The 70,228-nt window shown below is 39.3% G+C and overlaps 6 protein-coding genes across 9 annotated transcripts; 4 read left to right on the forward strand and 2 right to left on the reverse strand.

The window, feature by feature from the left end:
• The first annotated feature begins 3,204 nt into the window (after positions 1 to 3,204).
• LOC149947763 (uncharacterized) lies at positions 3,205 to 6,260 on the forward strand. Its single transcript, XM_090172981.1, has 7 exons — positions 3,205 to 3,395; positions 3,766 to 3,843; positions 3,901 to 4,228; positions 4,291 to 4,622; positions 4,680 to 4,943; positions 5,713 to 5,817; positions 5,877 to 6,260. The coding sequence occupies exons 1-7, from the start codon at positions 3,363 to 3,365 to the stop codon at positions 6,012 to 6,014; spliced, it is 1,278 nt and encodes a 425-aa protein (XP_090029107.1). The 5' UTR covers positions 3,205 to 3,362; the 3' UTR covers positions 6,015 to 6,260.
• A 268-nt stretch (positions 6,261 to 6,528) lies between these two features.
• On the forward strand, positions 6,529 to 7,922 carry LOC149947764 (zinc finger FYVE domain-containing protein 21-like). Its single transcript, XM_090171614.1, has 4 exons — positions 6,529 to 6,703; positions 6,879 to 7,098; positions 7,177 to 7,478; positions 7,539 to 7,922. The coding sequence occupies exons 1-4, from the start codon at positions 6,578 to 6,580 to the stop codon at positions 7,581 to 7,583; spliced, it is 693 nt and encodes a 230-aa protein (XP_090027740.1). The 5' UTR covers positions 6,529 to 6,577; the 3' UTR covers positions 7,584 to 7,922.
• A 486-nt stretch (positions 7,923 to 8,408) lies between these two features.
• LOC149947765 (uncharacterized) lies at positions 8,409 to 10,266 on the reverse strand. 2 transcript variants are annotated; one of them, XM_090172302.1, is made up of 3 exons: positions 10,223 to 10,266; positions 9,982 to 10,139; positions 8,409 to 9,756 (listed from the first exon to the last, which is right to left on the reverse strand). In XM_090172302.1, exons 1-3 carry the CDS (start codon positions 10,253 to 10,255, stop codon positions 8,424 to 8,426), a joined length of 1,524 nt encoding a protein of 507 aa, XP_090028428.1. In that variant the 5' UTR covers positions 10,256 to 10,266; the 3' UTR covers positions 8,409 to 8,423. The 2 variants fall into 2 exon arrangements, with proteins under 2 accessions (XP_090028428.1, XP_090028429.1); XM_090172303.1 differs by lacking the exon at positions 10,223 to 10,266 and having other exon boundaries at positions 8,409 to 9,617; positions 9,982 to 10,050.
• Positions 10,267 to 23,755: 13,489 nt separating this feature from the next.
• Positions 23,756 to 28,192, forward strand: LOC149947766 (uncharacterized). Its single transcript, XM_090172685.1, has 3 exons — positions 23,756 to 24,019; positions 25,176 to 25,443; positions 25,985 to 28,192. Exon 3 carries the CDS (start codon positions 26,903 to 26,905, stop codon positions 28,190 to 28,192), a length of 1,290 nt encoding a protein of 429 aa, XP_090028811.1. The 5' UTR covers positions 23,756 to 24,019; positions 25,176 to 25,443; positions 25,985 to 26,902.
• Positions 28,193 to 31,456: 3,264 nt separating this feature from the next.
• On the forward strand, positions 31,457 to 34,443 carry osi (electron transfer flavoprotein regulatory factor orsai). Of its 2 annotated transcripts, none has more exons than XM_090171617.1 (3): positions 31,457 to 31,474; positions 33,392 to 33,458; positions 33,528 to 34,443. In XM_090171617.1, the coding sequence occupies exons 2-3, from the start codon at positions 33,411 to 33,413 to the stop codon at positions 33,735 to 33,737; spliced, it is 258 nt and encodes an 85-aa protein (XP_090027743.1). In that variant the 5' UTR covers positions 31,457 to 31,474; positions 33,392 to 33,410; the 3' UTR covers positions 33,738 to 34,443. The 2 variants fall into 2 exon arrangements, with proteins under 2 accessions (XP_090027743.1, XP_090027742.1); XM_090171616.1 differs by having other exon boundaries at positions 31,466 to 31,525.
• Positions 34,444 to 34,676: 233 nt separating this feature from the next.
• LOC149947768 (DNA damage-regulated autophagy modulator protein 1-like) lies at positions 34,677 to 36,609 on the reverse strand. 2 transcript variants are annotated; one of them, XM_090171440.1, is made up of 8 exons: positions 36,254 to 36,609; positions 36,060 to 36,181; positions 35,842 to 35,996; positions 35,589 to 35,766; positions 35,391 to 35,464; positions 35,210 to 35,326; positions 35,016 to 35,146; positions 34,677 to 34,945 (listed from the first exon to the last, which is right to left on the reverse strand). In XM_090171440.1, the coding sequence occupies exons 1-8, from the start codon at positions 36,322 to 36,324 to the stop codon at positions 34,930 to 34,932; spliced, it is 864 nt and encodes a 287-aa protein (XP_090027566.1). In that variant the 5' UTR covers positions 36,325 to 36,609; the 3' UTR covers positions 34,677 to 34,929. The 2 variants fall into 2 exon arrangements, with proteins under 2 accessions (XP_090027566.1, XP_090027565.1); XM_090171439.1 differs by having other exon boundaries at positions 34,677 to 35,146; positions 36,254 to 36,608.
• Between the last annotated feature and the right edge of the window lie 33,619 nt (positions 36,610 to 70,228).

Consider the following 70,228-nt stretch of genomic DNA (forward strand, 5'->3'; position numbering starts at 1 on the left):
AAGGGCAAAGGAGGTAAATACACTAAAGTCATTAACCCTTCTATTCGAGATAAGGCTTAATGTCGACTAGGAGTTGAGTCTAGCTTAACACTTCGTGACGTCGTGAATGAAACTTCCGCTGTAAACCACGCCCGTTTCTACGAAAATCATCAGGGTTACCTCAGTCTTCCTTAGACGATTCAAGTGTATGCATATATAGTTTCCTGGTATTACCATGACTAAGCGCAGTTTTCTTGGAAGTGACCCGACCATTGGAAGACTTTTACTGAAAAATAGGGTTAAACAAGCATGTTAAAGGGAATATAACCTCTGGTATTTCTGTCGCCGTCCGAGGGTTCAAATATTGTCCGCTGCCTCTTATGGCTTTTCACACCTGAGGCGCTGATAATCGCTGATTGTGAAGGGAATAAAGGAAATTTATGGGGTCTTCCATAAAGAACGCGTTGGAGGTTCTATTCCCTTCAACCGTCTTGTACAAGTCAACTAAGTTTGGAAATAACAAGATATGATTCCCAAGGTTGACTTGTGACCTATTGACGATAAAATTCCTTTAGAGGGGGTCTGCGATAAATGTGAAATTATATTAAAATGCAAATATTAACATTGATTAAAGGGAATAGAACATCCAACGCGTTCTTTATGGAAGACCCCATCAATTTCCTTTATTCCCTTCACAATCAGCGATTATCAGCGAAGCAGGTGGGAAAAGCCATGGGAGGCAGCGGATATTGGAACCCTCGGAGGGCGACAGAAATATCGAAGGTTATATTCCCTTTAAGCGAACGTCTGGTAATTAACTTTGTGAATACGGGAATCAATTTATCGAGATCATAAATGTATTCATTTCAACCATGTATATCGAACTATATCATTACCCTTTCTACCATCTGGGGCTAAAATGGACGGTGCCTTTTGCGTCTTACGTAATCACTTGAGGCAATCAGGAGACAGGCGATTGTCGTTGACTCCATGCCCAAAACATTTCCGGGATTGCGCGATTTAACCGGCGAAGAAAATGACTCGTGATTCTTAGAACAATTCCTGTACTTTAACAATATTACTTGATAACCATAAATAAAGGAATTTATTATTAATATTATTACCTATTTGCGTTCAATCAAAACGACGTGTATTCAAATTTTTTAAACTAAATTTATCGCTAAGCCTTGGCACTGAAATCGTTGCCCTTCGATACAATTTTTGAGCGGTGGCGCGTTCCCAAATGCTTGTTCTTAAGGTGACGTAATCTAAAATCGAATTATTATTTTCAGTAACTCAAACTACTAAGCTCCTCCCATCCTGGCGACTGAGGCTAGACTACCTAATGCAGTTCGATATTCATGGTTGAAATGAATACATTCATGTCGAGATGTAATGGATTCTTTATGAAAACTGTGCTACACCACTACCAACCTTCTACCGTTAGTCCCGGGAAAAATATAGCTTGAAATTGGCCATAAAATCCTTGCAATCTTCTGCTTCTGCCATAGATATAGGAAACGTATATAAAGGTCTAAATAAAATATTTCAAAGGGAGTGAATACGGAGGTGACAGCTAGCAGAAACGCGTAATTTCTGCAGGCTATCCTTATAAGGCGCTATCTATCGGTAAGAAAGCCCGTGCTAAAAATTATACTAAAAGTCACTTAGTACTAAAGTGCTAAGAGAGATCGCACTCTTGGTCACGTGCCTTCCTCGGTGTCTGCTAGGTATCAATTCCGTATTTTATGTTAGGCTTAGACGCCCCGAAATTTATCTAGACCTTTATATACATTTCGTATATCTATGGCTGCTGCAGCAGATTCCTCAAGGGGGCATAGAACTGATGTGACCATAGAGATAGAAAAGAAATAGAGGCACTATTGTATCTGGCGAAGTTGACCGCGAGTGCCGACCCCCTTTTCGCTAATGTAGGAAGCCATCAGATTACGTGGTGCCATCGACGCGCGGTGAAATGAAATACATTATGCCTTTTGGAAAATCAACTGTCATTTGATATAAACAAGATTTAAGATTTTAGATTTATTTACTGACAACCCTTTTGGAACAGGGCGGCTCACTCACAAACGAGGAGCACAGTCGAAAAAATAAAAAATACATACACAAAACTAGCATCGAATAAAATCCAGGAAATACTAAAAACCCAATCCAGAATTTTACAGCAGAAATAAAACCCGCCAAAAACCGAATTCCAAATAAGCATATAAATAAAAAATACATATATATAATACGATAAGAGCGAAGGAAACCGATTAATTATTATTCAAATGACGCCAAGCGTCCTTGGCCTTCTTCCACAACCCAAGAATCCATTTGACCTGATATACATCTGAACCAGCATTACCGAAGCCTACAAGCACCTCTGTAGGGAGGTGTTCGTGATCCATCCGCCATTCCGAAACACCCGGATGGTTCTCCAAAGTTGGACACGTCAAAAGGATGTGACTTAGGTCTTCGACCTCATGGTTACAGAGTTTGCATGCCAACAAGTCACAGTAAAGTTGGGCCTGTCGTTGACCAGTTAACAAAGCACCACAACGGGCATCAAAAGTAGGCCACTCTGCCACGATCCGTCGTAGAAGGGCTCTGGAGCTGGAACACTTTTCAACTGATATAGAGCAGCGGTTCCCAAATGGTGTTCCGCGGAACCCTGGGGTTCCGTGGAAGGGTCAGAGGTGTTACGAGAATTCGCAGCGCGGCCATCTTTGTTTGTGTCAAGAGTCTTTTAAGATAAGTTAAAAAATGAGTTGGGGTTCCGATAGAATTAGGTGGATAATATAGGGTTCCATAGCAAAAATAAATTGGGAACCGCTGATATAGAGTGTTGTCGTCTGATACGATTTTGAAAACTTGTAACGTCACAGCTGTAGTGTTAATAGTGGCCGCCATGACAGTTACCGTTTTTTATCAGTAGGCAAATTACAATGGTGACGTCGCAGGGTTTCAGACGACAACACTCTATAGGCAAAGGCTACGGTTCTCTCTTATTTCAGCTTTCCACAGTTTGCTTGCAGATTCCCGCACGTCCCTTGTTACAACACAAAGGAAGGATAGATGGCGTTGCAAATTCTGGCCATCTACCGCTTCATACATGCGCGGCGGGGGGGGGGATGAATTTTCCCGGTCAAAAACAGGGGTGCCTTAACGCGGTAATCTTCCCTCTATTTCTTTTCTATCTCTATGTATGTGACGGTAATGGGGGGGATTTTATGAGTAATGGCCGGTCGACTTACTAGGCCTCAATCGCGGCAGAAATGGAGTGCTTGTTAAATTGGATGCTACTCATTTGTGCAGATATAATTTGAACCGCATTTCCTCATAGTTAGACCATTTAATTTTAATTTATATTTTACTATTCTATTATGAATCCAGAAGAAAGAAGACCATCATCTTCGGTAATTGAGAAGTTAATTTAGATTTTTAAAATTAAGCCTTGGTGAAATCTTAGTATATATTTATCACATTAAACAATAAACTCCGCGAAATTGTAGAAAAAGACCAACAACCTAAGAAGGAGAAAACTAAACTTTATTAGTATTAACGAGGTACCTCGCCCAGGCGAAACGACCATTTATTTTTCTTAATTTGGACAATTAAAAGATTTTTTATAATCCAAAATTATCCAACGCACTATGCCATTGCCATTTTCAAGATATAGAGACTATGTTTTAGAATCCAGAATATAGATCACGCATAATCTAGGCCTATACATCTGTCTTTCTATAAAATGCCTTTCTAACCTTTGATAAACTTACCAATTTACAGTTACCAGAAGTGGCTGAGAGTGCCAATGCAAATAGAAGTAATGGGGATGATGATTTTGGAGACTTTGAAGAATCTGAAGTGAGAAATTTGTTACTTGGCTATTTCCACCTCAACAATCTTTGTATTGATTTTTAGGATGTAGCTATTGGTAATGTTTCTGCCGCAGCTGCTGGCCCCTCTCCATGGGCTACATTCCCAGATCTATTACCTGTCCAAACAAGCCCAGCAAATGCAAGTGATGAAGTGGCTAGTTCCTCTCAAGCAGCTGATCAAGAATCTCAATCTTGGCTTGTAAATATATCGGGAGCAAGTGTTGCCAGTGGTTCTGGTGTTTCTGCTCCATCTCCTTTATGCATAGCTGCCACATTTTCATCAGTTTCACCACGAACTGGAAACCCACCTGATATTTCAATTGTCAGTGCATGTGGGGTTTCTTCATCAAGCAGTAATTTCAATGGGCTTGGTATGTCTTTACAATGAGTTTGTTAAGATTTAATAAAAATTTGTTTTAATTATGCTTTGTAGATCCTGTAAGTGGTGACCCATTACAACCATCAATAGTGTCTAGTTCCGGTGCTACTGGCAGACATCAATTTGAAAGTTTAGCTCTCGCATCAGAATTAAGACAGCAAATTGATGCGCTGTCTTCACAAAGGTCCCATTTGGAACAACAATTAGCGTGGGTTAGTCGTGAAAATGATAGACTAAATGCTGAATTAGCATCTAGCAATAGAAGAGTTTCGGAGTTACAATCGCAAGTGGATGAAAATCAAGAGCAAGCTATTTGCAACCAAAGTGCACGCGCTAGTGTCAGTTACGAAAATGATAGTAGCTCATCCGAGCTTCGGCAAATACAGGTAAGCTTATTTGTGACCCAGATCTGACTCTCTAAATAGCTGCGCCTTTTAATTTAGAAAACATTGGTGGAAATTCAAAATTCTCAAGTGGAAAATTCAGAAAATTTAAATCACTTGAGGCACAACTTTGACACCTTATCCAATTCGATAGAATCTAGAATACAGTTGGCTACGGATGAACTGTTCAAAAAATGCTCAGAATCCATAAACCAATTTTCACAAACGTCTGTTGAATGCACACTGCAAATGCAAAAGACTATCCAAACTACTTTGGAGAGCTGTATGAAAAGTCAAAGTGAAGTTGTAGCAGCATCCTTGGTGGTAACTCATTTAGTGGAAATTAAATTACAATGAAAAAAATATACCAAAAACTAAGGGTGTGCGAGTCCTGTTTTTTGAAATTCGAGTCGAGTCTCGAGTCTTAGAAACTTGGACTCGTGAGTCCTCGAGTCCAAATATTAAGGACTTGATCGAGTCCTCGAGTCCTAAAGAATTAGGTTTAAAGCTTTCGAGTCCAATACGAGTCCAGAATGTTTTTAACGAGTCCAATTTGAGTCCTAATTTTTATCGAGTTCAATTCGAGTCCTAAGTTATCGTGGCCAATTCATCTGAAATTTATTTGCCGCTGTTTAAATAATCTTGCCCAATAATAATGGACTCGCTGAGTAATAATGGACTCGCTGAGTAATATTAGACTCGCCGGGTAATTTTCAAATTATCTATTTACTCGAGTCCGCTTCGAGTAATTATGTACCCTTTTCGTGGGAATCGGGTACCCGTGCGAGTAATAAAATTACGTATTCCGAATCCGAGTCCGAGTACTCGGACTCGATAATGAGTACTCGCAATTTTTGAGTACTCGCACACCACTACCAAAAACCAATATTAGTATTTAACGTACAATCACTCTGTATACTCTTTTACGCAAAATTGTTATTCTCTTGTTGACCATACCCTTGTTTATCAAATAAGATGGGTAAAGAATGTTGCGAAAGAGCGTATAAGCCCTATTTGGGTGATTGATTTTGAATATTATAATTTTGCCATAGAAATATCAATAAGACTTGTATTAAATCGTAACAATTTTTAGGAAGTAATGAGGAAGGAATATGGGGGCCAATCTTTTGTGCAGAATGATGGAGTGCTAGCCCAGTTTAAAGCAGACCTCAATTCGTTTGTCCAACAAAATAAAGAAGTAAATGAAATTTTAAGAAATGTCTATCACGGAATAATACTTTTTTTTCCTATCTTCAGATATTAGAAAGAGAAAGGAGAAATCAGTTATTGTCCCTGAGTAGGGCTTTGCAGTCTGCATTAACGCAGATATCTTCTTCTATAAACAGTATTGATTCTGAATTAAATCAGGATGATAGCAAACAAAGCAAATCGTGACACAACCATATTTGAGAGAAAACGATCTACGTAAAAAGAAAGATGCCATCTTTTTTATTTAATCCAGATTTTTTATGGCAGTTCAGAGATAAAACAAACTGCTTTTATACCCCCAAACTATTACCAGTCTGTAAAGGGATCCAAATTTTATTTAAAGAGAATCTGCTTCCTAAAAATGGCTTTTATTTTCAAAGTGTTATTTTATAAGCTTGCACAGAAATAAAGTGTAAATGTTTATCAAGAAATTATACCCACATTTTCTTTTGCCTTATTATCGATGAAACTGATATAAATAGTAAATATAACTACATATTATTCCATCCATTAATTGTCTGTAGTAAATTAAAACTATTTAAAAATTTAATTTAGCCGGTTTTTAAACAAAATATAACTTGGTCTTCACTGAGCTCTTCATGTTTTTGAAAAGTCCGCCAAGATGTACTTTGGAATTTCTTACGTCACTTATAAGACTGTGGAATGAGGGGGCGTTTCTCTTAAATATGTGGACCTTATAGTATTTTTGGAGTTTTTCGTCGGGCAGTTGGTCTTCGAATTTCATAATAATGACTACGTTAGCTAGCTGTAAGAAGTTGGTGAAATCTAAAAGCGGACTCCGTATTGTTTCAAATGACGAATCTGATCATAGTTTGTTCGAATTGAGCGAACCCGATTGGATTGCTGATAAGGAGGTAAGCCTTAGCTGGCTGTTCTATATATACTGAACTAGCTGAAATGTGATTAATAATAATAGCCCTTATAAAGTAGTCTCTCATAATAGCGTTAGCTTCTATTATAATCCACGGTTGCAGCATTAATGAGATTGTCATTAGTGTAAAACTCACATTGATTACTTAATAATTTCAGAGCCCAAACTGCAAAAGCTGCAAAGTTAAATTTGATTTTCTGACACGAAGACATCACTGTCGGAGATGTGGACTGGTTTTTTGCAATAAATGTTCTTCTACATTTGTTGTCTTACCTCGAATGTGCTTCGTTGATCCAGTGAGGGTTTGTGAATCTTGCACCAAAATAACTAATAGGGAAAATGAATTTTATAACACTCACCTAAAATCTCTAATGTCAGGTAGTTATTCTTACGTTAATGCTTGTTTCACAATTTTTATAATTATAAATCTTTTTTCTTTCCACACGTGTTTATTAGGGGCCAATTTTTTGTTGGAGGAAAAAAACAATAATCCAGAGCGTACTAAATCATTTTTTTGTCGACTTTCCTCAAATCACAGAGAGATATTGTTCGATGGGGGTAGTGTCAGTCATCACGATGCACTGCCACTTTCAAACGTTGTAACAGTTAAGAAATTAAAGAGTGAAGATCAAGAAAATGATACTGGAGGTATTGAGATCCTTTACAATGAGGGAGGAAGCAAGCTAAATTTGAAACTCGTAGTGCCTTTGGTCCCAAATCCAAAACAATCTACAAATTGGATCACTGCATTGTTAAAAGTATTTAATTTTTTTGTTTCATTTGTGTTAACGAAGAAAATATTGATGAAAATATTACAGGCCTTGAAAATATTGAAAGAAATGAAACAGCCAGAATTTGAATAGATCCACAATTTTATTTGGGTCTCCAACATTATGGCCAATTGTTTGAATCAAAGGCCTTTCTGCTTAGAGAAATCCTCATTTTATACAAAAGCCATATTCAGCGTTCAAATTTCCATATTCGCTTTGCCTTTACAAGTGTAAATAATGTAAATAAGGTCAAATTGAATTTTATAGTACCTGTTGGAAAAAGTCATGACGTTTGTATAGAATTTTTTGTTAAAAGTTAATCAAAGATCTGTAAATCCATTTGGTATTTTCTCATAAATTACGAAGCTAACAAAGTGCCTTTAATGTTAGATTACTAAAAATGTATAATTCAACCGTTTTGATATTGTTTTAATACCCTACAAAGATTTTAAATAAAAAAAATTCAGTTTTGAAAAAAAAAATCATCTTTATTCATATGTAGACAAATAATATACAGGTTCAACTTTTTTGATTATAATACAATTTACAATTAAAAAAAATATATCATAATTATAGCAACCATTTATTGTACAATTTCTATTGCTTTATATGACCCAGAAGGAAATATGTCAAAGTACATTATTTCTATTGTATTGAACAAAGTCATGTTTCCTTTCAATGCCTTCGTTTTATTGGATGCGGAATTTACTAACTAGTGCTCCAAATGTTCCATGTGATCAGTGGATTGAAAAAAATTCGGATTTTAAATTTTATTTTGGCAAAAAGACTAATCATGAAATGTGTTTATCAAGCTATATTAGTTAGTTTTATTTACGAAAAATATGATTATCTGGTAACCTAAGATCTTTTATAATAAACTTCTGGTCAATATAAAGTTAGAAGAATATTTTCCTTTCAAAAATCCCTCATAATTTATTGCTTAATGTCGAAACTTTTGCTCTTAGACCGTGTATATAGATAAACGGCGGTAATAAGAGCCACTAATGTGGTAGTGCTCATAATGGCGGACGCCGTCGCGAAATTGGTCGATGATAAACAAACTTGACCAACGCTTGATTGGCTAAACTCTGGGAAATCGTCCGCTGAGACAACGACAAAAGATTTAAGAAAATTTAGCGTGGCGTTTTGTTTTCCGTCTTGGTTAATTTCTCTGCGTTTTCGTCCTCCTATTCTCGTTCTGTATCGGCCAAATTCTCCGTGGAAAGCGTGAAGCGCGTGAGCTTTGTGCGGTTTCGGGGTCGAGCCGGCTTGAGTCAATCTCTGGGACGCTGGAGCCGCGGGTAATGGTTTTCGCGTCGATGTTCTCGGTTCTGGTAACAGCGTCGCTGGATTGGGAAGGTTTTGCGGTAATGGAAGTCGTTTCGGTGATTTTAACGTAACCTGACTGAGTGGTTCTGGATTTTCGAGTTTCGGTCGCCTTGTTGCTGGTCGAGATGTGCTAGGTGCGAAGGTCAAGAGCTTTATGATGGTTCGCCTTGGTTCTGGAGTAATGAGAATCGTGTTCGGGATTCCGGAATCAACGCGTTCCCCTTGAATAGATTCCTGTCCCGATGAGCCGATCGCGTCTGGATTGCAACGGCCCTTCGCGCAGGCTCCTTTGCAAACTTCCACATTGCAAGCTAGAAAAACGTCGTTCTTCTCTGGAAACTTGAAAGCGTTGACGAAACCGTACGCTATAACGGTAGCACCGGTGTTTCCGGTATCTCTCGTGCGATAAAATGTTTCTATCAACTTGTCCTTCAACGTGCATCCGTCTTTATCCGTTAGTTGAACGCTCCTGGTTGCGGCGTTCGTAAAATCGGGACCGTCGTAAGCGTAACAATCTTTGACGCTCATGTCGAAAACTCCTTCTTCGTCCTTGGCGTAAATGACTATAGTCAAAATCTCGCCTATTTTAACAACTCCGGTCAACGGAGTAGCGAATGGGCCTTTTCCTCTTTGCAAGTCCATCCAACAATCAATCTTGTCACCGCTAAATGCGACTTCCTGTACTTGCAGCATGTCCACCGAGTATGGACTAAAGGTGACGAATTTGTCGAAGCGCGTTGTCCAGTCGCAACTTATTTTTCTAGCGGAATCCCAGATTTCCTGGACCACGTCGTCGTTCTGAAAGATGATCGTATTTTGGAACCCGACAGTTCCCGCGGTTAAGCCATCCGTTTTTAAAGTTCCGCAAGAAGCCATTGGTATGACAAAATTATACGACGTCCGAGAACTTCGAGGGTCGATTTTTGGGTCGACGTAACTATTGGTTTAGTTTTTATGTTTTGCGTTACCCGATGAGTTAGACGAGTTGTTTACACGGTTTATTTTTTATATAAAAGACGGGTTAGGAAGAAAATGGGAAAATTTGCATTAGAGACGTTTTACGTTTTAAGTTCTTATTTATTGAGGATGTAATTCGTGACTAGTTTAATTAGTGAATATTTTTAAGACGTTTAGTAGTTTTTACGCGTTAGTAATGACTTACCGACATGATGGATCATTAAAGTGACCCTTGGAAAATACGATCCCATTGAACGGGTTGTCGAAGTCCACCCGCACTGTCATCCCAGACTGAGCGCATTGAACGTCCAACTTGGTTATCGTCGGTACTACGGCCCTCACACTTACGACATAAATAAGCACCTGCAAACATTTATATTATAAGTTTTACAAATACTAAACTGTACCGCGTATTCAACCCTCTAGTTGGCACTGTTCTAATATACCTGACTGGAGAGCAACCACGTAGTTGTCCACATGGTCACGTAGTCTTCCTAGCGAAAAAATAAATTGTAACCGATAATCTCTAGCGGGTAGAATTGGGAGATGAGGCACCTACCGTTTTCCACTTTTATCTCTTCTCACGGAGAAAGTGTTCTCGAGTTTTATACCACTGACATAGTTCCCCTTCCTCCAAACTCGTCTTCCCACTTTCCCAAAATATATCGGATAGAAGAAAGAGGATGGATGAATTCTCGCCATTATATTATTTTTATACAGATTTCTCTGTCTTTTACCAACCACCAAGGGTCAAAGCTCCTCAAAGTAACATGACAATGTTAGATCCCACGACGGGTGAAACTAAAGGCGGGCTTAACATTATTAATGCAAATCCTCCCAAAAACACCTTTTTTATTTCATGGTTTTTCATAACGGAATATAATAAACTTACAGATGACAGAAATGCTTATATTTCAAGCTGTCGACTTAAAATTTGTTCTTTTAACATTTTTTTTTAATAACACCATAAGTTACTTAATACACATAGATTACATGACACAAATACATCGGTTAATGAGATTTAGTCGTAGACTTGTTATAAATCACTTAAAGTTGACAGTCCTTAGCCACGATTTGCTTTATGTTGTTATTGGCGAAACAACTAGAGTGTCAGTAAAAATAATTGTACTATAGGGCCTAATTTACAACTAACTCAGTAATCAAATATTAAAATTATATTGTAGTTGAGAATTCAGAATTCTTTTCCCACACAAGTCAGGATTGAAAAAATCTGTGCTCTCCAAAAAGAAACAACACGTTTTTGTTATAAAATCGTTTTAAATCATCAATACTCATGAGGAAACTCCTATAAAAATAAGACGCTGGTACGAGGGGACATCTGGAAAAATAATCAATTCGATCTAAACCATTTGCCCAAGACCTAAAATTCTTCAATTTTAGTCTACTCGTGAATTTTTACGTTTTTCAACTGAATTTGTCAGCAAAAGAATAAAAGGCAAAAATAACGTTTTAAAGCATGCGTTACGGAATAATTTATGAAAAATCATTGAACCATTTAAGTACAAGATCGTTTATTCGATCAAAAATCAGAGCACGTAAGTGATCTATCTAAATAAATTATATGGTGACAACCAGAAGTTACGCATAAAGGTCCAGGCCTATCTGATTAAGTAACAACTACAAGGCGGGCAAAATGGGGTTGTCAAACGACTATAGTCCAAAGCTGCGAAATTTGTTCAAAGGGGGTTCGGACCTAAAATATTCCCGTGTCTCCGCCAATGATGGTAGCAATGACTGTACATGTTATTTTTGTAATAAAATTATTTTTTTCTATGAGCATTAATGTGAAATTTTAATTTTTAATCTGTTAGATTAATGGTTGATAAATTATAATTTCGAATCCCTTCCTGCAGGTTGAATATCATTTTTATTTTATTATTCCAACGATTAATATATTTATCCCAATTACTTTATGCACCTGCCTTTATTAACCCAGTAAGAAATCACGGTTAAATTATGTTAACGATTGTGTTTTGAGAACTCAATTTGTGTAGTCCAGTCTGCGAGGCCAAACCTGAAAACTTTCCAATGGCTTGTCGCACTTTAAGTTTGAAGCGAAAAAAATTATTATGTTGCGTTAAAGATTATTAATTAGCTCATCCCTTACCCATTATAATTCTAAATTGTGTTCACTCATGTTTTTTTATAATATAAATTTATAATTGTACCATTAACTTAAATGTATTATAATCGTTGATACCAAAGGCCTACAACTCATCCATGACTTGGCCTTGAGAATGTAATGGCAGGTCAGAAAAACACTAATTAAACCATTTTTATTATTATTATTATTATTATATTAGGAATAAACAGTAAGCCTGTCCGTTTACTTTAATTATTTCAAATTAACCAAATTCAATTATTCTCTGCATCTCAGAAAAAATTCCACGTATCCCATATGATTGGTTATCATCCATCACAGTAGGTCGTGAATTCCATTGTTCGCAAACAACTACAAAGATATAAACCATAGCTTATTGCAGAAACAGCTTTAGAATCAAACTTTTTATTTATCATACGTATTTATTACCGGTTTTTGACGCAGTAAATATGGTATTTATAATTCCGTTGAGCTATTTTTTTAGGGGCGGTGCCAGGGGGGTAGGCAAGGTTGGCCATGGACCACCTTGAAATTTTAAGGGGTCCAAACAATTTAAAATTATCAAACAAGTTCTTTAAAATTCTACTAAAATCGCTTACAGGGAGCATAGAAATTTAAATTTTGACTTGCCTCATTTTTCTGGCTTCAGCAAATAAATAAGGGGATCAAAAATATACTAACTACCCAAAACTAAAAATAAAATGGTGCCGCCACTGAAATTTTTAATTTATCTTCGTTCATAATCGTAAACAATCCTTCAAAAAAGTGTGTAATAATTACTTTAATAAGTAAATGTTTAAAAAGGTTAGTTTGAAAGTTTTTAAACAAATTGGTTCTTAATGGTTATTTCAGGCCCGTATAGGGGGGGGGGGTGCCAGGTGATGCTCAGCGCCCCAAAATTAATACTTGAGCATCCCCTACCCGACCGACCCCAAAAAATATCGATTGTTCAAGATATGATCTAAAATATTTGTATATTAATCAAAAGGAGAGCTACATCACAATATAATTTCAGTAAATATTTAAAACGTTTTTACTTTAGTTTAAAAAAAATTGTTTCCGCGCGTTTCACTGCACCAAAAGTTTAAATATTGCAATTGAAGAAATACCGAACTAGCCAATCGAAAGTGTTTAGACGGATATAACACTGCCTTGGTATTTTTGGGCTAATTCATAATTTAAAAGATAACAAAATAAAGCCAATTTCGGTATATTTACTAATTTCAGGAGTGGGAGTTAAAAATGACGATTTTTAGTATCAATTAGACATTGGCGCCCCCCAAAAAATTTTGAGCACCCCCGAGTTTTGGCGGCTTGTTACGGGCCTGGGTTATTTATAATATTTTTGAAACATGTCTAAAACTTGCCAACTCTGAGATAAAATTATTGCCGGATTCACCAAACCGTTCAACGTGTCACTTCCGGGGCTCAGATACAACAAGTAGTTTAAATTAATTTACAAACGTAGGAATGCTAATTCCGGTTCTTTTCGCAAAAAGGTCAAAGATCACTCCGAATCTTCCTCTACGCCAGCTAGCTGTCACGCCAATCGAAACCGAGGGTGTTAGCAAATGTTTTATTTATTAAGTACAATCTCGAAGAATAGTTCTTTTTATAAAGGAACGTGGTCTTTTTGTTTTAAGGTGGCTCTTACGTCATAGTCTCTTACTTTTACAAGCCTACGAGCGCGCGCTATACAGTCGCGAGGAATATAGCATTTTTAAGTGCCCGTGTAAATCGCTCGTGTGAAGAATATACTAATAAAGCTGTGCCTTGTGATGTAAGAGCAACTTTTTACCAAGCTGGGCAACACCACTATTTATTTTATAAAATCAACTATTGTTTTTGGTCAGAAAACTTTAGAATATCGAGAGAAAATGCTTGCTTTTCACCCTTGTACGTAGTGGCTCGCTGGTTCTTTATCAGGTCGTAGGTCAATTTTCTCATTTTCGTCGCGACCTTTTACTAAACAGGCAATTAGTTCTTTCAGAAGGGATAATGAGCGTGCCGTCCCGCGTCTGTTTGTTCCCCAGCTGCCTAATTATATTACGTAATGTCGAGATTGATACCACTCGACGAAAGAGAAACTATCATTAGTGATTATTTTATTTTAATGCATAATCATAGGGGAGTCGAAACCTGTCAGTGCCTTTTGATAGTCTCATTTTTATATCCATCCAATTGTGTTTTAAACGCTGGATTTACAGGTTTTTGGGATGAATAATGTTTTTGGCGAGAGTTAACTAGTTTTTTTTTTCTTAATAATGTCAAAGTGACTATTGTGTTCCGAATTTACTCCAGGAAGTGGAAAAAATATATATATTATATTTCCTTTTGGTTAATTTCCTCGGGTGTCTTAGCGGTTGTACATTTAGATTTGCTTTTTTGTAATTTTTAAGCGCAAATTTACTTTTGTTTGCGACTTGAACTCAGGCCGCGCGAATGTTTGTTGAAATTAATGGCTCGACGTTTTCCCACTTTCTCCGTAAGACGATTTTGAGGGCAACTCTTTGAGTGTGACCCTTCTCATCTTTGTGATGAAAATAAATTTAAAATCCCCTCAAAACGAGAATTTAAAGGGTCGTGTTTCGTAGCTGTCCAAAGAGGACAACTTTGCCTTTCATCGGAAAATTCTCGGAGGTGGTCACTAGGTCAAACTCGTTATCACCTTTTCTAGTGGTTGCGTTGGTTATTTTAGGATTTATTTCACCGTCAACTCAGAAATTCCCATTTTATAATATAAGTATATGCAAAAATGTCGGGTGTTATTTGGTATATTTTGGAAATATTAGTGGTTTTGGATTTTAATTTTCAACCTTTAGCCTCCCGTGTGACCAAAGAATTCTTAGAACGCAGAATACGCTTTATCATCCATGCTACAGTCTACAGGTTAGCAGTTCCCCGAAATACATTTTTTAAATTTCACTGTTAAGCCGTCCTTGGCCCTTCTGTGGTCAGGGTGATGACCACAATATCGAATTAGCTCGTACATTTTTCGTAACTTACAATAACACCCTACCTTGCTAATAATGAACAAAATGTCACAGACATTTGAGAAAATAATTATTTGGGAAAATGCCCAATACTAGGGCTTCCCGGGTGCTCTGATGTCCTATTTGTAATGATGTACCAGTTTCCATTCTATCCCTAACTGCTCGAGGGGGCCAGTAGCCAACGTCTGGGGGCCCAAATACCTAAATTGTCGATGGCTCTGTTAAGAAACTATTAAACTATGTGGAATGTTAAAAATAAGAATTAAGTTTCAAAACTAAATGTTAAAAAGATAAAAATAAAAGGTTTTCTTTAAATTGTATTTTGTATTTTTAAACTTGTCTTTCTGTCGTTAATGATGTATTCGTACGCATTATCGAGTTCGACAAGCCCTTGTAATGGCTGCCAGATGAGACCGGGGAGCCCCGCATTGTTCACGGAGGCTCCTTTTCTAGAAGGCCCAAGACACGTGTTAAGTGTTACCTCTTGGGAGGAGCGGAAAGCGAACGAGCGGGGCTTAAACGGTATCTTCTGGCATTCAATGAAAAAGAACCACTGTAAATCGGAGAAAACTAATGCATTGACTTTTCGGATGCCTTGTAAAAAATAAAAGTCCTCAAAAATAAAGCTATATTTCTCGGTTTTAAATAGACTCTGTTTCACTAGTTATTTCACCAATTCGATCAAACGATAGTTTAGTGGATTGTTTCAGTCCGATTCGCTAAAATCAAACGCTCTCCTAAAATTAAAATTTGATATCCCTTTATTGATTAATGTACTACTTACTATTTTAACCCTAACGTTTGAACGGCTATACCATAACTAGTGGTAATACCCACAATTTTTATTTTACATCAAACCATTACGCAATTAGCCTATCTGATTATTACTATTTTAATTGCTGTTTTTGATAGAAGAAAATAATAAAAGAATATGGCATTGTTACTTTCTCAAAGACTCTATTGCAATCAATAGCGAAGTATCTCTACTTACCTTCTGAGCAAAAATATTTATTTATAGGAACAATAAAGCATAGGTGTCATCAGGAAACTATATAGGTATACACTGGGAATGTCTAAGGAAGATTTTTACGGCCGTGATGAAGCTCGTAGAAACGGGCGTGTCTTAAAGCGGGAAAACTCACCAGAAAAACTCTCGCGCCTCGCTACCCTAATTCGACGAAACCTCGTCATTAAGCCTAGTCATGGTTATTATATTATTAGCTTACCCGATTATCTCTTTTATAACCATACAAATACCTGAAATTAGGTATCACTACACTTCTTTCGCGAAGAGCATTATAATTACTTTAAAATATTAAGTACGATAACAAATTGAGGTTTTTAAATTCATTGTTTTATAAGCCTTTTTTTGCGCGGGAAGATCGCCTATTTGTTACCATGACGACGCATTCTTTTCGCGTCAAACCTGGAGCCAATGAATTTGAAATGTCGTGTTACGTCTTACACTTGACGTAGTTAAGCCCCGCCTTTTTCTCGCCGCGCTTTCGTTTCACCGTCCCAATGGAACCTTAGATATTCCAAGTGTATTAGTGTATACCTCTATAGCAGCGGTTCCCAATTTTGTTTTGCTATGGAACCCTAAATTATCCAACAAATTCTGGCGGAACCCCAACTCATTTTTTTACATATCTTAAAAGACTCTTGACACAAACAAATATGGCCGCGCTGCGAATTCTCGGAACACCTTTTGGGAACCGCTGCTCTATAGTTTCCTGGTGTCATTGAATCACATGGAAGTGATACTGCAATAAAGGCTAAATATATGACTATCGTTCAGAAAAAGGGATATATATTTAAATTGAAAAATTAAAATGAATCTATATAATAAAACTCTAAGGCCTTTTCGTGGTTGTTTTCTCCCTCGCCACTGAGAAGAGAGGCGCCGCTGACGGTGCGGTCTGCGGATCGGACTGGGGATTTGCGGACAACCATATCCCGTTCTCTTTTCGTATCTATAATCTATATAGTCACTTCGCCCGGCGGTTTTCTCCCTCGCCCCTGAAACACGAGGCGCCGCTGACGGTGCGGTCTGCGGATCGGACTTCGGATTTGCGGACAACCATATCCCGTTCGCTTTTCGTATCACATATCTAAACAAGTTCGCCAAGAAGGCGATAATATTATTTCGTTGCCCGTGTTATAGTTAAACAGGGCTGACATAGACTTGAGCGGAGCTTTCTAAACGAAATTGATAGTTACGTGGTTTTGCTCTAAGAAATGATTTACCTGGTTTTAGCATTATAGACTCTTGGAGGAAAGAAGGTGTTTCTGGAGGGGATAATACAATACCTCTAGCAGAGGCGGTGAGTACTTAAGCGCGACAAAGGGGGACAATGAAAATCCTACATAAGCTATATTTTATAGAGTTCTAATCCAAAAATTAGTTGGTAAAAAAAGCGAATAGTGATCATTTTCGGGAGAAAGTATTGAAGCTGAAAATACCCACCATGTAAAATTTCCCAAACAACAGAGCTCCGGTCAAAGGATTAGCAACTAATTGTTAAAGCAGTGAATTTCTTTCACTATAGTGGTGACATCTCCCGTTGTCTACATGTAACACTTGGTCTAACGGAATGGCGGGGATTCAAGTGTCGTCTAAGAAGTAAAATTTAGTTTATACAAAGAAAATAATATAAGAAAGTTGTATAGTGAGACGCTAACCGTCAAACTAATTGCACAGTGTAAAAACGAACAATTATAGCAGCATCCAAAATTCGCTAAACTTCCACTTTCAAAGTGGGAAGTTAGTTGAAAGAATAAAAATGCCTAAACAAAATGGTCAACGAAAGTTGTTTAGTGTGAATGATACGTTACTAGATAAAATTTAAAATTGAAACTATTAAACAGATCATATTGTACAGAATTACAATTATAATCATCACAAAATAATACTTCAGAGCCCGGATTTGAACCCACGACTTTCCAATAGGCAAAATAACGGATGTGTGTTATAAAAATAAAAGTCAGGCTTAAGACATGAATCAAATATTTATTTAATTAATTGTCAATTCATTTACGAAATTAATACTCCCTTTAAACTATTAAATTTAAACACCATAAGAACTCTAATGAAATATTTTATTTAAATAAGGCTAAATTTTAATTTAAATAAGCCTAAATTTTCATTTAAATAAGGCTAAATTTTTATTTAAATAAGGCTAAATTTTCATTTAATTAAGACTAAATTTCCATTTAAATAAGGCTACATTTTCACTTAAATCAGGCTACATTTTTATTTATAAAGGCTTTGGATTTAAAAAGGATAAATTTGTATTTAAATAAGGCGAAATTTGTATTTAAATAAGGCAAAATTAAAATACGAAATATATCTACCATAACAATTCTGATTAAATAATTTAATAGACGCTTCAATATAACCTCTGACCTTCTCTTCTGTGATCACGCGCTTTCATGTCGTCCTACCAAAGACAAGGTGGACGCACGCATAGCCTTCGCGACCGAGATTTTCGCGTCGCTTCGCGTGATGTTAATGATAATGTGCTCAACATCACGCGAAGATCTCTCGCCAAGGCTGTAATAATAATAATAATAATAATCAGCTAGGCTAATACCCAAGGCAGCACCTTAGGCCTAAGTCATCAAGCGACTTTTAAAGCTATTAATTCAGGTGGCCGGGTTATTTAACGCCAAACCGGACAAAATTCTTACTTCACACTATAGTATACTTTTCTACTATATCTCATAGTTTCGTCTCACAAGCTAGCATACTTTAAGAAAACGAGTATACTTTGTACCCGCGAACTAGCATCCTTGCGACGCTCAAACTTGTATACTTCATACGCGCACACTTTGCAGTGAAGCGTTTTCGCTGACTTACCCCGTCATTCGCTGGCGCGTTATTTGAATCTAATCGCACCTAATTCAAAATACCCGAGATGGTTATTTATCTAATTTATAATACTGATTTTAAACGCCTTCTCTCTTAGTTCCCTTATCTCTTGTGGAGGAGGGGGGGGGGCTGTCTTAAAGTTTGACTTTATATTTATTTATTTATTTTTTTGCATGTCATGTTTCCTAAAAACTCCAAATTCAGAACGTAGGCGACGCCACTATAGTGGAAAACGCTTGCTCTTCACCGTCCGCGGTTTAGTTACCCCGCCCATTTCGTAACGCAAAAGACGGTATAGCCTACACGATGCCAGAGGGTCGAGAGAGTTTCCAAACCGGACAGTGTACCGAAATTGTGCAATAGGCCCCCAATCCCTTCGCATTCCACCAGTGATGGACTGAGTCTTATATTTACTAGATTCAAAAGCCCAACTTGCATACAATACACTCTTTTACGCGCGTCTTTCCCCCCATCAAGGACCCTCCCACGATTTGCTCCACAGGCAGCTGCCATAGACGTACTGCACGTAGCTCTACCGTGGAAAGTTCTTTCCCCCAAAACCCGTTCTCTCGCGTGTAGCACGGTATTGGCGACTCCCATGAAATACGCGCGTAAAAGAATCTATAGCAGACACTGGTCCAAATTTTCCCCGCGCTTCAGCAGTGCAATTAGTGGCGCCTCTAACGGCTGGTCAAAAGCCTTCTCCCGTGTCTCGAAAGTGTTAACAGGTTATTTGTATGGAGACGCCTGTCTAGTAAGCGAAGCGTATATATAGTCTTTGATTTAAACCCTCTTCATTCCTGTACTTTCGTTGCTCTGTAGTGCCAGACCAACTGGTGCCAGTGGATTTCACGTGTTTTGGAAATGTTTGTGGGCTATTGTAATTGGTTTGTAAAATCTTCCAAGAGACCCCTTTCTTTATTTTTAAGCCTAGCTATATTTTGGCGAGTGGCGCCTCGGCTTGTACGTTATCCCCCACCCAGGGAATCCCTTCTTTTCTCGATTCTATTCCCTTTCGCACAAAGACTAAAGCGAAGCGTATATATAGTCTTTGCTTTCGCACAAGGAACTTAACCTCACAACCAAATATTATAGCATCGAAATGGCATCTCCAAAAACCCCAACCCAAAAAATTAACCAATTCGTAAGATTCCAAAATCTTGTCGGGCTTTGCGATAATCCAAGTTTAGGTTTGACTCCCTGGCCGCAAGGGTTGCGTGTCTTATTTTTTAAAAGGACTGTAGGAAGTGCAACACAGATATTGGATATAGCCGCATTCTGCTATCTGAACAGCGTATCGGTCAGCGATGTGTACAAGACGTTGAAATTTACCGGTGCGCATGTAGCGTACGGGGATTGCCGTGCGGCCATCCAGGCTGCGTATGTCAGCTGGGATTCCAGTGTGGATTTGAGGAGGACTATCGTCAGCTATTGTGTGGCTGACAGAGAATTCCAAAACTTGGAAGGGGAAAGGTAAATTTGCATTACATCACTAACTAATTAAGTTATCAGTACCTAATTAAGTTATTTTGCACACAATTCGTTACTTTTATTCTTTAGGCATGCGCAGAGTAATGTTGGTAGCACAAGAAAGCGGGAGATCCCACGGACTGCCACCCCATATCGCCCACAAAATTCCTCGCCTAATCGGCCGGTGGTCTCGCCTAATCGGCCGGTGATCTCGCCTAATCGGCCGGTGTCCTCGACGATGGTCTTACCAAAGTCGCACACAAGGAGGTACAGAGTTAGGAAAGTAAGAAATATAACAATCCTCTTGTCTACCAAAGGAAATATAAAAGTAGAAATAAAATAAAATAAAATCTCTGTGTACATTTAATTTAAGGCTGATTTATTGGAAGGTTTCTTAACAACTAATTTGTCGCGCAAAGCCATAGCTTAAAGGCCTAGGTTTTCTTTGCCTGTCCCCCTTTAAATTAGGTCAACATGTTCAGCGGTTGGCCTACCACTAGGGTATTTGTGCTCCACTAAGTTAATTTAAAGGGGGGCAGGCAGAAAAAAACCTATGGGCCTTTAAGATTGAAACGTCAAAATATTTTAAATTCATCGTGGAAGTTACGGTTGCTATTACACTTATATTTTCTTTGCTCCTAATACCATTTTGAGTATTGATAACTGTAAATGAACCGCTTTATTTTCCTCTAGAAAAAGGCCAATTGGCCTTTCTATAAATTCATCTACGCTTGCCGAACTTGTTTTCATGTTGCTCCTACGTCACGATGCCATAGCTTTATTAGAATAGTTTTGACACGCGCGGTTTTCACGCGCACGTGAAAATCCGAGGTTTCTCGCGCCTTAAGCGCGCGCTCTTAATATTACCGAAGTTAAAGCAGTGACGTAGTAGCTAAGTTAAAACAATAAGGCCACGTTAATTTATAGAAACATCTATTGAAATAAAACCAAAAAAATTGATGAACGATCCAATGCTTATCGATGATGACAGCGATGACGAATTCTACTCCTCTTTACCCAGCCATATTTTAGACGACCAAGGAACGGGAGGCGATTCCACTCCCGAAGCAGAGGTCATAGAAATTGTTAATGAAATTTTAGAAAAATCATCAAAAGAATAGTTATGTTGAAGTCGATTTTTATGTCCGGGCCGTTTTTTTTCTTCTTAAAGGTATTTGGTGTTGATAAAATGTATAATTTGTGATTAAATAAACAATTGATTATAAGGTTTTATTTCTTTTAACGGGGACGTACAAAAGCGTTTGGTATCTTTGGTTCCATATTTCCCCGTTATCTGGGAAAGACTACTCGAAACAAACTATCATAAAAAATTTGCATTTCCAGAATAGCGTCATACTTATATGTATTATGCTACTTATGATACACTCGTCAGCCCTTCGAGGGACAAACCCCCATTTGTAATTTCAACCGACATTCAGTTCGAATTTAATTTTAAATTAATTCTAAGTTTTCCTTTGTTAAAATTCATTTAGGGGAGTGGAAAGCAGTGGCGGACTGGCCATAGAGGAAAGTGGGCCACCTTTAACATCACAGCGTTATAGTTGCCCCACGGGCCGTTCGTGAAGTGGGCCCAGGGCTGTTAATTTAAAGGCCTAGGTTCACCCCTCTTTGCCAAAAAAGGGTTCAAACATCCTTTTTACTTCCCCCGCGAAACCCCACCATTGATAGCGACGGGTCAGCTCGCTCTCCCAACCTCTCCATGTGGAAGGATTAAGTCCGGCATTGTTAGCGCTGTCAAAATTGTCAGCATTAACAATGCCCTTGAGAACCGCGAAGTCCGAATTACGAGGTGACCGTCGCTATTAATACGGGGTTAGTGAAGGGAAAAGCAAAAAGATGTTTGAACCCTTTTTCGACACTGGGGGATGAAATTATCTGAAACTAGGCCTTTAATAAGACCTATTCCATCACTGAAAAAAAGCGATTTATTTGATTCCAGAAATTTCATTAATAATTGGTTTAAATATAAGACTCAGTCCATCACTGGTGGAATGCGAAGGGATTGGGGGCCTATTGCACAATTTCGGTACACTGTCCGGTTTGGAAACTCTCTCGACTTTATTTATTTATTTGCATGGCATGTTACCTAAAAACTCGAGAACGGTCTGCCCTAGAGGTTTAACATTTTAACTCAATGCTCAGGGACTGATTTCCAACTAGTCGCACCTAATTCGAAATACCTGAGATGGTTATTAATCTAATTTATAAGACTGATTTTAAATGCCTCCACTCTTAGTTTCCTTATCTCTTTTTTATATTTTTCCTTATCTATTTTTTTCGGATATTCCGAGAGTTCGAGTGTAAGGGGATACCACTATGCCACGATATTCAAACCAAAAAGGGGTTTAGTCTTTTACAATGGAGCGACAAGCTGACGGGTCTCTATGGGCGTCCACGGAGGGGCTCTCATGTCCCAATCTCGATCGCATAATTTCAGTCCCCGCCCGCGTGGGGGTGGCATCGAAATAAAAAGCGACCCGCGAAACAGAGGGAAACCGAGACTGCGGTAATTCTCGCATGGGAAAAGGGGGAATGGGTGCCTTAGTGGGGAAAAGGGTACCACGGTAATTCTCGCATGGGAACAAGGGGAAGGGGTGCCTTAGTGGGGAAAAGGGTACCACGGTAATTCTCGCATGGGAATAAGGGGAAGGGGTGCCTTAGTGGGGAAAAGGGTACCACGGTAATTCTCGCATGGGAACAAGAGGAAGGGGTGCCTTAGTGGGGAAAAGGGTACCACGGTAATTCTCGCATGGGGAAAAGGGGAAGGGGTGCCTTAGTGGGGAAAAGGGTACCATGGTAATTCTCGTATGGGAACAAGGGGAAGGGGTGCCTTAGTGGGGAAAAGGGTACCACGGTAATTCTCGCATGGGAACAAGGGGAAGTGGTGCCTTAATGCGGAAAAGGGGAAGGGGTGTCTTAGTGGGGAAAAGGGTACCACGGTAATTATCGCATAGGAAAAGGGGGAAGGGGTGCCTTAGTGGGGAAAAGGGTACCACGGTAATTCTCGCATGGGAACAAGGGGAAGGGGTGCCTTAGTGGGGAAAAGGGTACCACGGTAATTCTCGCATGGGAAAAAGGGGAAGGGGTGCCTTAGTGAGGAAAAGGGTACCAAGGTAATTCTCGCATGGGGAAAAGGGGGGGTGGTAGTCAGAAGGATTGACTATGGGGAAAAGGTACCATGGAAATTGTCGCATGGGAAAAGGGGGGGGTGGCTGGGGTGGTTTTACTTTAGATTTTTGGGACGATAAAAATACGAGTTTTTGACCAAAACCACAAATAACTTTATGTGATTAAATAATGCATCTCGAAATACACAACAAGCTGAGGGTTTGCCCGTAGGGCGGGCTTTACGGCTAGTATTTTCATAAAAGTGATGCATATATATCCAACCGTCAATAGGCTCTTCAATAAAAGTCATTCATTGGATTAGCTAGGAAGTATTAATATATACAACCTCAACGTGCAATCTAATCTTTATATGGTCAAAGGGCAAAAACGGCGGTGAACACCGACGGGAAAAACTCGTGCTAGGCCTAACTGATAATTTTTGCGTCTAGGAGAAAATATTCTGTTAAGCCTAACCGTAATTTTTACGCGTCGACGTTCGCAGTTTTTGCCATTTGCAAAATTAAAATTAAGGAAATAAATTGTGTTTTTAAAGTGAATTACTTGAGTATGGATTGTAATTGACTTCTTTTGCTAGCCAATCGAACCTGATAACCGAAAAACCGGAAATAATTCATTCAACGATCGGCGTTTTCGACAAGTAAGAAAAAAAGAACGCCTATGATATAGCGTTTGCTACAGACAAATTAAAAAGTCATAAGAAAGTTTTTTCTTAAATAAATGATGCAAGTATCATTATTTAGGAAGTTCAATTTACGAAAAACGACGAGGAAGAACTAATAGAGTAGTATCACCTCGTAGCTTTGGCCATGGCCGCCATTTTAGGCGCGTTTTTTTCTCTATAGGAAAAAGCATGGGGGACGTAGCGTTATGTAGCACTGACACTACTCTATAGCGTCTGCTTTAGACCCGACCTATCTAGGTTTTAATGGTGGACAAAGGGGACGTAGCGATAATTTTCGGTAGCGAATTATTCAGTGAACAAGAAGATTATGAAGATACAGGAATGTTTTGCAGGGTAACTAGTAGAGTTCCAAGAGGAATTATTTTGAGTTTTTTGGTAACACAAATATGTTTTTCAAAAATGGAATAAAAGTTTCAATCAAGTTTCACAACACCAATTCACAGTTATATACTTTTCGGGATATTTTCAGAAATGGAATAAAAGTTTCAATCAAGTTTCACAACACCAATTCACAGTTATATACTTTTCGGGATATTTTCAAAAATGGAATAAAAGTTTCAATCAAGTTTCACAACACCAATTCACAGTTATATACTTTTCGGGATATTTTCAAAATTGGAATAAAAGTTTCAATCAAGTTTCACAACACCATTTCACAGTTATATACTTTTCGGGATATTTTCAAAAATGGAATTAAAGTTTTAATCAAGTTTCACAGCACCAATTCACAGTTATATACTTTTCGGGATATTTTCAAAAATGGAATAAAAGTTTCAATCAAGTTTCACAAACACCAATTCACGAACTTTCTCCACAAAAGCTGTGAGAATGGTACCAGGGGTTAATGCTATGCTGAAATATTCTTAGTAACTTCAATACATTCTTGGTAGAACGATTAGCAAATAAATAGCCTGGTCTGTGGTTTTCGTTTTTACTATTTGTCAGCCCATGTAGTAAATTAGAATTAGCGCCTACAGTTTTTAAACCTAGCTACCACTAATTTGCGCAGTCGGTGTTACGCCTATTTTCCCCGATAGAGGGATAAGAAGAAGAGCTTTCACGCTTTGCTAAATGGTATCGAAAACTCACTGTATTAATTTTTGTCCAACAGTATTCTATAGCTAAGACCCCAAACCAGATTTTCCAGAGGTGACTGGAGGGAAAATCTCACAGTGGAGTCTGGAGATCTGGAGATTAAAGGCCGAGTCCTCCAGGACTGGAGGACTGAAGACCAGAATCCAGGCCGTCTAGTGGAGACTTGAGGACTGGAGACCGGAGGTCAGACTGTCCAGTTTTTAGCTTGCCAACCTATGATTTTAGCCTGGGAGCGTGTTAATCACAAAAACCTCACGATATGATTCATTGCTGTACAATAACCTGTAAAATGACTAGACAATCCAAAGATAATATAACTACGTACCCTAGATTCGAAATCAAGCTCCTTGCACGTAAACGCAGGCTCTTACTGAGTTCCCGGCGGAAGTCGGAAAAAACTGCCTCCATGGAGCTGGCAGGGCTACCGACATCTAGTTAAAGCGTAAAGTTTTAGTGAAAATTGTGCCGTGGTTTTTGACTTGCGGTTTTCAAGATACCAGATATTTTTGCGTTATATTGTTTTAAAACAATAATGGATCATGCCTGTAGCTCTAAAAATGTTTCTAAACGAAAGAAAACTAAAGGTGAGTAATATAATCTTGGGTTATCTATTGAAATTCCTTATTTCTCACCCTGCTATGGAGCCCGATTTTTCCGACTTCCGGCGCGAACTCAGTAAAAGCCTCAAGAGAAAACGCGCTATCGAGAAACGCCGTGAATCTAGGGTACGTAGTTATATTATCTTTGGACAATCTAACCGCGCCTAGGTAGGTTCCTACGCGACGGGGACGGTGGAAAATGTAACATGGTAATGTTTTGTGTTAGGTTTCGAGAGGGCGTGCAAAAAAATAAAACTCTAAGGGGAGACGAAACAGGTTTCAAAATCCCCCTGCGCCTAGGGACCCCAAGTGATCAAACCGCTCTTCGGTCTGTGAATTTCTATGGTTGAAACTACCATTACCACTTCCGATGTCGCGAGACTTGGAAATTAATTTAGCAAATAATTTGTTAAGGTAGGTTTAATTAGGTTACTAATGTTATAATAGATGGCGCTTCCCGCCTATATAAATAACGTGCTTCCCGCCTAAACCGCTTATCAATCTATGTATAGCTATATAAACTAATGTAACTCGGCATAAGATAGGGTTATACAGTCATGTAATAAACTATATTTTATCTCTACTTACTTGTCATGATTAGCCTAGTCCAAACTACTTCATGGTGTCAGAAGTGGGATCCGTATCTATTGTATTAAAATTTAACAGAGTTATTTAGCCTAGACATAGGGCCTCAGTATGGCTACAGCCTCGTCTTTTCGCGCCCCAGACCAGTTCGATCCGGGGACTGTCAATCCTGCCTCTGCATGGGCTGCTTACAAAGAGAACTTCAAGATTTTTTCTACAGCGACGAAACTCTCCACTGAAACTGCAAGTACTCAAGTTGCCATATTTTTATATACATTAGGCCCAGCTGGCCGCAAGATTTACGATGCTTTGGTGATTCCATTACCACCAGAGCAAGCACACCCTGCTTTGGAAGATATTTATACTGCATTTGATAATTATTATGCACCATATCACAATACAGATTCTCACCGATATGCTTTCTTTCATACCATACAAAAACAGAACCAGCCGTTCGATGAGTTCTTGACCGCCCTCCGCTCTCAGGCCAAGCATTGTGAGTTTGACACTGTTCACGACTCATTAATCCGTTACCAGATCCTTGCCGGTGTCTACAAAGATGAATTACGCATCTTTTACCCTGCTCCAAGCCATAGCGATTTGTCAAGCGGACGAAACTTCCTCACATCATGCCGCAATGCAACGCCCTACGTCACTTCAGACTACGGGTCCTTCGTCAACTAGCCTAGACGCAGTGTTTCAACAAAACCGTACACGTCCTCGACACCAACCTCAGAATTTCCAGCCACGTGCCTTATTGCCAAGACATCCGTCTCCCTATCGGGGCCGGGGTTATTCGCAAAATCTGTCTCAATCTTCGGCGCAACGACGACGATTTTTGACCTCTTCATCATCGCAGCGACCCTCCTCTTCGTCTTCACGACAACCAGGATTCTTAAATTGTGGACTCCAGCATCGATACCCGGGCCGCTGCCCTGCTGCTGCTTCCCTTTGCCACAACTGCCACCGCAAGGGTCACTGGGCTGGCCTTTGCCGATCAAATACACTACAGTCTTTGGACTCCTTACCTGGTGATCACTATTTCGCCCGCCTAGAAGGTGAATACACGAACCAGGATTTCCTTGACGACCACATGCATCAAGATATGGCCAACTATTCAGCTCACACGCAATTTTTCTTTGATCCATCAACAATTTATCAAGAAGCCGAACCCGATTTCTTGCTGCACACTTTGATGGCTTTGAGTGACTCTGGCAGTCCAATCTCACAGAGGGACAGTTTGTGGTATGAGCATATATATTTGAATAACACTCCCGTTCTTCTCAAACTAGACACTGGATCCCACGTGAACGTTTTACCACAACACATCTATGACCAGATGCCAACAAAACCTCCATTACAGCCACCATTACGTCGGATAGTTGCCTATACTGGTAATATAGTTCCCGTAATAGGCATGGGCTCCTTTGCATGTGCATCCTTTGCGGCCCATCAACGCCTGGCTTTTTACATAACTCCGGCACACACCACTCCAATCCTTGGTGCTTCGGCTTGCATGGCCTTGGGCTTGCTGTATCGTGTTCCACGACCGTGTGCCGTACCATTAAGCTGTCAATCTAATTCGGTGGCACCTTTAAATGAACTCACCACTTATACTGATCCTCAAAAAATAATCAACACCTTTTCAGATGTCTTCGACAAGATAGGAAAACTGCCAATACAGTACCATATTCAGCTGAAGCCAAACGCAGTCCCATCAGTCTCCGTCGCTCATAAACTCGCACATGCCTTACAACAACCAGTCTACGAAGAATTGCAACTGATGCTTCGGAATAAGATATGGCCCAACAGAATGGGTTCATCCCTTGGTAGTCGAGAGGAAGACTGACGGAAATTTCCGTCTTTGCCTAGACCCTAGAAAACTGAACCAATCTATACTACGCCAACCTTTTCCCTCACCCACAGCTCAGAATATCTTTTCCAAACTTAACGGATGTACTGTCTTTACAGTCCTAGATGCGAAGAGTGCCTTCTGGCAAGTGGAGTTAACGGAAGAGAGCTCATTCCTCTGCACTTTTGCCACACCATTTGGCACCTTCCATTTCTTGAGGCTACCATATGGCATCTGTACCGCTACAGAGGTATTCCAACAAATAATGTCGCTCATTTTCCCATTAGATGAATTTAAGAACACATTCATTGCGACTGATGACTTTTTACTCGCTGCCACCGATAATAACGATCACAACCAACTTTTGACACGCATTTTACAGACTGCTCGTGACAACGGGTTGACTTTCAGTTCTAGAAAACTTCAACTGGCTGTGTCACGTATCAAGTACCTGGGCCACATCATTACTTCAGACAATATCTCAATTGATCCGGACAGGGTTCAGGCGATTATGGACTTACCATCACCCAAGAATCCCGTAGAGCTTCAACGTGTCCTGGGCATGTTCAATTATATTACACGTTTCTTACCATCCTACTCTGAAAAGGCTATTCCACTGCGTGCCCTCCTGAAGAAAGACGCGGTTTTCTACTGGGACGAACATAAGCAAGCTATATATGATTCATTAAAATTACTAATATCAACAGCTCCGGTCCTGGCTATGTACAAACCCCAGACTCCATGCTGTATAACTGTCGACGCTAGCTCTACAGGAATTGGGGCAGCCCTACTGCAGAATAGCAAACCTGTTGAATATGCATCTACTAGCTTCACTCCGACACAGCAACGATATTCACAAATTGAGAAAGAGCTTGCTGGGGTCCTTTTCGCATGTGAGAAGTTCGAGCGGTACATCGCAGGGACTCATGTACTCATTGAAACGGACCACAAGCCTCTCCTAGCAATTAGTTGACTATTTCTCCAAATTTATCGAGGCCAAAGAATTACGAACAACTAACTCACAAGCAATTATCAATTTACTAGATCCTCACTTCGCACTATATGGCGCTCCTCTTCGACTGGTTTCGGATAATGGGCCTCCATTTAACTCCGTTCACTTCAAGGAATATCTAAAGAATTGGGCATTACTCACATTACCAGCAGTCCTCACTATCCAAGGTCAAATGGCCTTACAGAGCGTGCAGTCCAGACCATTAAGAATCTGATGCTAAAAGCTCAATCAGAAGGAAAAAACCTCCACTACATTTTAATGGAGTACCGGAATACGCCCATCGGGAAGCTACCTACTCCCTCCCAAATGCTGATGGGTCGCCAAACACGCACTCAGAATACCACGTCACGAGCTACGCTACAACCCCAATTCCCGATTCGACATATACAAAAGGCTTTGGAGGAACGACGAGAAAATATGATTCAGAAGCAGACTACGTACGCCACCCTACGCCAGAAACATTTTCATCGGGCGACCCGGTTTATTATCAAGCTGATCATCGTACTTGGCTCCCTGCTGTCGTTGATGCAAGAGCTCCAGAGCCCCATTCCTACCTAATCAAGACACAAGACGGAAAAAACTTTAGGCGAACACGTGTACATCTACGTCCAAGAATCCCGACAGCAAGTCAACCCTGCAAAATTAATTCCGAGGGTTCTGAAGATCCTCGGAATCTAGACCTACATATCCCAAATACCCTAACAATTAATGAGACTTCTTCATACAGAGATAGATGGAACCCAGCAGAGAGTACTTACATACGCTATCCAGTACAACAACGTTCGACACCACAACAGACAGTAACTCTGAAAACAGCTGCACTTCAGACAACGGTACCTCAACAACCTATTCAAAAGATACCTCACCAACCAACAATAAACCAAATTCCTCAGCAATCAACGAGTCAACGATCTTTACTACCCCAACATCTTCCTCAAATAGCAAAAGCTCAACAAATTCCCCAACAACAGATGATTCCTGAATGTCTGGACAAGCCCTCCACGTCAAGAGACTACAGAAGGAACATTGTTCCTACGAATATGATCCAACAGCAGAACTACATTCCTCCGTCACCATTTCCTTCGAAAGTCCAACCATTTCCCACACCAGCTGTATCACCTACACAGGAATAAACAACCAGGTCTGGTCGTATTGTAAAGAAACCCAAGATCCTAGACTACTAAAAAAAAAAAAGATTGTTATAATAGATGGCGCTTCCCGCCTATATAGATAACGTGCTTCCCGCCTAAACCGCTTATCAGTCTATGTATAGCTATATAAACTAATGTAACTCGGCATAAGATAGGGTTACACAGTCATGTAATAAACTATATTTTATCTCTACTTACTTGTCATGATTAGCCTAGTCCAAACTACTTCAACTAAAACACTATTATGCTTTTGGTAAACCCAAATTTATTTTTCATAGATATTTCAGTATAAGTTAACTTTGATTAACTAAACCCGGTTTTCTCATCCCAGTGGAAGTTGAAAGCAGATAATTTATCATTCGTGCGAGAGCAATTTCCCAATGAAAAAAACGCTTTGTTTTTAAAGCAGTAATTCGGGGTAATTTTAGGCAAAATTTTTATAAACATTCATTTATGATAACCACCCAATGGGACACGCTTAAGAAGTGCTACGGGATAAATCGTAGCAGCCGAAAGAAAAACGCTATTCTGAAACGGCGTAAGCAGCGTTACCACAGTTTTTTCACAATCAAATTCTCTGACTTTTCCAGGTTTTCCCTGACCATCTCCGGAGATTTTCCCTGACTTATTTTGTGCCAAGATTAGCAACCCAAATTAAATTCCCTGACATTTCCCTGATTTTTAGACTAATTTATAAAATTCCCTGACTTTTCCCTGATTTTTAGACTAATTTTTAAAATTCCCTGACTTTTCTCTTATTTTTAGACTAATTTTTAAAATTCCCTGACTTTTCCCTGATTTTTATACCCATATTCAAATTCCCCGACTTTTCCCGGAATTCCAGGTTTTCTAAATTCTAGGTGCCGTGACAACCCTGGTAAGGTTATATCGTTTGTCTTCTGCTTAAAAAAAATATTTAAGAGAGGATTTCTGACCAATGAAAATTGAGAACCATTTTTACGTTTAGTCACACTTCGAGCAATGAAAAGAACAAAATCCTCGATGGTTTATGTTATATAAATAGATTTGCGAATCTAGCTAATAAAACCATGTGGATGATCCAAAGTTAGGTTCCTAGAGATTTTGGGTCCAAGACACGGAACATCGCGGCATACGGTAAATAAAGACGTGATTTGTTGGTCTTCATATGAATTAAAATTTTGAAAGGTGGGTTTGATATTCTTATCTATACTTTAATAAACTCAAAATTAACATTTTAAAATTGTCTCTAAAATGAAATAAAAGATAAATTTTCCTTATTTTCGACTCTCGTCCTAAGTGCTGATGTCGTCTGTTTACGCGCGATTTGTCACGTTCGCCACTGCCGCGCTTGTCATCCCTCACTTTTCTTATTCCTAGTTCGGAAATCTTTGTCACGACTAAAATTGCGACAGATTTAGGATTATTTTCTGTAGCTCCTACTACTTATTAGGTGGTTTTTTTTCGCCTGTTCAGGGTTTTTTGAGCAGGTTAAAAAGTGTAGCCATATGACGTCATTTTACTTCAATTCTGCCTTGACGAAAAAAACGATTTGGAGTAAGAAGGGGGTAGTTAAAGGTTAAAGGTTATTTATAAAAAGCTTGTCCGTTATGTTTTCGTGAAACGAAATTTAAGCAGACGACAAAGCTAGATTACTCCCTCTACACCTCCTTTCGAGGAGGAGTAAAAAGTGTAACCTTAGAGCTCTGGTACAAGCGAACAAAATTCGGGACAGGGTAAATCTTACCCCGAGAACAGGCGAATAAAACGTCTTGGGGTAAAAGTTTTACACTTTTTGTCCCCGGACAAGCGAAAAAAAACCACCTATTGTCGTGCGGCTGATTAAAATATCGGGTATCTAAGAATCAATAGTAGGTGATTTTTTTCGGGCGTGCCAGGACAAAAAGTGTAAACTTTTTACCCTAAGACGTTTTATTCGCCTGTTCTCGGGGTAAGATTTACCCTGTCCTAAATTTTGTTCGCTTGTTCCAGAGCGCTAAGGCTACACTTTTTACTCGTCCTCGAAAGGAGGTGTAGAGGGAGTAATCTAGCTGTGTCATCTGCTTAAATTTCGTTTCACGAGTCACGACAACATGACGGGAAACTTTTAATAAATAACCTTTAACTACTCCATTCTTACTCCAACTAGTTTTTTTCGTTAAGACAGAATTGAAGTAAAATGACGACGTATGGCTACACTTTTTAACCTTCTCAAAAAACCACCTATTGGATTATAGGGGAAAGTATCATTTCTCCAACTACAAAATGCCCGTAGTGCTCATTACACCAACACCAATGCCTCGTGTCTCGAAGAGTTGGTGTAACGAGCAGTTCGAGAAATGAGTAGTTAATAATAGCAAGAATGTATTGAAGTTACTAAGAATATTGGACTAGTGATTCCCATCCTCGCAGCCTTTGTAGCTTAAATTCGTCTGCTTTCCCATTCAAGTTTTCTATATGGTATGACTTTGAATGCCCCTTAAATGCAGACGAACTTTCTCCACCAGAGCTGTGAGGAACTGAGGATGATACCAGGGGTTAATGCTATGCTGAAATATTCTTAGTAACTTCAATACATTAACGTAGGCAACGAATACATTCTTGATAATAGCACTAGCGGCTAGCCTCATTCGGGTGGCGTCGATCAAAGCCTAGTTTATTACTCTAGGTTTATTCCTACGATAGAGGCCATGACCAGTTACTTGAATTAATATAAATATACATTAATATAAATATACATTAATTCTTCTTATATTGAAATTTCCGGCTTCCCTTTAATACCTTCTTGGTACTAGATATTTTTTTAATTACGATTGATAGTAGCAACTATAGGTAGCTAGTTGTTGGGAATTTAGCAGAAACTCATCTGCGAAAAGCCAAAACGCCTTTGACCTGTTTACGTTTTACCGTTTTGCAAGTAATGAAACTGGGCTGAATTGGTCGATTTCTGTAATTAATCAGAATTGTCAACCCATATTTTGAAGTCAAAAGTTATTTCTCATATACGAATGTAGTAATATCATAAGTTTTACAAAACATTTACATTTATTTGAGGTAAATTGGAATATTTATCATGGCCAGTCCTTCATATAGGAGCAGGGTTATTCATTTGTACAAAAATGTAAGTAAGGCCTAGTTTGAAATGCTTAGTAAGTTTTTTAACTTTTTTTTTTTAATTTTCTGATTTTAGTTGTTGTATTTGGGAAGGGATTACCCAAAAGGTTTTGAATATTTTCGTGACCGCCTTAAAACTGCCTTTTTGAAAAATAAAGATGTGAAAGATCCTGCACAGCTGGAAATGTTGTTGGTTCGTGGAAACTACATCATTAAGGAGCTAGAAGCTCTTTATATGCTCAAAAAATACAGGACTCTCAAAAAGCGCTATTATTCCGACCATTGAAATGCAAAATGAAACTCAAAATACTACGTTTATCTTACTACTGAGAGAAGCTAAGAACTTATTAAAATCTTCCAACAGCTCTGAATATAAAACAGATTTTACTATTTTGGAGGATTATTACAGTACAAAAAATTTACGGAGACTTAAGTTGTTTTAAAACTGATTTTCTAAAGGGATGCGATTTTAAAATCAATGCTAATTTCCTTCGTAATGTAGCTCTCTCTTAAGTTTTCAATATTTTAGCCTTTTTGAATACCTTATTGTAAGTGATTTCCTATTACTGGCATTGTCCACACAATTTAGTTTATATATAGTTATGATAATTTCACTAATAATGTCAGTACTTGGTCAATTCTGGTCATGTAATGCTATGAAATGAAAACAGGATTTAGTTTAGTATCAATGCGAGCTTATGAAATTTGCCTTCTGGATTATTAATAAATATTATCATCAGAATATTAGCCCAAAATACGTAATTTTTATCCTATAAATTTAACGCTCTTATTAAGTGAAGTTGCATTTTTACAATTGTGATAACGCGTATCATATACTACGTGAGCTATTGTTTTTATAAAGCATTGAAAAATGATAAACATTTTTATACGTTATCATCAAAAATAAAGTTTCAAGCTAAATTGATTTTTGTAAAACCACACCAGACTAGGGAATTTTAGAATGTTTATAATAACGATAACCAATACTTGAACCATTGTTATTTTCTGATGTGGTTTATATTCCATAACTGAAATAAATTTAAAAATCAATTATCTCATTAAATAACAAATTTTGATAATTTATTAATTTTTAAAGCAAATACTTTATTTCATAATCCGAGATTCGCAAGTGATAAATATAACAGAATTTAATACATTTAAAAATAAACTATGAGAAAATAACCTGGCATTATTGAAAATGTTCTTAAGTCACCCAGAAACCAAATCATAGTTTATCAAGTGTTTAATAATTTCACATCCAGTCAAAGATAACCCTCAACTTTTTTTATACATAAAAAAAGAATGTCCATAAAACTTTAACTTAATATCAAAAATTATTTAATACATAAAAATTAGCAAAATATACGTGAATCTTCTTTAAGTCTAATATAGACTTTCAAGTAACACTATCATAATTTTACCTTATTAATTATGCAGTCTTGTGAAATTTTGACTAGATAAAACAAATAGAGGACATTTCAAATAAACAAATTCCTGTACGAAATAAGACACGAAACATTAGCCTGTACTAAAAAATTAATGCACATCAGCCATGATTGTTTGCCTTTTTGAGTCTAATCCTGGCACGGACTGCTCGGTGGAATTATGAGAGTGTGTTATCTCAACTTGGTCCTCACTATGATAAAAATCATTTGAAGTAGGCAAACCGTGTTCCTCCGAAGCTACGAAATGAATCTAAATATGACATATATGAGGAACGTCTCAGGATTATCAACCATAACTTTTAATTATTCTCACTTTTGGGGACTCCAACGCAATAAGTTGAAATTCTTTCACAAAAGTCAGAAAGAAAAAATCAAAAGCCATCGTTGTTATCCATTCAGATGCTGTACTAACCAAATGGGCCGCAAAACCCTAACATAGAAACAAAACAAAAATTATTTAATGAATAGGAACAGGATTAACTTTTAAGCTTTACCCCATCTTTAGGATGCCATTTTCTTTTATTTGATCCATGAAAATGACTTAGTGATATTGCTGCAAAAATAGTAGCTACAAAATAGGTAAGGAAAATAACTCATTTTCGGTGGCTACAAAAAATGAATTATGGCAATGGTTATCATTTAATTCATTTTCAGGAGAAATGAATCCTCATAGATTTTTTAAAAAAGGATACTAGAAACAAAACCTATTGATGCCAGAACAGATAGAAAAAGTCGCAGCCTAGCCATTCTTAAAGTATTTAACAACGGATGCATGTAGTACGACATAACAGTTTGCATCCATATATAAATATTCCCCAAAAGGAATAACAACGTAGCCCCCACTAAATGTACTTCCAACACAGCAGTTTCCTGTAAAGTTCCAAATTTAAAAATTTTCTTATTTTTTTTGTATAACTATAAAAATGAATTTTGGTAATATAGTACCTGAAAATTGGCTACTAAACTCATTCCGAAAGTAGCCAGCCATCCAGTCCATAATGACCAACTATTAAGTTTTAATATTTTAACAGAATCGGTCGAGAGATGGTCACGGTAAAACTGCTCAATTTGCTTATACCTAACATACATTGTCGTTCCAACTACGCAAGAGTGTTAAGTGTTAAAAAATGTATTTTAAATCTTAAATGTAATTTATTATCAACCTATAAACGTTCCAATGTTAAGGAGTTGTCCAAAGATATTGCTTTCGGGATTAAGAGCACCCGTATCACTTATATATGGAAAATCTACATCAACGTGATTAAGCAAAATAGATATAATATACCTAAAATGAAACCAAAAGTATGAATTTAATAAAATGATGCTAGAGCTTTGGTACATCTTAGGGAGGCCTTACGTTATCAGGAATGTTGACGGTAAAATTACAAAAGCTGAAAGCGGTAGGAAATGGAGGTGTAAAATAGCCATTATTCCAAAAAATCAAGGTTAATCGAGATGTTCTTTTTGTTGAGAAATTAAGTCATTTATTCCACTAAGCCTTAGCTGTATATCTTCGGGTTGAATTTACGGCAATGCCTTTCTAATTTTTCCGCTACATTCATTCGTTTAAAAACACAAAAACTAATAGTTTAAATTCGTATACGTAGGGCTACATTACTGTCATAATGAGTTAAAATACAATGAAGGCCAATGATACACCCATGAGCAGTGTTGCTGATTTCATAACGCGATGACATAATCCAGGCACGAGATGACTATTGACTTCGTATTCACTACTATTGAATTTCAAAATCGGCGGCAATTTCAAATCGTAAAGTAAATTATAAGAGGAGTAAAAGTCTTAGACAGTTTTGGCACACTACGAAAATATTTTTTAAAGCGATTTTGGGAACCAAATTGATGATTTTTCGGGTTTTCTTTTGGTTATTCTAGATTAGTACGTGTGGGACAATTCGGTCCGCTAATATAAAATGGAAAACGACCCCTTAAGCAGTTTCAAAGCAATATGTGTGATGTGTAGATCCCTAGTGAAATAAGGGTCAAACGTAAAAATGCTAAATATTTCCTAAATAGTGTAAAAGCAATGTAAGTGATATGTGAAATCTTGGTAAAATATGAGTTTGGAATTTAAACAGATTTTAAATTTATAAGTAAGGTTTTGCTGATAAGTAAGCCACGGCCAACTTTGATTTCTCGCGCATCTCTCGCGCTACAGCGGCCATCTCATTCGTTGACGTTTCTGTGTTAACCTATGAGCAAAAGATGTGTATGACGTCAGCGCCCCTAGCGGATTATTATTTTTAGTATAGTTTTTACATTGAAGACAATATAACCACCGAGCGTGGCGCTGACCTCTTACACATTATAGTACAGTTTATAGGGGGAAAATCCTTGCTCGCGGAATTTCGACGAATGTGTTGGCCGTAGTAGCGCGAACAGCGCGTGATCAAAGTTGGCCGTGAGGAAGCGTAGAGGGCCCGAATGTAAATTAAACTTGAAAAAGGTAAAATGCCCCTTTAAGTATTGTAAATCATTATTATTGCTTAATATATATATATATATATATATATATATATAAAAAATAAGTTAAAAAGTAAAATGGTTCCTAAATACATAGTTTGCATCCCTACGTCATCAATGACGCAGTTCCAAGTATAGATATAAGAACCAAGAATAAATATTTAATTTGAGCAAGAATGAACGGTTCTATGCCGCCATTTTGCCGGTGTAGATTTCTTAGTAAAACGGGAGGGTTAACAGTTTCAATCGTCTGTTTGCGGATTTTAATTATTTTCAAATGATTAAGAAATTACTTTCACGTTAAAAATGGTTATCTGCCTGGTTAAAAATTGTTCCAGTAGTTCAATTACCAAGGGAGAACGAAAATTGTTTATTTTATTCGATAGCGAAGGTAATTGTAACAAGTCGGCCCAGGCCGTAATATTAGTTCCACATCAGTGTATTCGAATGGGCAAAGCCATACACCCTTAGTAGACACAGGTAGGCAAACTAATACAAAGCTTTTGAGGCTTTGTGATTTCTTATCCTTGGATATATAAATTGCCACCCTAAGTGAAAGGGTGGATGCCGCCCACCATCAGGAGACCCGGGTGGGCAAACTAATATAAAAACTGCTGAGCCCATGTGATTTCCTATAGTTAGATATACTATTTACCATCCTATGTTAAAGAGAGGCCATCGCCCACCCTCAGGATACATGGGTGGGCAAACCAATTCATAAGCTGTTGAGGTCATTTATTGACTTAACTTGCAAGGTAATTTGACAAAAAGCTATATTTTAAATTTCGATCTATTTGTGGTAGAGCTATAAACGGGTAGTCTTTACGTGAACTTGTAAGTTAATATACCTAAGTTTTGCGAATGGTATACGGCAAAGATTATCGTAATAAAAATTTACCTTCATAGATATAAAACTACATATGCCCGAATGCCCCTAGTTTTTGGATGAGTATGGGAGTCCAATAATTAATAATGGCGGTACGTAAGTGTGTGAAGGGAAATAGAGTCTTCAATGCTTTAACTTTTTAAGCGTACGCGTGTTCTTAATAATATAATACCTTCTCCCGATAGTGACTTCAATTTATAATTGTTTCTCTATGGTTCTATTGCTTTTATTACCCAAAAGGAAGCTCGTCAGTGTGGATTGAACTCGTAGTTTGTCTTGAACCTTTTGTTTGGTGTAACGAGTGATGAAGTTTTTTAATGTCTCTTGTTGATTTATTTAAATAAGAAAATAAGTATCTCATTGTGGGGCTTTTAGAGCATTTGTAAGTACATATGGGGAAGAGGGCATTTAAAATTTTCGAGCTCGTTTATTCGAGTACTCACTTTCGAGCGAAGCATCTTAAGCGAGTATGCCCACCTACCACTGCTCACCACCCGAACATTTAAAATTTTCGAGCTCGTTTATTCGAGTACTCACTTTCGAGCGAGGCATCTTAAGCGAGTGTGCCCACCACCCACCACCCGACGCGAAGTTTGAGGTTCACTTGACCTTAAATTCCGAAAATATACGTAAAATAAGGCGCAAAAACGGACGAGAATTTCGACAACTTAACTAGCCAACTCCCCCCGCGCCGCTAAAACTGACGAGAATACAGTAGAAGTTCCGAACCAATATTGGGAAGCTTCATGTGGCCGAGAGCGTAAAGGCGTCATTATTCGGAGTTTTTGACTGTGAGTTCGAATCCCGGTTTCGCCAAAACTACAAATTATTTTCGCAGCGCCATCTGCCGTGTCGTTGCTTTCCACACCAAATAAACAAACAAACAAACACACAACACTTAACGACAATCCGTCCATAGCAATAGTCCCACTTCGATATATATATATCTCGATGTGGAACTAAAAAGGATGACCGCAAAGGCCTAACTTTGATACGCTTTGTCAACTTCTTTTCGTAGATATTTCTGTCGTAATTTGATATTTTATTTAAATAACCCGGCCTTAGAATCTTATCTGGCTTTGTTTAGGGCCCATTTAAAATTTTAAAGCATAAATCTATTACGTTTTGTAGCTTTGACGAGATTACCAACAAAATGGCTACCTATTTAGTAGCTACGCGCGAAATGGTTTGAATTTTTGATTGCCCTCCCAGTTTCCTTGGAGACCATAGGCCCCTCCCTTCGGTGCAAACTATGTATAGTCTAAAAGCAATGCTGGTGATATGTGAACTCTAGCAAAATAAGGACTCGCAATACAAACAATATAAAATATAAAAGCAAGACTGGTGATGATGTCAGCATAATGGCTCAAAGACAGTTTTATGAGCAATTTTTGTAAATCTTTCAATTTCTGTATTTTCTCTCAGACTATTTTATGTATTTTTTACCTGCTGTGCTCCGAGAGGAGCCGCCCTGATACAAAAGGGTGTATCCTATATACGGCCAAAAATAAAACCTTTAAACCTTTATTTAAAGTAAATGTATTTTTCGGTTCCTCATAATAAATATAATTAAAAAATTATACCTCAATTTTTGTCATTTGTTAATTCGTCACACAATATCAAAGCACGGCCAACTTCGATCGCGCGTACCGCGCTTTAGCGGCCCCATCAATCGCCTCGCATATATTGTTAATTTGCGTGTATGAATAATTCCGATAGGGGCGCTACATACGACCAAAAACCTACTATCACCAAAGGCGGGGAACACAAGCGAAATCACGGAAAAATGTTTTTTCTTCGGTTTTCCACTTTCCTATTTAGAAAAAACAAGGTATAGTTAGTTAAACTATCTTTTCGCAATATATTTATGTATAATTCATAATTAAAAAAAAATATTACCTTATAAATATTAAATGAAAAAAAAAGAGACGCTTTTTTTACGCGAAGGCGCCATATTAGAATACATAGTTTTGAAGGCTGTAGAGGTGCTTAGAGCGTTTTGACGCGTAAATAATGTCTCTTAAAATTTATAAATCTTAAATAATAACAAATCTTTATTAATAGTATATATATAGCAAATTCACGAGTTTCTAACCGGTCTTAGGTAGTATTTTCTGTAAATCTAATTAGTTTTAAGAGTAAGAATCTTAAAACTAATATAATTGAAGATAAAAGATGCTTAGGTACATCTTTGGAACTAAATAGGTAAAATATAGATGATATTCAACCTGCATTTCAAGGAGGATGATTTCTGTTCAGGTTTAAACCTTTATTATGGAAAAAATTTCAGTCAGATAAAATTACAAACCGGCTCTTACTAAACATACAATATTATTCTAGGTTTAAAAAGACGGAAGCTTAAAACTTGTTGAAACCGAAAATTAAAATTTATCGCTCTTACAATATATTTTAACTAAATATTATTTAATAAAAAATGGTAAAATAATATATTTACCCAGAATAGGTGGGGTGGCGGAGTGGTTAGCACTTTGGCCTCGCAGCAAGAGGAGCCGGGTTCGATCCCAGCTAGTGGCACTGGGTGAAAATCAGGAACCACTCCTTCTACGTAGAGTTTATAAGTTCTCTCCCCGCTGGTTAAAGGGGTTTTCCCCGAGATCTTCGGTTTCCCCTTCCCATAAAAACTTGCTGAGGGTAATAGTTAGTGTAGGGAGCTGTTGGCTCGCGTGGCATGAAGGGCTTACCACCACCTTCCTACGCATTGGAACCCGGCCACCTGTTACTTGATCACGCACAAGCAACATTGCTTATGTGGTCGAGGGTGGTGCCTTGGGTATTAGCTCTATTTAAAAAGAAAAAAAAAAGTACAGTGAATCTTCTTTTCACTTTTTGTTTTATTTATTTATTTACATGTGTTTCAAGTATTAAACAATAATACTGGCAGCATCTAGAGGATGTTCTGGGTTTCTGTTTAACTCTTTTATAATTTATAAACACCGTTAAAAAATTAGAATCATTAAAAAAATATTATATTATTAGTTAAATATTAACCTACATTCGGTTTAATTCAATGTTTTTTAAAATGTATTTAAAAATAATTGTTTTTTGTGGATTTTTCCTATCTGACTAACGTTAAATTTCGGTCGTAGCGAAACCCTGGTGGGAAAATATATACACGGTAAATTCAGGCGATTGACGGGGCCGCTAAAGCGCGGTATGCGTGATCGAAGTTGGCCGTGATCAAAGTGAGCTATAGTTAATTTTGAGATATTTTTTTAAGCTGTTTTTTGCTTTGAACAAATTAAAGCTTCTGACACAAGTAGGTTTTAAATTTGTAGCCTTATATTTTAAATATTTGAACTTATCTATGTTAAAGATCCTCTTCGTTTTGCCCGAATTTTCTCATTGCCAGTAGCAGCTGGTCTACTTTATATCTCTAACGCTGCTACTCCCTCATTGTACTTTCCCAGCTGCCCTTGCGGCGAGCTCAAGGCGATTGTAGAAATTACGATTTCTTCATTTGATGATTAATAACTAAAATTAACTGAACATAAACTGAACTGAATGTCGCTAGAATCAAATATTTCAAATGCAGGAATGTGATGGTGCGTTAGAATTACCATACGATGAGTAGTCTCGTCGCTAGATCCAGAGCTGCTCTTACACGTACCACTTGGTGCTCCTATAGGCGCAGTGCGATTTTGTTATCGTGTTGCATTTTGGAAATGTTTAAGGCTAAAAATACTAATTTCAAAAATGTTATATCTGAAGGGATATGTATTGTTTCCTCGACACCCCCCAGGACCGTGCAGAAGTTTTCACGGGTCCGTCTTCTTCAAGTTTAATCGTTCTGATTTGCACATCCCCCCCCCCTCGAGCTTCTCTGATGGCACCCCCTGCTGCCCTGGTACCGCCCCCCCTTAGGCCGCCACTGAATCCACAATTTCAAGCATATCGAGAATTTCAAGATAGTCATAGATATTTCAAGCATTTCAAGAACTGCTGAAGTTTGGTAAAATCTCGCAAAGGAGCTTTGTAATAAAATTGCGCCGATATCCAAGAACTTTACATCTTGAAATCGCTGGATGTCATTGAGGTCCGGAACGTAGACTTATATTCATCAGCGTCAGCTTCATCGATAACAATTAAAGGGGAACGGTCAAGCTTTAACTAGTTAGATAGCCCTATAGCCCATTAAAAACTAAAATTTATGGCGAAAACGGCATCAAAAAATATTGAATGGTTAATTTTTAATAAAATAAAGAAATTTCGGGAAATCGAAAAGCACGCGTCCGCCGCGACACCTGGTGAGAAGTCGGTGAGATAGAAAAACAACGTAAAAGCGCGCGCTGCTGAAGACGCAAAAAAATGTTTTGCACGCGCGGCTCGTTCCAGTTGGGTCATTCCATGACAAAACGCCTAGTTTTTGTTTATTTTAACACCCGACCCCTTTCGATTTTGACCAAAATTTGCATATAGGGTTTTTTAGGCATACAAAAACGATTTTTAAAGTTTTATAAAGATCGGTAGAGCCGTTTACGAGATACAGCATACGTGTTTTTACAAAAGTACACCTTGACCCCCTAAATGTTTTCTCCTATATTGTTGTGTCGTTTAAAAAGGCATTACTCGTAGTATCAAAATAGTTAAAGATTTTATTTACATTTTAGTTATACATGAGGGAGATCGTCAGTCTGTGTCTTTCAAATATAAACAGGCCGTATTTATAGTAGAGTAAAGGCGCGAAAGTGTCACGTGCTATCGCAGTTATCACTGTTCATAGTTTAGCGCCATCTAGGCATATAATACGATACTACAACTTCCTTTTTTTTATATATTTAACTTCGCGGGTTTCTTGACTTCACGGCCTGAACGTGTTGTGCGGATCTGTTCAATCGTAGAATCCCGATGATTCGGCGCCGATTGGTTTCGTGGAAAGGGGGGACATATCGGCGGGAATGGTGAAACCGGAATATGTTCTGGAGCCAAAGGAGCAGCACTCCTTTTGAGTAGTCGAGACATCTGATCGGGTCGAGGACTCCCTTCTGAAGTATCCGGTCTGTTAGTTGAACACGGACGATCTTCCATCGTGTTAGGAGATGCATTCGTTGCAGCTGGTGGGAAACTTGGAGTCAATGACTCTCGCTGGTCTTCCTCTATCTGGTTGAGTTGGTCCGGCGTTGGCACTCGTGGTCGACAGGATGGTAATATAAAAGATGGGACATGATTTTCTCCTCCTTGACCATATGAGGACGATTTTGGTTGCTGGTATGACACTCTAGAATATGTGGGTTGTGCGGTGCCGCAAGCTCCAGGTTCAAGATGTGGTAGTTTCAATGGCCCAGGTCTCAGGTGTATCCTCGTCCTTCGTAAGATTTTACCTGATCCAGTCCTGATGACGTACGAGTGTGGCTCTTCCACCTCCGCTATGATTTGTGCAGGCTCCCAAAGTTTGTGCGAAACCTGATAATATACGTTGTCTCCTACTTTCAAGTGAAGCGGAACAGGGTGTCGTTGTTTTTCCCCGGCTTTGATCATGGAGTGGCGTCTGTGATCCAGTTGTTCCTTGATATGATCGATCGGAAATTGTGGTTGAAGCGTTGCGGTTGAGGTAGTGTTGTTCGTTCGTAGTTGGCGTCCCATGAGCATCTGCGCTGGTGTGGGAAGTTTATCAACGGGAGTGGTCCTGTATTCTAAAAGGACGTATTGCAGGTCATGGCCTTCCCTTCGTGCTTTCGTCAGGAGATTCTTAATTGTCTGCACAGATCGCTCGGCCATGTCATTTGATCTGGGATAGTTAGGGCTACTGGTAATATGGTGTACGCCCCATTTTAATAAAAAATCTTTAAATTTGTATGACGAGAACGGAGGACCATTATCAGAAATTAGACGTTGAGGTACACCATACCTTGCAAAGTGAGGCTTTAGGAAGTTTATTACCGAGTCAGCCGTAGTTGTTCGTAGCTCCTGTGCCTCTATGAACTTTGAGAAGTAGTCTACCAGAACTATCATTTTTGAATTGTCAAGCTGGAAGAGATCCGTCGCTACCGTTTCCCAGGGGAGAGCAGGAACTTGATGAGGATGTACCGGAATCTTGAAGTTTGCCGGATCGCGGGTACGGCAAATTTGACAGCCCTTGATAAACCTAGTAATGTCCTCTGTGATCTGCGGCCAGAAAACGTGTAGTCTAGCCTTCGCAAGGCAGGCAGTTATACCTTGATGGACCGAGTGCAAATGCTTCATTACGGCCTGTCGCATAAGTGGGGGTATGACAAGTGCGTACCCCGATAGATAATGCCATTTTGTTCATGGAGTTCTTCCTGGTATGGCCAATAAGGAGAAACGTCTACTGGAACTCGTTTGTGCAATGCTGGCCAGCCATCGTAAATATACGTCAAGATCGTCTGGTAAGTCGAGTCATCTCGTATGGCCTCTGGGGCTGTGGAGGAAGGCAAGTCCAGAAAATATCCATCCCGAGGCCTGGTATTTGTCTGGTAGGCACCCTGAGGATCAGTCTCAACAGGCGTCGGTGAATATTCCAGGGAGTGTAAGTCTTGACAAGCAGGCGATACATAGTGATAATCATGTCGTTCGTCGTCAGTAGACAGTGGATGTGGCAAGAGCGGAGCGTCTAAAAGGTGAGTATTGTATGATCTGGTTCGACATAAGTTCGCCCAGTGACCTCGGCGAGAGCAGTTACGACACTGGGAGGCAGCTGCTGGGCATCGTGCTTGGTGAGAATGAAGGAGTCCACAGTTGGGACAAGTGTTCCGCGAGAAGTGAGAGAAAAATCTTCCAGAAGACCCTTGGTGGGCATTGCCATGTGGTTGGGAGAAACGGGAATCAGAAGACCGTACAGCCGGCCGATGACCGGAAGATGGACGATGGGACTGGAAACGGGACGACTGCGAGGAAGAACGCCTGGAGAGCGTGTGTATGTTGCCGGGTGGTCCATTAGGAGGTGGCACAGCATCAACCAATCCTGCGTACGTTGCCGAGGTCTCCTCAGCTTGACCTATGTTGATAGCCTGGGCTAGAGTAAGGTTCCGATGCGAAAACAAGGTTTTCCGAAGGACAGCGTTGTGTACTCCAGCAAGGATCTGATAGCGAAGCAAGGAATCACATCGGTTACCAAAGTCGCAGTTTGGGACCCGGGAACGGAGATCAGTCAAAAAGTCATCAAAAGGCTGGTGTTGTTTCTGTCGGGTGTTGAAAAATGCATGTCGATGCGAGTCAGGATTGTTATACGGCTCATAGTGGAGATCAAAGGCAGCGTAAATTTCGTCCAAAGTAGGTGTCACGCGGCCGGCAGGAAGAGGTATAACGAGGGAGTCATAGACCCTCTGTCCAAGCGACCCAAGAGTGTATAAGAATATTGCAACTTGCGTTTCAGCCGTCTCATCACTGATCTTCGATGCCGCAGCGAACAACTTGAAATTATTTCGGTATGCCGTCCATGCAGCAGCCGGATTGGAAGTTCCAGGATCGAACTGGTCAGGTCCACGAAAGCGGGTAGCCATGGTGGTAGGGAGAGGACAGCAAAAGAGAACCGCCGACTAGGCAAAGTAGACGGGTAGTGGCAGCATGGGTGATACTTCTGACACCATGTTGTGTCGTTTAAAAAGGCATTACTCGTAGTATCAAAATAGTTAAAGATTTTATTTACATTTTAGTTATACACGAGGGAGATCGTCAGTCTGTGTCTTTCAAATATAAACAGGCCGTATTTATAGTAGAGTAAAGGCGCGAAAGTGTCACGTGCTATCGCAGTTATCACTGTTCATAGTTTAGCGCCATCTAGGCATATAATACGATACTACATATATCTTATTAAGTAATTAGCGCAAAATCACATATAATATCTCATTTTAAAGAGAATGCGTACTCTAATATGAATATTTAATCAGGGTTGTTACATGACATAAATTTCATTAAAATCTGGGCCTTTAAATAAATTGACCTTTGACCCCGCCCAGACACCTCAATCGTAGATCAACGATTTTAGCATTTTAAAAATCTGCGCTATCGAATACATAATAAGCACTCAAAATCTCAAAGTTATATTTGTAGTTTTCGAGATATTAATTTTTGAAATTCACCCCACCACACACAAAATTAAATACCAAAACCATTAATTCTTATAGTTTACACGAATACATTTTTAGCTCGATTTTTAGGTTACACGAAACCGCTGGCACTTCTTTATACTTTGAAAAGGCTTTGGTAATTTTATTTTTATTGTCTTTTTTTAATTGATTTTGAATTTGTTAAACCTACAAGAATTTCAATTGCACAAAGAACATTTTAACTTGATACCCAACAGCTATCGATCCTTCTGGCCCATGTGTATTTGTCAGAAATACCAGGGGTGGGGGGGGGGCAAAAGGTTTATAATAGTGCGCCGCACGTCTCCGGTTTTGCCCAATTTGGTTCCAACGCATTTTTTAAAGATATTGGTTTCTAAATGAGACTGGCAATTTCGTTTATATAGAATAAACTAACTAATTAAGATTACTCTTTGAAATCGAAAATTGTTGCATTGTGAAATTATTCTAAATCAATTGAATCAGTATAATGAAGAACCCATAGACATAGTTAAGAACAAAGGAATGGGGATTTTCCTAAATCGACTCCTAATCTATAATTTTTAGGAGGCGAAGCTATAGTCTAGCTTCTACCACTATTGTTACTTGTATAGACCCATAACAAAAGAGGGGCCGCAGACGAGGCTTAAGTGAGACCTTTGCACGGAACATCCTGTTTGTGACGTTTTGAACCACGTGACCGCCGTTCCCCTTAAAGGACTTCTTTGTCAGCTTTCATTATAAAGTTCTTTTGTTTCAGGGTATGCAAAAAGTATTCGGTCGCAAAAACTCATACAAGCTTGATTGAGAGATTTGACTTTCTGGTCAACAGTTTCAAAGATGTCTTCTCAAGTAATGCTTGTCGGCGCAGTGCAGTTCAGGACATAAGCCGCCATGTAAGGAAACTGATGTTCCGTCCAAATGCTGAGTTGCCAGGTAAATATGTTAATTTTCGGCCCCCCAACTTTCAACATGGGCCTATTGCTATTAAAACTGATTACGAAGTTAGTTCTGTAAGAAGGCTCATGCTTTGTTCCGGAATTAGCAACCTTTTATTTTTGCCAGAACTTTAAATATTCTGGCAAAGTAGATGGCGCGGAAGAAGTTACGAAAGGAAACAAAGAAAAAGGCGGAGCATATTTTGAAATATAGATTAGGAGGCTCCACGACGGCCTAAAGCTATAATTGCGTGTTTTAGTACGTCTATGGGTTCTTGGTATAACGTGACATATCCTTACATTTGTTGTGATACACATACTTTAATTTAACACCTCATTATAAATGTATTTTTTGTTTTATTTTTTCAAGTTGCTTTTTAGATAGTTATGTTACAGAGTAGATGGCGCAATTAGCGGTAGTAAATAAAGACCGTGTATCTGTTCAAACATTTGAGTGGTCGGACATTTACGTGAAATGGAGTCTGCAATGGAATGAGTTGAAATCGAGCAGACGTTTCACACAAAAATTTATAGTATGAAATGTAATCGCAGCCAGCTCCTGATATTCGAAAATTAACAGACGAGTTTTTAAAAAATCAAGATAAAATGGGTCGCTAAGCACTTATGTCCACGATTCTGGCTGGCGTTCTGTTGCCGTAGATAGAGAGGGGAGCCCGTAATGGGGGAATACCCGTTTTTATTCCAGGGTACCGAGTTTTCTTGTTCCTAGCTACTCTGTCGGGTTTCCTTGTGATTTCTAGTAGACTTGGAAATAGCTGGAGTTCTGGGGCCTTTAAAGTAAATCATTCGAACGATGGTTGCGGCCCACCAGCGCCGCCAAAATTAATTAATAAATCTTTTTGAAACATTTTACAGAAATTTGTGGAAAATAATAACGGTGGTTTCCTACCTTAGATGAGAGCTAAATCTAGCGTTACTGAGTAATTTCCCCCCTATTTTACCTCCCCTCTGCCTGGGCCAGTGGCCCTCAATAAAAAAAGTTAAGGGAGCAGCACGGTAACCAGGATTTGATTTCAGGGTGGGCACGCAATGGAAACAAATAAAAAAAAATAAAAAATTGTACATACAACCATACGGTCCAGGGTGGGCACGGCCCGACCGCCCCCCCCCCCTGGTTACGGCCCTGTAAGGGAGTCGGGGAATCTACGGGCTCCCGTTAGAAATATCACTATTTCAAAGTCTGATATCTTGCACAACTTAGGGTGGAGTAATATATGCTAAAATAATATTGAACGTTCAGACTATACTATCCTGGACAAGCAATTTAGTGTAAAATATATAAATACCTAATCGTAATGTAAGAAGTAGAGTTTTTGATATTCTAAACTGTAAATTACTAGAATCATAGTAATATTAATTTATTTAGTAGGTCAACTAGTTTCAAGTATAAAAAATAGAATTTTCGTTAATTGGTGGGGTAAATTTCAATAATTAATATCTCGAAAACTAGAAATATTACTTTGAGCCGGAGTCGTGCGGTGCAGTATTATAAACTTTTTGCGCCGCCAGGTATTTCTGACAATTACACATGGGCCAGAAGGATCGATAGCTGTTTTCAACTATCAAATTAAAATGTTCTTTGTGCAATTGAAATTCTTGTAGGTTTACCAAATTCGAAAGATTATCAATTAAAAAAAGACAATAAAAATAAAATAACCAAAGCCTTTTCAAAGTATAAAGAAGTGCCAGCTGTTTGTATAACCTAAAAATCGAGCTAAAATTGATTAGTGTGTAAACTATAAGAATAAATGGTTTTGGTATTTAATTTGGTGGGGTGAATTTCAAAAATTAATATCTCAAAAACTACAAATATTACTTTGGGATTTTGAGTGATTGTTATGTATTCGATAGCGCAGATTTTGAAAATGCTAAAATCGTTGATCTACGATTGAGGTGTCTGTGCGGGGTCAAAGGTCAAATTATTTAAAGGCCTAGATTTTAATGAAAGTTAAGTCACAGAACCATGATTTCATATTCATATTAAGGTGCGCATTCTCTTTAAAATGAGATATTATATGTGATTTTGCGCTAATTACTTAATAAGATATAGGAGAAAACATTTAGGGGGTCAAGGTGTACTTTTGTAAAAACACGTATGCTGTATCTCGTAAACGGCTCTACCGAACTTTATGAAACTTTCAAAATCGTTTTCTTAGGCCCAAAAAACGATATATGCAAATTTTGGTCGAAATCGAAAGGGGTCGGGTGTTCAGCGTCAGGCGTTTTGTCATGGAATGACCCAGTTATAAGAGACCTAAGCCTAAACTGCGCGATTTTAAAAGTTAGGATATTCGCAAATTGCTTTTTGGGCCAAAAGCTATTTTTTTAAGACAAAAAAGGTACGTGTTAGTATATTGAACGTCTTGTTAATCTTTTGATACGGAAATAAGGCCATATTTGGAAAAGCTTGGCCGTTCCCCTTAAAGGACTTCTTTGTCAGCTTTCATTATAAAGTTCTTTTGTTTCAGGGGTATGCAAAAAGTATTCGGTCGCAAAAACTCATACAAGCTTGATTGACAGATATGACTTTCTGGTCAACAGTTTAAAAGATGTCTTCTCAAGTAATGCTTGTCGGCGCAGTGCAGTTCAGGACATAAGCCGCCATGTTTAATGCTTCTGTCCAAAGCTTGGGTGACAGACGGGGTTTCAAATGCAACATTTCTAGAATCATTTAATAATTACGCGATTCAAGCTAAACTCTTGTGTTGTTGTCTCGAACGGTATGCTCCTAATTTCTGCAAGGAAGTTCTTGAAGTGGTCAATGACCTAGAGCTGATTTCTTCTTCAGAAAAATGTGGTATCGTATACTCGAGAATTCATCTTTGAAAAGTAAGTTTGCATTTCATATAGCGTCGGTGATGGGCCTAGAGACCCGAATGCACCCGTACCCCTAGTTTCGTTACCGTGTAGCAAAACTGTGTCATATATGCAACCCTCGCAGAGCAAGTCCGTCTTTTGCTGCCATGTAGCACTTATCTCCCCAGGTGTTCGTACCAGACAAAGTATCGCTTATTTATGTGCAGAATTCGTTGGCTTAAGTACCTTGATGTCAAGACGGAATAGGCTCTCGACTCTTTCTGGTAGATGGAGACGTTGTTAGTCTCTGGCATGATGTCTGTAGTATCGTGATAGTATGGTAGCTTAGTAAAATAGGAAACAACTGCATTGAAATAATAAACAAAGAAAGTAAATAATGCGGACCGTACATTTCCATAAAAAAACGTTAGATAACAACTTTGTCAATAAATAATAAGAACGTTATCACACCTTCCTCCTGAATTGCTATTTAATTTTGTAGGACGTTAAGTAGAACCGTAGCGGTCGGGAGGACGTGATACACGTGTAGAACGTCTAGGTTCACAAGTCGGAGTTTGAACCTCTGGCGAACTGTCCCGATGAGGAATTGATTTGGGTTGCTTAGTATCCTCGGTATCAGGTATAGCAATCTGTGGTGGTTCCGCTATACCATCTTCAACTTCTGGAACGTTAGTTTTTGGTCTATGATGCCATAGTTGGTCGGAGTGGCGATGCAAAGATTGATTGTCATCACTCTATACAACCTAGTTACGGGCGCCATGATCTTGACTGATGACTGTAGTGGGTGTCCATATCTGGTCACGTCGGAAGTCTTTGGCTAGGACCTGGTCGCCGACATGGAATTATAGTGCTCGGCCTCCCTAGGACAACGCTTGACGTGACTGCGTATCGTGAATTCGACTGGCTCGTGTAGAATGGACCAAATCCAGTCTAGTCCTAAGTCGCCGTCCTTGTAGAAGTTCAGCTGGAGTCACACCACTCATCATGTGTGGTACACAACCGTACGAACTAAGGAATCTGAGAAGTGATTCATCTTGAGAGTGACATTCCCTCACTCCAGCTTGAAGACCTTTCTTAAAAGTGTCAATACAGTTCTCGGTGGCGCCATTCGTCACTGGATGGCCTGGTGCTGAAAAAGTGTGGAGAATACCACATGATTTTGTGAATTGCTGGAACTCTACTGATGAAAATTGTAGGCCGTTATCGGTGATAAACGTTCAGGTAAGTCAAATCTTGAAAATACCGTACGAAAGGCTCGGATAGTGGTCTAGGACGTTGTGGACTTCAGTCGAAAAACTTCGGGCCATTTGGAATGTGCAGGAACATTGAACCATTGATCGGACCTGCGAAGTCAGCATGTAGACTAACCCATGGTTTCTCCGACCAATCCCACGGACGTAAGGTAGCCTTACATGTAGGTGGGTTTGGTTTATTTTCTTGACAGGAAAGGCAGCTTCGGACACATTCTTCGATAGCCTTTTCAAGATTAGGCCACCAAACATGTTGCCTTGCTAGGATTTTCATTCGACTCATACCTAGATGCAACTTACGGATTTCTTCCAGAACTTGAGCCTGCAGTGAACGAGGAATGAGTACTCGTTGTCCCCAAAGGAGGCAGTCCCTTGACTCCCTTTCTAGCGTAAGTTCGGATCTCCTGTCGAAAAATGGCCGCCAATCACGATCGGGAATTGTGTCCGGCCTCCCATACCGGGTCCATCGAATGGCGGAAGCTAGTACAGGATCCCGTTTCGAGTGCTGAACAATGGTCGTGGAAGTTACTGGAAGGTTACTGAAAATCTGTAACTGATGGAAGTCGATGTCATTCGATGTCTGATTGGTGTCCGTAACCTTGACGGGCAATCGGGAAAGCATATCGATTATTACATTGTCGGTAGACTTCAGGAGCTTGATGTCGTATTGATAACCAGTCACGAAGATTACTCATCTCTGCATTTGTAATGATAGTGTGAATGGAATTGGTGCGTTGGACTTGAATAGCATAACTAATGGCCTATGGTCGGTCCAAAGTGTGAAATGTCAGCTGAAAAGGTACTGGCGGATTTTTTTAACGCTTCTTGGTCGATCTGTGCATATTTGGATTCCGCAGTCGATAGTGTCCTTGAAGCGAAGGCGATTGGACGTTTGATACTGCCTCTAGTAACTTTGACTTAGACGCCTCCCACGCCATAGCTTGATACGTCGCAGTAAAGTTCAACAGGTAACCTTGGGTCATAGTGTGTCAACACCGGCGGCGAAATCAGAAACTTCTTGTCTTCAATGAATGCAACTTGACATTCAGAGTCCCATTTCCAGGGAACGTTGTCAGTTGGGGTGGCGGAGTGGTTAGCACTTTCGCCTCGCAGCAAGAGGAGCCGGGTTCGATCCCAGCTTGTGGCACTGGGTGAAAACTCGGAACAACTCCTTCTGCGTTGAGTTTGCAAGTTCTCTCCCCACTGGTTTAAGGGGTTTTCCTACGAGTTCTTCGGTTTCCCCTTCCATGAAAACTTGTCTAGGTTAACGGTAATAGTTAGTGTAGGGAGCTGTTGGCTCGATCTCGTGGCATGCAGGGCTTGCCACCACCCTCCTACGCATTGTAACCCGGCCACTTGAATTAAGGGCTTCAAAAATCACATGATGACTTAGGCCTAAGGTGGTGCCTTGGGTATTAGCCTAGCTAAAAAAAAAAAAAAAGTAACCTGTGAATTGGACCCAGAACTTCGGATAAATTAGGTAGAAACTTGCCGAAAAAATTCAAGGCTCCAAGAAATGCTCGCAACTGCGTTTGGTCCTTCGGTAGTTGAGCTTTGACCATGAATGAACACTTCTTGCCAAGACGGAACCCCGAGTCTTCCATAGTCCCCAGAAATCGATCTATAGTTTCCAAGTGAAGGTCATCATGGTTTTCATGTCTTTGAGATTCTTGTATTGTTAGATGATATAGCTTAACTGTTATTTGTTTAAATTAATTAAAGATAGTTAAATTTTATTTATATCTTTACAGTACTGAGGTTCAATCCTAACTGCCTTTTTATTTTACTCCACGCGCTTTATTTTGGCTCACGAGTGGCACGTTAAGTTTGAATTTTAGAGCATATATTTTTCCGAACAAATGTATTAATAAAAACATTATAACTAGAGAATATTACATTCCTACCTTTGCAAAATGAAACAAAAAAAAACCAATTATATCACTTAAATAAATATGGGCAAATAATCATTGAGCTTTGGTCCGGGCGTTATGGCTGAAATCGTTCCGGACGCCAAATGACTTCACGTGGACGAAGGTTTGGACGCACACTTGGACATGGATTCGGAAAGCATTGTTGATTTATTCCCCAGCAGGATGGTATTAGTGGTGTTAATTCAAATCTTGTACCGCCTTGTAGGCATATCTTGCCGAAGTACTGCGATTTCAGTTTTAATAAATTTACTATCTATTCTAACAATTTGTTTTTAAAATTTTTATATTTCGACCGTTGGTGGCTTCTTACCTTAAATGCGATAGGTGGCTGTGGTAAAATCTTTTCTGTTCACAGGGATTGTCATATATATCTCGTTTGACCCCAACTTCTCGTTCCTTCCCTTGACCGAGGTTGAATGGTTTTCATAGAGAACAGTTTCTCTTGAGCTGTTTTTCCCCTTTGTTTTGATCTGTTATACTTGATCCGTTGACGGCGATTACTGTCCATGGGTGTGGGTCGTAACTAGGATCAAACTTGTTGCGTTATATTTTTTTTTGCAACACACGGTCACCAACTTGAATAAGATGAGGGGATTAATTGCGTTTCTCATCAGAGTAGTTTTTCATTTGGAGCTTCTTTTCATGGTCATGTTTTCTCACTGGTCTACCAGAGAAGGTTGTATAATCGTAGGTAGTTTAGTTTGGATGGACCGATTGAAGAAAAGAAGCGCCGGTGATTGTCCAGTAGTTTGGATGAGTCGTGGCCCTGCAGTTCTACAAATAATTTGGTAGCAGAAGAGCTGTGCGTATAGTTTTAGCTAACATAGGCATTTGGCGTTCGACTAAGCCGTTAGCCTAACAGGAATTCCGGATAATATTTGTTCCATAATGCGTTGGAAGATAGCTGGTGCAGATGCAATGCCATACATCAGACGTGTTATTGCGAAGAGTTCATATGTGTACTGATGGTACAAATCTTCTGTGCGTCGTCGTCCAATCTTACTTGGTGAACTTCTGGCCAGGTTGCTAAGTAGCTTCTGAGCCGTCGGTAGGGGATATTGCTCTACCATGAGATTAGGACAGTGTAATCGGCGCAGTTTCGGACATCCCTATTCTTCTTAATAACTGGTACAATTGGCGTAGCCCAATCAGACACCTAACGGGTATTTAAGTCCATTCTTCTTGCAGGCGTCGTTGAAATAATGCAATCGGAATTGTTCGTGGTTTCTTGAAAATAGGCTTTGCCTCTGGTCGTAGAGAAAGCTCGGCAAATTGGTACTGGTTTGAGTGTAAGCCTCTGAGCGCAAACCATCGGAAACAAGTTAAGCACATCTTCCAGTTTAACTTTAAATTGGCGGAAGAAGATTCGTTCGAGTAATGGTCGCTCATTCTCCTTGACCACATATAATTCATGGGCAAGAGTGACAGAGTTAAATTGGCGAAGAAAACTTTCCTAAGGGTTGGAGAGTAACATTCGTGGACTGCAATGGGCATTCGAAATAGCGCTGGAAATCTTTTGACGAAAGCACCGAGATACTAGCCCCGTATCCAGTTCCATGTCAATATTGACGCCCCGGGCCTTGATTCTAAGCATGATCGGTGGCTCAGAATCGTTATCCAAATGAAACATCAGTACATTATCGTTGTCCTCAGTAGTGATCACCTTGACGTCCTTGGGTCTCCCCTTCTTCCTTCGCCCTTTCGATGGTTTTGACTCTTTAGTGGCTTTTTTGGAGTGGCATACAGTTGAATAGTGGCCCTTTCTTTTACAGTTGTGGCATTCCTTTTCCTTGGCAAAGCAGTCGTCCGGTACATGATTTCGTCGTTCACATCGTAAACAAGGTTCTTTGATCGCAAAAGGCTTCGTAGCTCGTGCTTCGGTGGAGTGAACTGATTGAACCGGAACAGAACTTTCGTTAACCATAGGCATCCTTGTTGGCGAGTTCCATGGACAAAGCGATGACCATGGCTGTTTAGTTAGCTACCGTTAACTAAAGAATTTCATACGTAATAACTTTTGAGGAGGTATTATTAGCTCTATTGAAGTTACAGGTTGAAATGACAGAGAGTAAATGACTGCCGATTCATATTCTACCGGCCGTATTTATATGCGGTTAAAAAAACAATATTTACAATCTAAAAATACACTAGTCTAAAATATAGACAAACGTCATCATGCAACATCCTTCCTTTAGTTCCGTTACACAATACTAGAACTATATCGGATCGGTTTCCTGATTTCGCGTCCGGATCTCGAGTGAATTTTCTTCGGAGACGAATCGTTCCTTACGCTCGATGTCGAGGTTGCGGTTGACGAACTGGTAATGGTTTCAGTTGGTGTGGGAACTGTAAGTCGATCAACGTCTTCTGCCGGAACTTCGGGACGATTCGAATCATCTGGAGGAACTGATCTGGAAGAGTTGTCGTCTGGTCTTTGATTGGATCTCCCTTGGAGAGTTCGTGCTCTGGTGACGACAACTGCTTGATTTGCCGTGTACGAGGTATTATACGTTTTGACTGGCGAACTTCGTTGACTAGATTCGACGTCGTTCGTTTCTCCGGTTGAACCTTCTGGGATAGGAACTAGGTGAAACCTGTTGCGACGAACAGTGCCGTTTGGTGTTAGGATATGATATGATCGAGGCTCTTTAGCTGGTTCCATAGAAATCTCATAGGTAACTAGAATGCTGCCGCCTACGGCCGAGCTTGACGCCAGTTCATTTTGAACCTTCAGCCAATGAGAGGCCGTAGAGTGGTTCCGCCAAGGAGGATAATAATCCTTCTTGATTCTGCTACTATAGTGGGAGATGGGTGACGTCATTCTCTCTGGTGACATTAAATTCTTGGCAGAACCACTCTTTGAGCTCTGATTGGCTGAGATCTGGCTATCGTCTGCCACGGCGTTTGGTCCATTTTACATGTTTTTAACTCGAAACTTTTCTAGAGTTTATGTAAAATGTACAGAGTTACCTACTGTAATTTTTTTTATATTTTCCTGTGAAAATAATATCATCTACCGTAAACTTTTTACTGTAATATATACATATTTTTCGACGTACATAGATTTCACGAAAGGCCAGGTACAATCTACGTAAAGACATGGACACTCTTGGGTCCTTGATTTTCCTGTAAAATCGATCGAATATTTTTCTCTCAGTGCACTCTGACCCTTTAAGGGCCCCACTGGAAAGCAGTAAAAGGCTTATTAAACTAAATGAAAAATTAATTTTCATGGTATGATACCGAAAGATTTACAGGCGAATGGAGATATGATGATTACTTTATCTCTGGCTGCCGCTGCCACATTTCGTTTCTCTGCCCCAACTGGTTTGAGAGAGTGCCCAAGAGGGCTGTCCTTGATTTTATCTAATTTCTTTTAATTTTATGATTTAGTTTTAGAGTGGTTCAGACATTTCTAGAGTTTTTCAGACATTTCTAGAGGTGTTCAGACATTTTTAGATGTGTTCAGACATTTTTTCAGTTAAAAATAAGGGCTTTGGGTGGGAAAGAAAATAATGCTATTTCAGTTAGAATTTTTTTTTAATTCAACTTACTTGTAATAGCAGTGGTGAAGTCGGGCCAGGGTGTCACCCCGGTGGTTATTTTCCAAGGCAGGGCGTCGCCCCGCCTGGGTTTTTCCATTTTCCAGGGCGCGACCTGCCTCTTTTTTCAACTTGCCAGGGCGCGCCTTGCTTCTATTTCGCAAATCGTTTTTCTCGAATAATTTTTAGGACTACACCACTGTGTAATAGTCAAGACCATTCTTCAATTTGCCTTTTACGTAAAGGCTATTTTCAAAACACAAACACTTCAAATAAGTTTCCAAGATAAAACCCTGATTTAATGGCATTAAAAGTCGCTAGATGACTTGGGTCTAAGGTGGTGCCTTGGGTATTAGCCTAGCAGATTATTATTATTACCTGTTGTACACAATTCACCTTGAGTTATGGAAGCGAAGATTCCTTATTACCGACCCCTGTTCGACCGAAATGTTCGTTCGTTTGTTAGTCAACTACCACTTGCATCCTGCCGAAGCCAGAATTTTAAAGTTTATAACACTCAAATCTATCGAGGGGCTTACCACTTCCTTAAATTCTGTACAGTGATTACAGCGAGTACAGTCTTTGGTAGTGCTAAATCTGTAATCGATTACGTACAGTCAAAGCTACGGATAGTGGTCAGCCCCTTGAAATCTATGGCGAGCGGTCTATGGGAATCTACGACCATCAGTCAGCGCGTTAAATATATTTATAATTTTCGTTGAGATTTTATATTAAAGGTCAAGAATTTGAAACTTTAAATAAATAAAAATAGGTTTCTTAAATAGTTAGAGTGCATTCATTCCAAGTGCCATAAAATAAATTAAAATGGGGTGTCTTATTAACCATCGTTATAAAACGTGCTTCTATTTTCGTGAGTTTGACGCGGAATAAATTTTAGACACACTGCTAGAGCTGTAATTCAAAATAACCATCGATACCGCAAATTGGATACCAAAAGCATAAAAAAGCTGGTGTAACGGAACGACTGAACAAGTAGCTTTGTGGCAATTATAAACAAAGAAAGCGACCATATACCACATCAGTTATCCCGCGTGCATTTTAGTCGTTACAGTGAATCACCGACATACGACGGTGTCGTTTCTATTACACTCTTAGAAAAAGGGTGTTTTGAGGGTTTGTCCTAGATCTCCCGGGTTCTTTGTAGAACTTTAAAGAGTTTTTAGTCATCGAAGAGGTTGTTTATACAACCTTAGGGTTTTATTTTTATCCTTTGGGTTTAGCATATAACCTTCGGGTTTTATTTTGGCTACAAAGGGTTTTATTTGGACCAGGTAGGGTTTTTTAATAACACGTAGGGTTTTCATTTGATCACGTACGGTGTTTGTTGACCGCAGAATGGGGTGTTTGTTGACCGCGGAATGGGGTGTTTGTTGACCGCGGAATGGGGTGTTTGTTGACCGCGGAATGGGGTGTTTGTTGACCGCGGAATGGGGTGTTTGTTGACCGCGGAATGGGGTGTTTGTTGACCGCGGAATGGGGTGTTTGTTGACCGCGGAATGGGGTGTTTGTTGACCAATTATGGGTTTATTCTAGATCTTCAAATATTTAATATTTGAACCTTTTGGTATCACAACAACTTAATTCTTTTTATTGTTTGAAGTTTAAAATAGATCTTAATCAAGTTACCATTTGACCCTTAAAGGGGAATTGTCACAACCCTAAAATTGGTTAAAAACCATTTAAATGGATAGAGGACTTCCGAAAATGGTTATACAAAAATTTCATGTTAATATTTCCAGTATTTGATTTATTATTAACAAGCAAATTTCGAGTTTATCCCCCCGACTCGAGAATCTCAGAACCGCTTGGTTGAACCTACCCGCAGCGCCATCTCGTGAACGAAATATTATTTTCCCCGGTTTTGTCGTTTTTCGGTCGGAACTGTCGTCTGCTACGACATTCTCCTTGGCAATTGGTGTCCGTAACCTTGACGGGCAATCGGGAGAGCATATCGATTATTACATTGTCGGTAGACTTCAGGAGCTTGATGTCGTATTGATAACCAGTCACGAAGATTACTCATCTCTGCATTTGTAATGATAGTGTGAATGGAATTGGTGCGTTGGACTTGAATAGCATAACTAATGGCCTATGGTCGGTCCAAAGTGTGAAATGTCAGCTGAAAAGGTACTGGCGGATTTTTTTAACGCTTCTTGGTCGATCTTTGCATATTTGGATTCCGCAGTCGATAGTTTCCTTGAAGCGAAGGCGATTGGATGTTTGATACTGCCTCTAGTAACTTTGACTTAGACGCCTCCCACGCCATAGCTTGATACGTCGCAGTAAAGTTCGACAGGTAACCTTGGGTCATAGTGTGTCAACACCGGCGGCGAAATCAGAAACTTCTTGGCTTCAATGAATGCAACTTGACATTCAGAGTCCCATTTCCAGGGAACGTTGTCCCGAAGTAACCTGTGAATTGGACCCAGAACTTCGGATAAATTAGGTAGAAACTTGCCGAAAAAATTCAAGGCTCCAAGAAATGCTCGCAACTGCGTTTGGTCCTTCGGTAGTTGAGCTTTGACCATGCCCTCGACCTTGTCCTCTGTCGGCTGAATTCCATCCTTGGTAATCTTGTGACCCAGGTATTCGACTTCAGACAGCATAAATGAACACTTCTTGCCAAGACGGAACCCCGAGTCTTCCATAGTCCCCAGAAATCGATCTATAGTTTCCAAGTGAAGGTCATCATGGTTTTCATGTCTTTGAGATTCTTGTATTGTTAGATGATATAGCTTAACTGTTATTTGTTTAAATTAATTAAAGATAGTTAAATTTTATTTATATCTTTACAGTACTGAGGTTCAATCCTAACTGCCTTTTTATTTTACTCCACGCGCTTTATTTTGGCTCACGAGTGGCACGTTAAGTTTGAATTTTAGAGCATATATTTTTCCGAACAAATGTATTAATAAAAACATTATAACTAGAGAATATTACATTCCTACCTTTGCAAAATGAAACAAAAAAAAAACCAATTATATCACTTAAATAAATATGGGCAAATAATCATTGAGCTTTGGTCCGGGCGTTATGGCTGAAATCGTTCCGGACGCCAAATGACTTCACGTGGACGAAGGTTTGGACGCACACTTGGACATGGATTCGGAAAGCATTGTTGATTTATTCCCCAGCAGGGTGGTATTAGTGGTGTTAATTCAAATCTTGTACCGCCTTGTAGGCATATCTTGCCGAAGTACTGCGATTTCAGTTTTAATAAATTTACTATCTATTCTAACAATTTGTTTTTAAAATTTTTATATTTCTGTTCACAGGGATTGTCATATATATCTCGTTTGACCCCAACTTCTCGTTCCTTCCCTTGACCGAGGTTGAATGGTTTTCATAGAGAACAGTTTCTCTTGAGCTGTTTTTCCCCTTTGTTTTGATCTGTTATACTTGATCTGTTGACGGCGATTACTGTCCATGGGTGTGGGTCGTAACTAGGATCAAACTTGTTGCGTTATATTTTTTATTGCAACACACGGTCACCAACTTGAATAAGATGAGGGGATTAATTGCGTTTCTCATCAGAGTAGTTTTTCATTTGGAGCTTCTTTTCATGGTCATGTTTTCTCACTGGTCTACCAGAGAAGGTTGTATAATCGTAGGTAGTTTAGTTTGGATGGACCGATTGAAGAAAAGAAGCGCCGGTGATTGTCCAGTAGTTTGGATGAGTCGTGGCCCTGCAGTTCTACAAATAATTTGGTAGCACGTCCTGCCAGTTCGTGCGTTCCAGAAGAGCTGTGCGTATAGTTTTAGCTAACATAGGCATTTGGCGTTCGACTAAGCCGTTAGCCTAACAGGAATTCCGGATAATATTTGTTCCATTATTATTATTATTATTATTATTGAGTGGGGTGGCAAGCCAAACACTTCGACCTAAGGTCCATTGTGCATCCCCAAACTGGTTGACTTAAGTAAGTCCTATTGCCGACATAAAGCTTAAAATCTGCCCGGCCGTGATATTAGAGACGTCATACGTCTCCAACCGATGCATACCCAAATGCTCAAACCTCTGGGCTGCATAGTAATCGCAGCTACAGAGTACATGTGAGGCAGTTTCCTCCTCAGCTAGACAAGATCTGCAAATCGGGTCATCACTGACCCCAATAAGCGTTAAATGTCTGTTAAGATGGCAGTGACCTGTAAGTAGGCCAGTAACAATCCTAATACTGGACCTAGAGAGCGAGAGTAATTCTCTAGCTCTCTCCCTAGATGGGCCAAGAGTGAACTCTTTGGCCTGCCTTTGACCCTCAATTTCAGACCATTGTCTGAGTTGACGATCCGACATAAACTTGGAGATTAAGCCGCGTACAAGTCCTCGGGAGATGGGGAGAGCAGGTTCTGGACCAATGAACCCAGCCCTCGCACCTTCCTTGGCCAAGGCGTCGGCCCTTTCGTTCCCAAGATGCCCCTTATGCCCAGGTACCCAACAAAGTTGAACTTTATTGTGCAACCCAAGAGTGCAGAGGAGATCTAAGCAGCTAAAAACCAGTTTAGAAAGAATACTATACTGGCTGAGAGCTCTAAGAGCAGCCTGGCTATCTGAATAAATCTGGATAACCTTCCCATGATACCCCTGATGTAAACAGTGAGCAACACAGGAGCAAATGGCAAAAATTTCAGCCTGGAATACACTAGTGTGTATCCCTAGACTTTCATAGAAGCCAAAATTATTAGTAAGGCAATAAATCCCCGCACCAGTGCCATAGTGTGTCTTAGACCCATCAGTGAACCAGACGATCTCTCCTCTGGTACCGAGGGTCAAGTGACTCCACTCCACACGGCTAGGGAAGTTGACCTCAAAAGGTTCACTAAAGTGGAGTTTAGTAACCATCAGATCAGAGCCCATTGTTAAAATCGGCATCTGATTGGACATATCTCGGAAGAGCTTGGTATGGCTATGCTCCCAATTATTAGCCTTCCACCAGCCATTTTGGTTAAGCCTATAGGCACCTAAAAGGGCAGCTTCCTCAATAAAAAGGTGGAGAGGAAGCATATTCAGGAGTATTTCCAGAGAAGCGCTTGGGGCTGTTCTCATGGCTCCTGTAATGCCGACGCAAGCCAGCCTTTGCAGAGTGCGCAGATCAAACTGCACAGTCCTTAAAGTAACCCTTGGCCACCAGACCACAGCTGCATAAGACAGGATAGGTCTGATGATCATGGTGTACAGCCAGTACACAGTCCTGGGGCTTAAGCCCCAGGTCTTGCCAACTGCACTTCTAGTTCTCCAAAATAACATTTTGCCCCTCTTGACTATGTAGTCAAGGTGTGGTTTCCATGTTAGTTTGCTATCCAGGATGACCCCGAGGTACTTCACCTCGGTGCTCTCCACTAGGTCCTTTCCAAATAAGGAAATACCCTCAAACATACCTTTTATCCTTCTACGAGTAAAAGGAACCAAAACAGTCTTATTAGGATTAACCATGAGGTTGACCTCCCTGCACCAGCTCTCAACTGATGCTAGGGCCCTCCTCATTACGTCCTTCACTGTTGCCGGGAATTTTCCAGTAATGATAATAGCAATATCATCGGCGTAACCGAAACAGCGGCATCCTCCCCTGTTCAACCTCCGAACGAGTTCATCCACCACCAGGCACCACAGAAGGGGAGAAAGAACGCCCCCCTGTGGGCAACCACGACTGGTGGAGACGATAAGGGAGTCACCCAGCAAGGAGGATACCACTTTTCGGTCAGTTAACATAGATTTGATCCAAAGGCACAATGTGTCATTGATACCAAACCTTTTCGCAGCCTTAAGTATAACTGCGCTGGAGACCTTATCAAAGGCTCCCTCAAGGAGAATGTCGTAGCAGACGACAGTTCCGACCGAAAAACGACAAAACCGGGGAAAATAATATTTCGTTCACGAGATGGCGCTGCGGGTAGGTTCAACCAAGCGGTTCTGAGATTCTCGAGTCGGGGGGATAAACTCGAAATTTGCTTGTTAATAATAAATCAAATACTGGAAATATTAACATGAAATTTTTGTATAACCATTTTCGGAAGTCCTCTATCCATTTAAATGGTTTTTAACCAATTTTAGGGTTGTGACAATTCCCCTTTAAGGGTCAAATGGAAACTTGATTAAGATCTATTTTAAACTTCAAACAATAAAAAGCATTAAGTTGTTGTGATACCAAAAGGTTCAAATATTAAATATTTGAAGATCTAGAATAAACCCATAATTGGTCAACAAACACCCCATTCCGCGGTCAACAAACACCCCATTCCGCGGTCAACAAACACCCCATTCCGCGGTCAACAAACACCCCATTCAGCGGTCAACAAACACCCCATTCAGCGGTCAACAAACACCCCATTCCGCGGTCAACAAACACCCCATTCCGCGGTCAACAAACACCCCATTCCGCGGTCAACAAACACCCCATTCCGCGGTCAACAAACACCCCATTCCGCGGTCAACAAACACCCCATTCTGCGGTCAACAAACACCGTACGTGATCAAATAAAAACCCTACGTGTTATTAAAAAACCCTACCTGGTCCAAATAAAACCCTTTGTAGCCAAAATAAAACCCGAAGGTTATATGCTAAACCCAAAGGATAAAAATAAAACCCTAAGGTTGTATAAACAACCTCTTCGATGACTAAAAACTCTTAAAAGTTCTACAAAGAACCCGGGAGATCTAGGACAAACCCTCAAAACACCCTTTTTCTAAGAGTGTAATAGAAACGACACCGTCGTATGTCGGTGATTCACTGTAACGACTAAAATGCACGCGGGGTAACTGATGTGGTATATGGTCGTTTTCTTTGTTTATAATTGCCACAAAGCTTCTTGTTCAGTCGTTCCGTTACACCAGCTTTTTATGCTTTTGGTATCCAATTTGCGGTATCGATGGTTATTTTGAATTACAGCTCTAGCAGTGTGTCTAAAATTTATTCCGCGTCAAACTCACGAAAATAGAAGCACGTTTTATAACGATGGTTAATAAGACACCCCATTTTAATTTATTTTATGGCACTTGGAATGAATGCACTCTAACTATTTAAGAAACCTATTTTTATTTATTTAAAGTTTCAAATTCTTGACCTTTAATATAAAATCTCAACGAAAATTATAAATATATTTAACGCGCTGACTGATGGTCGTAGATTCCCATAGACCGCTCGCCATAGATTTCAAGGGGCTGACCACTATCCGTAGCTTTGACTGTACGTAATCGATTACAGATTTAGCACTACCAAAGACTGTACTCGCTGTAATCACTGTACTGAATTTAAGGAAGTGGTAAGCCCCTCGATAGATTTGAGTGTTATAAACTTTAAAATTCTGGCTTCGGCAGGATGCAAGTGGTAGTTGACTAACAAACGAACGAACATTTCGGTCGAACCGGGTCGGTAATAAGGAATCTTCGCTTCCATAACTCAAGGTGAATTGTGTACAACAGGTAATAATAATAATCTGCTAGGCTAATACCCAAGGCACCACCTTAGACCCAAGTCATCTAGCGACTTTTAATGCCATTAAATCAGGGTTTTATCTTGGAATCTTATTTGAAGTGTTTGTGTTTTGAAAATAGCCTTTACGTAAAAGGCAAATTGAAGAATGGTCTTGACTATTACACAGTGGTGTAGTCCTAAAAATTATTCGAGAAAAACGATTTGCGAAATAGAAGCAAGACGCGCCCTGGCAAGTTGAAAAAAAGAGGCAGGTCGCGCCCTGGAAAATGGAAAAACCCAGGCGGGGCGACGCCCTGCCTTTGAAAATAACCACCGGGGTGACGCCCTGGCCCGACTACACCACTGCTATTACAAGTAAGTTGAATTAAAAAAAAAGAATATTTCTAACTGAAATAGCATTATTTTCTTTGCCACCCAAAGCCCTTATTTTTAACTGAAAAAAATGTCTGAACACATCTAAAAATGTCTGAACACCTCTAGAAATGTCTGATAAACTCTAGAAATGTCTGAACCACTCTAAAACTAAATCATAAAATTAAAAGAAATTAGATAAAATCAAGGACAGCCCTCTTGGGCACTCTCTCAAACCAGTTGGGGCAGAGAAACGAAATGTGGCAGCGGCAGCCAGAGATAAAGTAATCATCATATCTCCATTCGCCTGTAAATCTTTCGGTATCATACCATGAAAATTAATTTTTCATTTAGTTTAATAAGCCTTTTACTGCTTTCCAGTGGGGCCCTTAAAGGGTCAGAGTGCGTGCAATAACTGGTGGCTTTACCGGGGAGTAGAGGTCCGGCTCTTGTAACCCATAAGGGCGGTGGCGCACTGATCCTATCCACCTCCGACTTCGGTCAGGTAGTGGCTGGAAACGGAGTTTCGGCTCAGGCTAACGGAGAGGGTCCGTGAAAACTGGCCGCCTCGGCGGATTGGGTAGCCTGCTGTGGGGAGGCAGGCCTCCGTATGAGGGCACGGTGGTCCTGTTTCCAGGCCCTTTGGAGTCACACCGGGATCTCCGGTGCCAGCTGTGCCGGGTTACTAGGACTGCTGTGTGCTCGTCGTTCCCCTTTAGGAGCTATCTCCAAAGGGTTTGACTCTTTACCTACGTAGGTAGGGTGTCGACTGGAGTTGCTACAGCATCCACTCTTAATCCCACTGCTGTGTGCGAAGTGGGAAATGGTCCACCCATTGCTGCACCTTCTGCTGGGTTGAGTGGCTGGCGTCAAAGGTGCGACCATCGGTAGTAGGGTACTACTACTCATGCTGGATTTGTCACCTGTCCGGGCTAGATGGACGCTGGCGTAGGGCACTATGATGATAGACCTCCGGTGGTATTGTCTGTGTTACTAGGTACACCGGGCTATAAATTCTGACACACTGCTTTCCAGTGGTTTCCTATAATATCGGTGTAAATTCGTTATTATTTTACGTTTCAAATCACGAACTATTTTTCAAATAATTCACCATGTCTACATCATTTTTCGAGTAGCTAGAGTTAGGTTAATTAAATATCTTATTTTGTTAACATTGCATGACGGGGATAATGGTGATGTATGCGGATTTTGTCCATAATGTTGTTTATTAAAGAGGGGGATTTCTGTCCGAAAAAAAACCGGTGTATTGTGGTGTCCCTGGAAAATAGTGCCCTACACCCTTTAAACGAAATCCAACTCTGGACAAAAACCTTCAACTTAAAGGCCAGTTTTCCTTTAAGTTTTCTTCCCGCCGCGCAAATATCCTGGTGGTAGGAAAACCGCATAACACGTTGGCCTACCACCACGATATTTTTTTTTGTTGCGCCAAAAAATAAAGGCAATTTTTTTTAAATACATTTACAATTTTGCGCACAATCTTCTCCCACTACCTAAGGGGCTGTTCACAAATTACGTAACGCGGTAGGGGGGGGGGGTTGGTTCAAGCGTTACGAATTGTTACGTGGGGGAGGGAGGGTCGACTAAAATGTTACGTAACACATCTTATTTTTAACATCGTAGAATAAAATTTTCATAACTTTCAGAAACAGTAGCAATTATTAAAAACATAAGCATTTTCATTGGCTTACTCACGTTTAAAAGAATTTCATATGACCTTGATCTACAGTTTCGCCTATTTCCCCCCGCTAGAGGGATGGACAAAGGTGCGAGAACGATTAGTCCGGATCTAGCACCTAAATTTTTAAGTTTTTTTTCCTCAGTTTAGATTGATTTTTCATTGTTAAAAATGGACAATTTATGTCCCTCATATCTGCTTACGGAAAAGCGTTCCCCCATAAGACACCACAATAAAACCCGTGGGTATTAAAGTGTTGCATAAAAATACAGTTGTAATTTCAAATGTAAATTACAAATAAAATGTAGTACCTGATCTTATTGTACTTTATTGCCAGCATATTAGTTGTTACGTACTAAAATTATATAAGGGGGGGGGGTCGATATTTGTTACGTAATTTGAGAAAAGGGGTCTTTCCATTTGTTACTTTTTGTTACGAGGGGGAGGGGGGAGTCCAAAAAGTGGTTTTTCTGCGTTACGTAATTTGTGAACAGCCCCTAAGCTGTGCTTGTGTTTAGTGAGAGCAATAATTATTTGTTATACAATTGATCGCGTTATCTAGTTGGTTAACAAATTAAATGGCATTTAACAGATTATTTAAACAAAATAAAATTATCTTTTACATATTTTTTCAAGTAGTTTTTAAAAATTTTAGAATTTTTTTAAGTTTTTAAATTAATATCCCAACTATTAAACCATTTTGGTCCTAAATAAACTACACTTCTACGTATCAACGTAAGGTTAGCGTTTTAGTTTTCCAAGAAACGAGTATAGTAGCTATAATTATTTAATTTTGTGCCTTTTAAATCAACTTCTTTATAAAAGGTCATAATCACAGAGGTTATATATAATTGTTTTACATTAAAAACTTCAAATTCGTTATATAATTTGGTGGTAGTGTAGTACCATGGTTTTTTCAGACAAATTCTTATTATTCTATTTTGGAGATTTACCAGTGGCTTTAAATTATTTTCCGTCGCACTACCCCAGCATATAATCCCTTATAGGTTACAAGAGCCGGACCCCGACTCCCCGGTAAAGCCAAAAGTTGTTGCACACTCCGACCCCTTTCGGGCCCGCATTTATAAACAGTTAACCAAGTTTCAAAACTCAACAACATAATTAGGTTTTCATAGTCTATTTTGGTTATTTTCAAACCTTTTTTTTATGCGGGGCGGGAAGAAAACTTAAAGGAAAACTGGCAGAAGAAATCCTAGGCCTTCAAACCCTGAATTTGAGATACAATATTCCAACGTCTAAATAAAATATTAGACCAACACGTAGAGGATTATAGAGACTGTCGCTAAAAGCAAAGCGAGGTTGGTCTGGGCATGGCATTTTCTGCCACCAGGGAGCGTCACTTTGTTGGCTAACGGCTTCAAAGATCCGCACGGTAAAGATTAGACGCGCTACGCCATTTTGCGTCGGGCACAAAAATCGTTAATTAAGATTCGCTCCCGCCTCTCCTAATTGGGAATATAGCTCACTATTTCCATCCGCAGGATTTCTCCTAGATTACGCCCCCCCCTACGCCACTAGTTTTTCTTGTATGTGCCAACGATTGTCTACTTTCGATCGCAGTTTCAGTGTGGGTAACTCTAATGAAATTAGATTTCCACCCCACCCTTCCACTTCAGTTTTTAAAAAAAATCGCCCAGATAAGAACGGCTATTTTTTCACGAGGTTCTTTTTAAGCAAACGGAAAACTAATTAAATTTTTCTGATTTTGTTCCTCTTGCCGTTACAAAAAAAAGTAGAAGAGTGGGAACGCAGTAACTATAAAAAAGAGCGCCCACTAATTCTCATCGCTGGGTAATTGCCTCATTATCATTATCATTTCACGGTAGGTCTCGAAATGAGAAGCGATTTTGATCATATTATAAATTTCCAAAAACCAAATCCAGCCCACTGTATTAGCGCTTATTTTAAAAAGAAACGCTTTTTTTGGTCAGTATATCATTCTACTCTTTCTGCCCTCTCAGTTTTGGTACGTGACACTCGCTAATAATTGAGTGATACCAGAAGTTTATAAATATTACCCTTAACGGAGAACTACCGATATCTCTATACTACTAATGTTATTTGTTAGAAACAAATGTACTTTAGTAAGTTTCCGCTTAAAAGGGAACGGCCAAGCTTTTCCAAATATGGCCTTATTTCAGTATCAAGAGATTAACAAGACGTTCAATATACTAACACGTACCTTTTTTTTGTCTTGAAAAAATAGCTTTTGGCCCAAAAAGTTGAAACGAAAAATAACGCCCGGTGTTTCGGTTTGGATTTTCGCCGCCATCTTAGGGGCTGCCTACAGCGCCCCTAACCCCGTATGAGCGATTTGCGAACTATCCTAACTTTTAAAATCGCGTAATTTAGGCTTAGGTCTCTTATAACTGGAACGCGCCGCGCGTGCAAAACATTTTTTTTGCGTCTTCAGCAGCGCGCGCTTTTACGTTGTTTTTCCGTCTCACCGACTTCTCACCAGGTGTCGCGGCGGACGCGCGCTTTTCGATTTCCCGAAAATTCTTTATTTTATTAAAAATTAACCACTCAATATTTTTTGATGCGGTTTTCGCCATAAATTTTAGTTTTTTATGGGCTATAGGGCTATCTAACTGGTTAAAGCTTGACCGTTCCCCTTTAAGTTTCGGAAGATGCAAGGTTAAACATTTTTAAAACTTTAAGATCGGGAGGGTTTACAAATGATTAAAATTTTTAAGGAGTGTAATTTTAACGCTTTGGTCCCATTCGACCGAAATCCCATTCGTTCGAAAACGATTTAACATTGAGTCCCAATCGATCGAAAATACCCCAATTGTGCGGTTTACAGCCCAATTTTGCACGTTTATATTATTTTTTATAGTACATCAAATTTCGTTTTTATGAGACGTTTTTTAAATAGTTTTACTTCTTATATAAATAAGTGTTGAGAGTCTTAATGGAGCCAGTTGGCTAAAATGGAGAAGAATTCGGGTTAGCCTTACTCGACGCAATTGCTACAAACTTAACCATTCACATTAAAAAATGAAATTGTTCGAATTATTGTATTCTTGATATAAATAAAAAGTTCAAAGCATAAATATATTTATAAAAGCGCGCCACCCTAGGGAAGTGAGAGACTAACCTAACCTAACCTAACCTTACCGTTAGTACACCTGTAGCAATTTTCTTTAGGTATAACGTTTTTTGCGTACCCTGCTATATCTTGGGGCAAAAGTAAAAAACAAAACAAAATGTCCCAATGAACCGAATCCGCCTTTTGGGCTATATTTCGGAAACATATTGAATTCGGTCGAATGGGATTTCGATCGAATGGGAATATACCATTTTAACATATTAGGCGACCGTATCGTTTAATATACAGGGTTTCTCAAATTTCTCGATCAGACAATTTTTCTCAAAACCATTTAATTTAAAACTCAGAAATTTTCAGAGTTTTATTATTTAGCAAGGAAACTCTTTAATTTGTAAATTTCCGCAAAATTGTACAAATTTTCTCAGATTTCAATTTTGTTAGGGAAAGATTAAAAATTAACTGATAAAGTTGTAGAGCATACTAAATAATATAGAAAATGTTCTGCAAATTTAAGTATTTTAGATTTAATAGCTTTTGAGAAAAATGAGCTGACCGAGCAATTTAAACGCTGTTGAAGCCTTTTAATTATCTCTGAAGCCATCGGCTTCTGTTTTGGTTAAATGCGTTAGCGAGTTTTAAATGAAGTGTAGGAATGTTGAATCCAAATTTTCTTCGTACAAAGGCTGCAAATTGCAGTCTTAAACTTTAAAATACAACTGTTGTCCGCAATTTCCCCCTACAAGTAGTAAATCCGGTGCTGCTATTTTGCCGAGGCAGAAAGTCTATTTATTCTCTAATTGGGGTTAGCAGAATAGCGAGTCTCCCATTACCGAATCTAATTAAGTGATAGCAT

The sequence above is a fragment of the Leiobunum rupestre genome, chromosome 4 (genome assembly GCF_980474605.1).
Source record: "Leiobunum rupestre chromosome 4, qqLeiRupe1.1.hap1, whole genome shotgun sequence".
NCBI lineage: Eukaryota > Metazoa > Arthropoda > Arachnida > Opiliones > Sclerosomatidae > Leiobunum > Leiobunum rupestre.

What these genes read in the sequence shown, in the direction of transcription:
- LOC149947763 (XM_090172981.1), top strand. Translation starts at nt 3,363, where the DNA reads ATGAATCCAGAAGAAAGAAGACCATCATCTTCG. An exon ending in CAGTAATTTCAATGGGCTTG is followed by an intron (nt 4,229 to 4,290) that starts GTATGTCTTTAC and finishes TATGCTTTGTAG; the next exon opens with ATCCTGTAAGTGGTGACCCA. An exon ending in CCGAGCTTCGGCAAATACAG is followed by an intron (nt 4,623 to 4,679) that starts GTAAGCTTATTT and finishes CTTTTAATTTAG; the next exon opens with AAAACATTGGTGGAAATTCA.
- LOC149947764 (XM_090171614.1), top strand. Translation starts at nt 6,578, where the DNA reads ATGACTACGTTAGCTAGCTGTAAGAAGTTGGTGAAATCTAAAAGCGGA. An exon ending in ATTGGATTGCTGATAAGGAG is followed by an intron (nt 6,704 to 6,878) that starts GTAAGCCTTAGC and finishes TAATAATTTCAG; the next exon opens with AGCCCAAACTGCAAAAGCTG. An exon ending in CCTAAAATCTCTAATGTCAG is followed by an intron (nt 7,099 to 7,176) that starts GTAGTTATTCTT and finishes CGTGTTTATTAG; the next exon opens with GGGCCAATTTTTTGTTGGAG.
- LOC149947765 (XM_090172302.1), bottom strand. Translation starts at nt 10,255, where the DNA reads ATGTGGACAACTACGTGGTTGCTCTCCAGTCAG. An exon ending in CGTGGTTGCTCTCCAGTCAG is followed by an intron (nt 10,140 to 10,222) that starts GTATATTAGAAC and finishes AAATGTTTGCAG; the next exon opens with GTGCTTATTTATGTCGTAAG. An exon ending in TTTAATGATCCATCATGTCG is followed by an intron (nt 9,757 to 9,981) that starts GTAAGTCATTAC and finishes CTAAACCAATAG; the next exon opens with TTACGTCGACCCAAAAATCG.
- LOC149947766 (XM_090172685.1), top strand. Translation starts at nt 26,903, where the DNA reads ATGAATTACGCATCTTTTACCCTGCTCCAAGCCATAGCGATTTGTCAA.
- osi (XM_090171617.1), top strand. Translation starts at nt 33,411, where the DNA reads ATGGCCAGTCCTTCATATAGGAGCAGGGTTATTCATTTGTACAAAAAT. An exon ending in TTATTCATTTGTACAAAAAT is followed by an intron (nt 33,459 to 33,527) that starts GTAAGTAAGGCC and finishes TTCTGATTTTAG; the next exon opens with TTGTTGTATTTGGGAAGGGA.
- LOC149947768 (XM_090171439.1), bottom strand. Translation starts at nt 36,324, where the DNA reads ATGGCTATTTTACACCTCCATTTCCTACCGCTTTCAGCTTTTGTAATT. An exon ending in GTTTAGTAGCCAATTTTCAG is followed by an intron (nt 35,767 to 35,841) that starts GTACTATATTAC and finishes GGAACTTTACAG; the next exon opens with GAAACTGCTGTGTTGGAAGT. An exon ending in TTGCGTTGGAGTCCCCAAAA is followed by an intron (nt 35,147 to 35,209) that starts GTGAGAATAATT and finishes TGTCATATTTAG; the next exon opens with ATTCATTTCGTAGCTTCGGA.